Here is a 72,089-nt window from a genome sequence, read left to right as displayed (position 1 = left end):
TCTACTAGTGCAGCTGTTGCCTCAGTCCTACACCCAGTCCCCGCTGCCTCAGCTGGCCTAGACCTGCAGGCTTACATCCACCAAACTTCCAGTACAACCACAGCAACATCCTCCATTCCAACCCATGTCCCAAACACCGCTACCAACTTCACAGTCCCTGCCATGTTAGCTGCTTCTGCCACCATTGCTCCCTCTGCCACATGCTGTCTAACTGAAGCTCTGACCTGCTCCATGGTGAGCCAGGGCCAAGGCCCAAGCCTGGGGGATGTAGTAATGGTGGCAACCCCAGGGCAGTGTGTGTCTGGTAGGGGCCACTCATTCACCGGCTCCATCCACCCTCCAGTGGCTGTGGCTACAGCTGTGGCCTCTCCTCCTGCCAGCCATGCAGTTCTGGAGCAGCAGCAAAACGTTCTGCCTCAGATTCAGTGCATGGCAGCCCAGCCTCAAGCCCTGCCTCAGGCCCAGGTCCAGTTACAACAGCAGCTCCAGACAATGCAACAGGTACAGCAGCAGCAACAGCAACAACAACAACAAAACCTGCAGGCTGTGCAACTCCAACAGGTACAGCAACAACAGCAAGTGTACCAAGAGCAGATACAACTGCAGCAGCAGCAGCAGCAACAAGCGTTGCAAAAATCTATTGAACAGTTGCAGATGCTGCAACAGCAACAACTACAGCCACAACAACAACAACAACAACAGCAGCAGCAGCAGTCTCAGCTACATTTACAGCCCCAGCTCAGTCAGACAAAGTCATTACAAAAACAGTGTATGTCCCTGCAACCACAGACAGAGATGTTGCCACTGGCACTACAACAACAGATACAGCAACTGCCTGTCCAAATGCAGAACACACAGTGCAACACACAGTTACACATTCAACAGCCACAGCCACACCAGTTACCACCACAACAACAACTACACCAGTTACCACCACAACAGCAACAGCCACAGCTACACCAGTTACCACCACAACAACAGCCACAGCTACACCAGTTACCACAACAACAACAGCCACAGCTACACCAGTTACCACAACAACAACAGCCACAGCTACACCAGTTACCACAACAACAACAGCCACAGCTACACCAGTTACCACAACAACAACAGCCACAGCTACACCAGTTACCACAACAACAACAGCCACAGCTACACCAGTTACCACAACAACAACAGCCACAGCTACACCAGTTACCACAACAACAACAGCCACAGCTACACCAGTTACCACAACAACAACAGCCACAGCTACACCAGTTACCACAACAACAACAGCCACAGCTACACCAGTTACCACCACAACAACAGCCACAGCTACACCAGTTACCACCACAACAACAACAGCCACAGCCACACCAGTTACCACCACAACAACAACTACACCAGTTACCACCACAACAACAACAGCCACAGCTACACCAGTTACCACAACAACAACAACTACACCAGTTACCACCACAACAACAACAGCCACAGCTACACCAGTTACCACCACAACAACAGCCACAGCTACACCAGTTACCACAACAACAACAACTACACCAGTTACCACCACAACAACAACAGCCACAGCTACACCAGTTACCACCACAACAACAACTACACCAGTTACCACCACAACAACAACAGCCACAGCTACACCAGTTACCACCACAACAACAACAGCCACAGCTACACCAGTTACCACAACAACAACAGCCACAGCTACACCAGTTACCACCACAACAACAGCCACAGCCACAGCTACACCAGTTACCACAACAACAACAGCCACAGCCACACCAGTTACCACAACAACAACAGCCACAGCCACACCAGTTACCACAACAACAACAGCCACAACTACACCAGTTACCACAACAACAACAGCCACAGCTACACCAGTTACCACCACAACAACAGCCACAGCTACACCAGTTACCACAACAACAACAGCCACAGCTACACCAGTTACCACAACAACAACAGCCACAGCTACACCAGTTACCACAACAACAACAGCCACAGCTACCACAACAACCACAGCTACACCAGTTACCACAACAACAACAGCCACAGCTACACCAGTTACCACAACAACAACAGCCACAGCTACCACAACAACCACAGCTACACCAGTTACCACAACAACAACAACAGCCACAGCTACCACAACAACAACAGCCACAGCTACCACAACAACAACAGCCACAGCTACACCAGTTACCACAACAACAACAACAACAGCAACAGGCAGCGATTGACCTGCAGCAACAGCATCAGCAACAGTTAGGTCTGGAACAGGCACTAGATATTCAGCAGCAACAGGAAATGCTCCAACAACAACAACAACAACAACAGTCTTTTATGGCTGGAACTGCCATACAGGGAGATGTGTTGCAGCAGCAACCTGCGCTGCTAGCCCAGTCAGTGAACCAACAGTATGTCCAACAACAACCAGTACAGCTACTAAACATGGCACTGGTGCAACAACAGCAAGCTCATCAACAACAACAACAACAACAGCAACAAGAGGTTAACCCTCAGCAGAAGCATCAGGTGCCCCAGCAGGAGCAGCCGTCGTTCCAACACTCAGAGTGGGAGCTGTCTACATGGGAGGCCATTGTGACCGAGGATAAAGTCAGTCACTCTGCACCTCTACACCACTCCTCAGACTCCACTCTGCCCCTCAACATTAACACAACCTCCGATGCCCCCCTACACCCTCTCTCCCTCACCCTGACACCCTCCCCGGTCCAACCATCCTCTGTGGCTGAGTCGGACAGCGAGGGCCCTCCCAAAATCGAGTTTGTAGACAACCGCATTAAGACTCTGGATGAAAAGCTGAGGAACTTGTTGTATCAGGAGTATAGTAGTGGGGCAGCTGTGACGGGGGGAGCTGCTGTGGTTTCTACCGCAGGTCCCACCGCAGTGTCAGCAGCCTCCACATCGGCAGGAGGGGATGAATCCTCGGAGCCGCACTCGCTCCATCCCTCCTCCTTCCCTACTCCTGCCTCCTCCTCCTCAGACACCTCTCCTCATTCCTCCTCCTCCACCACCTCCTCCACCTCCTCCCGCTCCTCCTCTACCTCTCCTGACCTGGAGAGGGGGAGAGGAGTGGGGGAGGAGGCTCCTCCAACAGGCCCGGTGGAGCAGCAGCCCGCCCCGTCTCTCTCCTCCGCCTCCCCCCCTTCCTCTCCCCTGGCCCCGCCACATGGAGACTCTGCCGGGCCACCGCCTATCCCTGGAGAACCCACCGTTCTTGTAAGTGAGGTTGACATATCTGAATAGTGTTTGATTGACTTCTTCCTGAAACATTTAGTAAAGATCACTGCTTTGATTGCCTTGTTGTTATAAATTGATAGATACATGTATTTTTCGATGCTATGGTTCTTGTAATGTACTCATGATATTTCAGTATCTCTCCTTTTCTCTCTGAGTGTCTCTACCATTACCCCCATGGCTGCAGCCACTCTTACCTTATCGCTATGTTACCTATCCCCTCCAGGCTGCCCCCTCTCACTCTGACACCAGTACCCCAGGAGAAGTCACTACGTGGCCCCCCAATCTGCACCCCATCCCCCTGGGCCATGGACCGCCACAGCATAATGCAGGAGGTGGATATTTTGGCCTAAACCTGACATGTCCTAGTATCAGAAATCCCGTTAGCAAGAAATCCTGGACTCGCAAATTCAAAAGCTGGGCGTGCAAACTGCGCCACTCCGCCAGCTTGTTCAAGAAGCCCAGAGTCAAGCAAGGTAGTGTGTTTATAGAGAGAGAGAGAGAGAGAGAGAGAGAGAGAAAGAGAGGTTGAATGGGGTGTTTGTTGGTGGGGGTGTTTATCTAAAATACAAATGTTGTCTAGTTACGTTTAGTGTAATTCTGTATAGAGTAACATAGTTCTGTAATTTCTGCTAATCTTATCTTGACAGGAATGATTATTTATTTGTTATTTTTTAACTAATCTTTTGGTAATAAGTAACTGTAGTCTTATAATTTTCTTGTATTTCTATTGTTATAAGATTGTCTTTGTTGTATAGTGTTGGTGTTGACGATATCGCTACATGAAACATTACTCTTGTGTTTTGAATTGTTTTGTTTTGCAGAATGGCTTAACTGCATTATTTGGCTATCTTTTTTGTTTGCATGAGGGGGGTTACTCACCCTGCCTGGGCCTGCATGAGGGGGGTTCTTCACTCTGCCTGGGCCTGCATGAGGGGGGTTCTTCACCCTGCCTGGATCTGCATGAGGGGGGTTCTTCACCCTGCCTGGGCCTGCATGAGGGGGGTTCTTCACCCTGCCTGGGCCTGCATGAGGGGGGTTACTCACCCTGCCTGGGCCTGCATGAGGGGGGTTCTTCACCCTGCCTGGGTCTGCATGAGGGGGGGTTACTCACCCTGCCTGGGCCTGCATGAGGGGGGTTACTCACCCTGCCTGGGCCTGCATGAGGGGGGTTACTCACCCTGCCTGGGCCTGCATGAGGGGGGTTACTCACCCTGCCTGGGCCTGCATGAGGGGGGTTACTCACCCTGCCTGGGCCTGCATTAGGCCAGAGTAATGTAGAAAAGAAGAGAGAAGAAAGAGCGAGATGGGGGGATCAAATCAAACTTTATTTGTCACATGCACCGAATGCAACAAGTGTAGACTTTACCGTGAAATGCTTACTTATAAGCCCTTAACCAACAGTGCAGTTCAAGAAAGAGTTAAGAAAATATTTACCAAGTAGACTAAAATAAAAAGTAATAATAAAAAGTAACACAATAAAATAACAATAACGAGGCTATATACAGGGGGCACCGGTACTGAGTCAATCAAATCAAAATCAAATCAAGTTTATTTTATATAGCCCTTCGTACATCAGCTAATATCTCGAAGTGCTGTACAGAAACCCAGCCTAAAACCCCAAACAGCAAGCAATGCAGGTGTAGAAGCACGGTGGCTAGGAAAAACTCCCTAGAAAGGCCAAAACCTAGGAAGAAACCTAGAGAGGAACCAGGCTATGAGGGGTGGCCAGTCCTCTTCTGGCTGTGCCGGGTGGAGATTATAACAGAACTATGCCAAGATGTTCAAAATGTTCATAAGTGACACGCATGGTCAAATAATAATCAGGAATAAATGTTAGTTGGCTTTTCATAGCCGATCATTAAGAGTTGAAAACAGCAGGTCTGGGACAGGTAGGGGTTCCGTAACCGCAGGCAGAACAGTTGAAACTGGAATAGCAGCAAGGCCAGGCGGACTGGGGACAGCAAGGAGTCATCATGCCCGGTAGTCCTGACGTATGGTCCTAGGGCTCAGGTCCTCCGAGAGAGAGAAAGAAAGAGAGAAGGAGAGAATTAGAGAGAGCCAAGATTTTCAAAATGTTCATAAATGACAAGCATGGTCAAATAATAATCAGGAATAAATGTCAGTTGGCTTTTCATAGCCGATCATTAAGAGTTGAAAACAGCAGGTCTGGGACAGGTAGGGGTTCCGTAACCGCAGGCAGAACAGTTGAAACTGGAATAGCAGCAAGGCCAGGTGGACTGGGGACAGCAAGGAGTCATCATGCCCGGTAGTCCTGACGTATGGTCCTAGGGCTCAGGTCCTCCGAGAGAGAGAAAGAAAGAGAGAAGGAGAGAATTAGAGAGAGCCAAGATTTTCAAAATGTTCATAAATGACAAGCATGGTCAAATAATAATCAGGAATAAAAGTCAGTTGGCTTTTCATAGCCGATCATTAAGAGTTGAAAGCAGCAGGTCTGGGACAGGTAGGGGTTCCATAACCGCAGGCAGAGCAGTTGAAACTGGAACAGCAGCAAGGCCAGGTGGACTGGGGACAGCAAGGAGTCATCATGCCCGGTTTGCCGTGACGTATGGTCCTAGGGCTCAGGTTCTCAGAGAGAGAGAAAGAAAGAGAGAACGAGAGAATTAGAGAGAGCATACTTAAATTCACACAGGACACTGGATAAGACAGGAGAAGTACTCCAGGTATAACCAACTGACCCTAGCCCCCTGACACATAAACTACTGCAGCATAAATACTGGAGGCTGAGACAGGAGGGGTCAGGAGACACTGTGGCCCCATCCGATGATACCCCCGGACAGGGCCAAACAGGAAGGATAGGGCCAAACAGTCAATGTGCGGGGGTACAGGCCCTCTTTCTTCCTACACTCTCCTCCAGGGCCAAACAGGAAGGACAGGGCCAAACAGTCAATGTGCGGGGGTACAGGTTAGTTGAGGTAATTTCTACATGTAGGTAGGGGTGAAGTGACTGTGCAAAGATAATAAACAACGAGTAGCAGCAGTGTAAAAAAGAAATGGAGAAGCGGGGTGTCAATTGATTAATTGTTCAGCAGTCTTATGGCTTGGGGGTAGAAGCTGTTAAGGAGCCTTTTGGTCCTAGCCTTGGCACTCCGGTACCGCTTGCCGGGAGGTAGCAGAGAAAACAGTCTATGACTTGGGCGACTGGAGTCTTTGACACTTTTTTTGGGCTTTCCTTTGACACTGCCTAGTATATAGGTCCTGGATGGCAGGACGCTTGGCCCCAGTGATGTACTGGGAGGAGGAGGAGGAGAGAAGGGGAGAGTGTAGGAAGAAAGAGAGAGATGGGGTGATGAGGAGGAGGAGAAAAGAGGAGAGTGTAGGAAGAAAGAGAGAGATGGGGTGATGAGGAGGAGGAGAGTGTAGGAAGAAAGAGAGAGATGGGGTGATGAGGAGGAGGAGAGTGTAGGAAGAAAGAGAGAGATGGGGAATGAGGAGGGGGAGAGTGTAGGAAGAAAGAAAGAGATGGGGTGATGAGGAGGAGGAGAGAAGAGGAGAGTGTAGGAAGAAAGAGAGAGATGGGGATGAGGAGGAGGAGAGAAGGGGAGAGTGTAGGAAGAAAGAGAGAGATGGGGTGAGGAAGGGGAGAGTGTAGGAAGAAAGAGAAATGGGGGATGAGGAGGAGGAGAGAAGAGGAGAGTAGGAAGAAAGAGAGAGATGGGGATGAGGAGGAGGAGAGAAGGGGAGAGGAGGAGGAGAGTGTAGGAAGAAAGAGAGAGATGGGGATGAGGAGGAGGAGAGTGTAGGAAGAAAGAGAGAGATGGGGAATGAGGAGGAGGAGAGTGTAGGAAGAAAGAGAGAGATGGGGAATGAGGAGGAGGAGAGTGTAGGAAGAAAGAGAGAGATGGGGAGAGGAGGAGAGAAGAGGAGAGTGTAGGAAGAAAGAGAGAGATGGGGAGAGGAGGAGAGAAGGGGAGAGTGTAGGAAGAAAGAGAGAGATGGGGAGAGGAGGAGGAGAGAAGAGGAGAGTGTAGGAAGAAAGAGAGAGATGGGGAGAGGAGGAGAGAAGGGGAGAGTGTATGAAGAAAGAGAGAGATGGGGAGAGGAGGAGGAGAGAAGGGGAGAGTGTAGGAAGAAAGAGAGAGATGGGGAGAGGAGGAGGAGAGAAGGGGAGAGTGTAGGAAGAAAGAGAGAGATGGGGTATGAGGAGGAGGAGAGTGTAGGAAGAAAGAGAGAGATGAGGAGGAGGAGAGAAGAGGAAGACAGAGATGGGCAATATAAGGAGGCTGATGATGAGTTTACATCTGTAACTCTGGATATCAGAATTGCGCCTGGCTACTTGCTGCACCCAGGATATGAGAGCATTAGACCCCTTTATGACCCCCACCAGCCCCACCACACCCCCACTCTGCTCTCAGAGGGTAAAGGCCACTGCACACTGCTCAGTCAGTGCCCACCACATAGCAACCACACACTGCTCTACGCTTCACCTGCTCAGACTGAGCACCTCACACTTTGAGTGCTCACTCACACTTGGCAAATGTCATGACAATCACCCCATTAGAAATGCAATACATTATGCAATGCTTTATAAATGAGTCAATTGCTTGCAAGTATGTTCTGTATGTAATATCATAGATTATAGTGACATCATAATTGACTGTACATTGTGCACATTGTTCAGTGCAGTGTTTAGAAGCAACTACCTATTCGGTTTCTTTCTTACCTGCATAGGCATTTATAAGGCCGTCATTGTAAATAAGGATGTGTTCTTAACTGGCTTGCCTAGTTAAATAAAGGTTAAATAAAAAGAAAACAAATAATAAAATATAAGGCTGAGCCAATAAGCCACATTGTTTTAGAAGACTGCTATGCTTGCATGTATTAGTTGTTCCACTGTAGTTTAGTTATATGTGAATGTTTATTGTAGATTTAGCATGAACATACAGCACGTTACATACCTTATGTTCAACATCTGTGTGTATCACAGGAGGCTGCTGAGGGGAGGACGGCTCATAATAATGGCTGGACCGGAGCAAATGGAATGGCATCAAACACCTGGAAACCACGTGTTTGATGTATTTGATACCGTTCCACCAATTCCAGTCATTACCTCAAGCCCGTTCTCCCAAATTAAGGTGCCACCAACCTCCTGTGATATACACACTTTCTGTTTAAGAGCTGCCAAATATCATACAACACGGACAACATCACTGTTTATCCAAGTGAATTCATAATGTCAATCAATGAATTGATTGGTTGATTGACGTGTGATGTTAGTGTGGGGTGTAGTATGTTATTGGGACACTGTCTATGAGTGTGTGAGAGAGAATGGATGTGTGTGGGTGGGTGGGGTGTAGTATGTTATTGGGACACTGTCTATGAGTGTGTGAGAGAGAATGGATGTGTGTGGGTGTGTGGGGATAAACTGATGCAAACGTTGAACTAACTGACCCCTCCCCTAAAATAGATTTATATTTGATGTTATGATTAATCACTTATCTACCACACTTCCCCACATCCCATAACATGTCATGCTTATTTAAGCATGCTTTTATTGTAGATGTACTGTATCTTTAGTTGTCTTTATAATGACCTTTTTGTTTATTCCTGTCCATGTAATAAAAGGACAGAAAAGCATTGTAAAAATACTTTAGTTTTCCAAATCAACTTAATGTACGCACACTTTCCCATAGTCATGCATGTACTGTTAGCTTGTATACAATGCATACAATGTATTGTACAGTCACAGGGTAGTGTGCTGATGCTGATTGGAGGTTGTGTGATTCAATGATTTTTAACTCTGTTCTTCTGTGTTTGTGGTGTCTGTGTGTCCATGTCTTATCTCTGTGCTTGTCGGTGTGTCCCTCTTTGTGTGTTTGTCTCTGTGGCTCTACCTTGTCCTCACTCATGTGAATGTCTGTCTCTATGCCTGTCTCTGTGTCCTTGTCTCTCTGTGTATTCTCTTTCTCTTCCCCTTGTTTTTCATTCACCCTCTTTTTACTAGATGGTCACTCTAGAGGCAGCCAGGCAGTCAGAGAGGGAGCTTCCTCCAACCCTACCCACTCACTCAAAGGACGATTTCGGGTACGGCCCATCCAGAAAAACAAAACTAGCCCCCTAGACAATAGATCTGAAATCTGATAGGTGTAAGAATTATGGTAAAATATCCACCCAGTGTACGAGGGGACAAGATACCTACTACCACGTCTAATCAATTATTTCAGATCTATCAGGTGCCTAGAACTTTCTGATAATCCTGAAAATCCCTTCCTGTTTAAATATCAGAATACGCTGGTGGGGGAGGAACACAATCAAAGTTAATGACTCACATTTCTCCAGGTCACCGCAGTGCCCCAGCTCCCCGAGGCCTCTCCCCCCAAAGAGGCAGCCTCCAGTATAGGCAGCAGTCACAGGAAAGTGGGGCGCTTCTCTGTCACCCAGACGGAGGCCCAAAGAGAGGAGAAAGAGCTAACAGACAGCTCCCCTGTGTCTCCTGACCTGGAGAGAGAAAGGAGGAGGGCCCGAGGGAAAGAGGGAGAGGAAGGGAAGAAGAATCCAGCACTGAGCCACCCATCCCGAGGACATGGGCATGGTCACTCACCCCTAGGCAGTAGTGATGATGAGGAGAGTGAAATGGGGGGTGAAGACCTGAGGAAGGAGCTGCACAAGCTGAGAGAGAAGTGAGACATGGAGGGGATAAGGAAAGATTAGATTATAATGAACCCAATCAAGAAAGAAAGAAAGAAACTGAAGTATCTACTAAATTCACCTTTTTCCCATTTTGACTAACCAATTTTTATTCTCTTCCTCCCTCCCATTCCACTTCATCCCTGCCTGCCTATATTCTCAAATGTCCTCACTTTCTCCTCCTCAATTATTTCTCTGTCTCTCTATCATTAATGATCTCCCAAACTCCATTCTGTTAATTTCCCTTCCTCCCTCCTCCCCTTCTCCCCTTCCTCTTTCCTCTCCCTGTGTTCTACCTCTTGCCAGACACATCAAGGAGGTGGTGTCCCTGCAGGCTCAGCAGAACACAGAGCTCCAGGAGCTGTACAAACAGCTCCGCTCCCTCAAAGAGCACCGGCCTACCCTGCCTCTGCCTCGCACCCCAACCCTTCCCTCGGGAGCGTCAGCCCTCTCCCCCCGCAGGCCCCGCCCGGCCAAAGCCAAGCTCCGGCCCAGACCCCACTCCCACATAGACAACAATGGAGTCACTGGTCACCCTGGTAACCAATCTCTCTTCCTGGGTCTACTTTCGGTCTTTCAATCTCGATCTCCTTGTATTTTTCTCTCCCCCTTCCCACTACACACAACACCCCATAATGACAATGCAAAAACAGGTTTTTAGACATTTTTTCTCATGTATTAAAAAATGTAAAACAGAAATACTTTATTTACATAGGTATTCAGACCCTTTGCTATGAGACTCGAAATTTAGTTCAGGTGCATCCAGTTTCCATTGATCATCCTTGAGATGTTTCTACAAGTCCATCTGTGGACATGATATGTGTCACGCCCTGACCATAGAGAGCCCTCGGTTCTCTATGGTGTTTAGGTCAGAGCGTGACTGGGGGGGGTTATCTAGTTTATAGATTTCTAGGTTGGTGGTTTGTGTGGTTCCCAATTAGAGGCAGCTGGTAATCATTGCCTCTAATTGGGGATCATATTTAGGTAGGCTTTTTCCCCACCTGCATTTGTGGGATATTGTTTGAGCTAGTGTGTTTGAGCACTACATCGTCACGGTCTTTGTAAGTTTTGTTATTTTGTTTCTAGTTTCACTTTGTTATTAAAGATGTGGAACTCAATTCACGCTGCGCCTTGGTCTGCTCATTTCCAAGATTGTGACAATATGATATGGAAAGGCACACACCTGTCTATATAAGGTCCAACAGTTGACAGTGCATGTCAGAGCAAAAACCAAGCCATGAGGTCGAAGGAATTGTCCATAGAGCACAGATCTGGGAAAGGCAGTTAACCCACTGTTACCCGGTAGGCCGTCATTGTAAATTATAATTTGTTCTTAACTGACTTGCCTAGTTAAATAAAGGTAAAAATTAAAACAAATAAAAAATGGAGTTTGCCAAAAGGCACCTAAAGGATTCTCTGGTCTGATGAAACCAAGATTAAACTCTTTGGCCTGAATGCCAAGCGTCACGTCTGAAGGAAACCTGGCACCATCCCTATGGTGAAGCATGGTGGTGGCAGCATCATGCAGTGGGGATGTTTTTCCAGAGGCAGGTACTGGGAGACTAGTCAGGATCGAGACAAAGATGAACGGAGCAAAATACAGAGAGAACCCTTGATGAAAGCCTGCTCCAGTGCGCTCAGGACCTCAGACTGGGGCAAAGGTTCACCTTCCATCAAGACAATGACCCTAAGCACACAGCCAAGACATCGCATGAGTGTTCGATCGGCTTTCGAACCCAACGCTCCCCATCTAACCTGACAGAGCTTGAGAGATCTGCAGAGAACAATAGGAGAAACTCCCCAAATACAGGTGTGCCAAGCTTTTAGTGTCATACCCAAGAAGACTCGAGGCTGTAATCGCTGCCAAAGGTGCTTCAACAAAGTACTGAGTAAAGGGTCTGAAATCTATGTAAATGTGATATTTCCATTTTTTATTTTTAATAAATTAGCAAACATTTCTACAAACTTGTTTTTGTCATTAAGGGATATTGTGTGTAGATTTATGAGGGGGAAAAAACAATTTAATCAATTTTAGAATGAGGCTGTAACGTAACATGTGGAAAATGTCAAGGGATCTGAATACTTTCCAGAGGCGCTGTACATGTGATATCTGACTGTCTGTTGTATCTCGTGAAGGTATCCAGCAGTCCAGTAGTTTTTCAGGCGGAGAACAGAGCAGACTACCACCGTACTGCAACCCAGAACACACCAGTCTACTGACTACTAAGAGAGGTAAGTAAAGGTTTCACCAAAACTATTCCTCTTCCTCTAAATAAAGTGTTTGATTGAATATCTTCCCTTTTTCTTTTCTCAGACCACAGTCCTCCCTCCCAAGGTGCCAGGAAGAGCACGTTCACAGATGACTTGCACAGACTGGTTGATGATTGGACGAAGGAGACAGTGGGTCCCACCCATCCCAAGCCCTCGCTCAATCAGATCAAGCAGATTCAGCAGGTGCAGGAATTGAGAGGCTGGCCACAGCCCACAGAGGTAAAGTACAAGGTCCACCTACTTGTGACCTATACGTACAGTTGATGTACAATTCAGTCTATGACTGCAAGCTACCAATAACTACTACTACTACTACTGTTACTACTGCTAATGTTACCACTACTACTTTTGTTACTACTACTACTACTGTTACTACTACTACTACTACTGTTGTTACTACTACTACTGTTACTACTACTACTACACGAGTCAGAAAAATGTTTTAAGTCTAATAAATCCATTTAATATAGCCATCACAATAAAATCCATTATGTATTTAGTTGTGATAGGCCTATAAACCTGGGAATGTCTTAGAAATCAAAACATAAGAGCTGCATGATACAACTCTATATTGAGGATTTGGAAAAAGTTGCAAAAACAGACATGCACTCTGATCCTTGCACTTGGAGCAGCGAGAGAGAGAACTGCATTGATGCTCTGCTTGGGTAGCAAGAAAGTTGGTGGATATCTAATTAATGGTAGATGGAATTAAAATGACGGAATTAAAAGTGAAATGAGAAAGAAAGGCTACAATGACAAAAAGCCAACAGTTAGGATGCTATTTACGCTATAATCTGAATGAAGTTATTGTTATGTTTAGGCTAACTGTAGGACAGTGAGAAGCGCAGTAACATTATGGCTAGCCTCAATTAGTTTATTATATCGCGGTTTGATGCAGTCAAGACAGGTAATATGTAATCGGATTGGGACGATAAGTTACTAGCAAGAAGTTAGTCTAGCGCGAGATAACAGTGGTTACGGTCTCTCCCTCCGTGCTGCGGTGCTCCGAGCCTTTTAATAAAGTAGCAAAACCATTGGCTTTTCTGCTGCTTCCCTCACTCGGATTGGACCGGTTGTCCTTTAGATCCTTTTGGAACAGGTTTTAAAAATGCATATTGAGTCCAGGGCTTTCCCATGTCTATTTCTGAACGGAAACTCTAACTCCCATCACTATTTGTCCTCATCATTCAGGTTATTCAAATTCAATCATGATGTGTTTAGAGACTGATTAGAGGAACAATAGAGCACTTAGTACCAGGCCATTAGCAAGGGCCATTAGCAAGTTTGGTAGGCTACTCATCAGCGCCATTCATTTGCAGTTTTGGATTGGGATTACAGTGACCAACGGTCATAGGCAATTTGACAGCGGTCATGACTCGTGACTGCCGGGGTGGCGGTAATACGGTCACCGCAAAAGCCCTAGTTATTGCATACATTATAATGGTATGCTTGGTGTTATGGTGCTCATTAGTGTGTCTTGACTGTCATCTTTCCAGGTGGCTCCTCCAGGTTGGTTCCCTGTGGCACCACTGAACCCCCAGGCCTCCCCAGCCCCAGCTCAGTACACTGCTGGGGGGAGCCTGAGCCAGTGGAGCGGGGTGGGGGGACCACCAGGATCACAGCAACAACAAACACACATGCCTCAAGTCCCACAGCTGCAGCAAAGTTTACATCTCCAGCAAGCCCAGCCTCCTCACCCATTACAGATACAGCCCTTTCAGCAATCACCTCTATGCCTACAACAACAGCCCCTAATCCAGACTCCACTACTGTCTCAGTCCCCGGCTCCTGTACAGCCACAGACTGGGCAACAACAGATACCCAAGCAGCCCAATGTAGGTGTAGGAGCCTCACCACAGAATCAGAATCAACCTATGTTGCCTTCCCAGATACCCCAAATGGCCCCGTCATCTCAGCTGGCCCTAGCTCAGCCTGGGTGTCTGATTCCTGGGTCTAGCACAACCATGGTGGTGGGAACCATAGACACTGGACCTGCTGCTGCTGCCACCGGTGGCCCCGGAGGGACATTCTGCTCCTCCTCCTGCTGCTCTGCTGCTGCTCAACCATCCAGTGCCAAACTTCACCCCACGCCCCCAACCTCAACTCTTCCTCTGGGACAGCAGTGAAATGAAGAAAATATAAAAAGGGAAGAGTGATGTTGATTATGATGGAACAAGGGAAGGAGAAAAAAGATGGAGAGTGTGTATGTTATGAGAGGTAATGTCTGAGAATGAGAAAATGGAAGCCAGTGGGTTTGTAAAGATGAGATGGGGAGTGAATGAGAGAGATGGTTGAGTCTATGTAGAGTATGTACAGACAGAGGGGAAATTTGGAACTCTGGGTGGGTTATTGTTGTATTTGAGTGTTGAGATGTACAAACTTACATAATGTTTGTGTGTGTGTGTGTGTGTGTGTGTGTGTGTGTGTTTGTGTTGCCATTGATTTTCTCAATACATATCTCTTGTGTGTTTTGACACCAAGTAACAGTCATGTTATTTTTTAAATCCAACTAAGTTGGACCCTGAACTCTTCTCCCAAGCAGAGACATGAAGGAACACAAACATTAGGAAATTATTATTGTATTTTTTATTTTTTATTTGTCAATGCTTACTTATATTGAAAAGGACTATGGATTTTAGAAGTGCAATTACTAACTGTCATCTAAATGTTATCATCCTGTATTGTCGTGATTTGTCTGTAAGGTATTTAACAAAATATTTTTGTAGAAGCACGTTGACAACATTCAACCAGACATTTACAAGCCAATACAGTGAGCCAACATCTTACATGAATATAGCACAAATGTTTCAACAGGCTACCAATGAGATGTAAAGCAGTTACAACAACAGCATGTTACAGTAACACCACGGAGCATGGTAATAGTGGTGCTACCTGGCTATTATCACTACCACAATGTCACTAAGCATACTGTTGTACGGTGTAGTGCACTGGCAAGGCATGTACTTTGTGTATTGTTATATTTTACATTGATAAGTAGTGGTAACAACTAGGTTAGAAGATTCAAAATAACAAGTTGATGAGTAACATGATTAAATTCTGATCAATTGATTTCCTTAATACACTGATAAATGTATTTAATTGATGAATATGTTCAGTGGGCTTTCATTTAAATCTTACTGAATAAACACACTCGAGACTAAGACTGCATGATCTTACGGCTACAGCATACCTTGACTTGCCTGAATTTAGTGCAATCTACTTACACGTGTGCTTATATATTTATCACGTCTGCTGCTGTGCACAACAGAACTCCGAGGTAACTTATTGATCAGGAATAAATCAATGTTTTATTTGAGCTAAAATAAATACATTTGTTTTAGATAAATGTTTTATTTCCTCTACCAGTCTCAGCCCTGCATATTGAAGGTGTCATCCAAGGAAAACAATGATGAGAAAACAAACAAAATGCCAAGTAATTTCATGGTAATGGAGAACCCATGTAAATGTATAGGGGCTGTTCTCATATTGCCTTTTTGAATTAATACTTTACTGTGTGTGTGACTGTGCACCAAAAACATGGACTATGTACAAGAAGTGCTATAGTTTCTAAACGGTTCACCCTATATGATGAAAATACCCTCAGATTAAAGCTGACAGTCTGCACTTTAACCGCATATTAATTGTATAATTTCCAATCCAAAGTGCTGGAGTATAGAGCTGAAACAACACATAATGTGTCACTGTCTCAATACTTTTAGAACTCACTGTATGAGACAGACTGCTTCATATTGAATTGAAAACTCACCCTAAAACTACTGAAAGTGGAAGGACGAAAACAAAACATTGACATTTCTATTGGGGAGCTAAAACAGTTTGTGCTTACGCTTATGGTTGTTCGAAAAGTAAAACCGTTACAAATTGCATATGAATATAGAGTTTAACATAATGGTTTTCAGTATTTGTTGTTTTTTTATTAGTTTTTTTATGAGACAACCTACATTTTCACAGTAATATAGTTGCTAATTATTAGTGGAGTGGAGGAAGTTACTGTGCTGTCAAGTCAATACTAACATGTTGACCATATGTCACCGCTTAATGATATTCATGAAAAGGAAATGTGGAACTCACCCTTTCCTGAAGTGTTACCAAAATGTAATCTAAAAGAAGAAAATATTATTTTTGTATTTCGAAATGGGGTTGTACAAAATGTAAAATTGTGTTCTTCTGATCAACATTTAAAATCTGAGGTTATCTGATACTAGAAAACATTGGTTCTCATCTCTGTTGATGGAGTCCCCTCCATGCATATATTATGTTCCTCTTAGACTATGTGTTGAAACAGAGCAACATCATGTTTCAAATTACGAGAGGTTTTGTCAGCGTGGATATAATCATAGGGATATCTCAACTTGTTTTATCTCTATGGTAATATTGTCTTACATTTCACATCTTGACTCACTGGACAAACAACAAAACATTATCAAGGGGCAGGCATAGACTATCTATAGGCCATTGGGATCTTCTATATGACACATACTTGAGTGTCCAGATATTACACTAGATTGGGAACCAATGATTTATAAAGATATTTAAACAGAAAAATATCGTATGTTGCTGGTGATTTAGCCTCTGTAAAATGTTAACTAATTTAATTGTTGATTTTATTTATGTTTTGTAACTAATCAAAAATAAATGGTGTTAAACATCAAACTGTTAATGGGCATGTTGTTACTTATTCTATTGGACCCACACCTGTCCTCAATTTCACCAGTCTTGTCATTATATGGTTGAAATAATGTATTTTATTAGAGACCTAGGTGGATAGGGTGTAATAGCTGCTGGTTAGGGTTATTACAGTTGAATGATTACTTCCCTGTAATGTAAATATTGTTTCATTTTGTGTCGGCCTACATCACAGATTATCCATTATATTGAACAGATACTGTAGAGGCCGCTCCAACAATGAAAATAAATGTCCTCAAAAATGGAAGGCATTTGGGAGGAGGTAAGATCAGGTGGGACTATTCCAGCCAATGACAGGGCAGATACGCGTGTGAACAACAGGCACAACGGTGTTCACTAGTTACCACAGCCACAAAGTCAAATGGGCTATATCGTAAGAATTCATGAAAACGAAAATGTGCTTTTTGGTCTTAATTTAAGATTAGGGTTAGCCATAAGGTTAGCAGTGTGGTTAAAGTTAGATTTAAAAGCACATTTTAAGAGGATACATTGTGGAAGTGGGCGGAGTCTGACTTTGTGGCTGTAGTAACTAGTGACAACCAGGACCAACTCCGATATGAAGTGTTTTTTCTCAAAGTTGCCGGGATATCACATATCCTACTTATATCGATACACTCATAACAATCTAATCATTACGAAACGTATATTCAATCAAATAAGCCACACGTAGCAAATAAGCCATTACATTTTTTGTTAACCAAATTCGATACTCACTCATTGACCTCCATACAAAAATTAATCGCCTAGTGAGCGAAAAAACGCCACCTGCTGGAGTAGACAGATTTTGGGCCCAGTTATGCCGCTCGCTTCGCCTCTTCCTCTCTGCCTACATTTGAAGGCCCGCTACTAGCGCAACTTTATTGTTATTTCAACTGCAGACAGTCTCTTTGCGAGTGGTTTGAAATGCCGTTGCTCCATCACAAATGTCTTTATTTCTGAGTTGTTTATAGTAACATTGCTCATGTAGTTGTCTTTTAATCTATTCAAACCCTGCAATATATATTTGGTGACAAACTACACACCTGGACATAATTTGTGGCAAAAAAAACCTATGCAGTAAGGGAATTTTTAAAATACTTTTCGCTGCATAATAAGGCCTCATCGATCCTCGGTCTTTTGTACGGATTTTAACCGATTTCGAATGCTTGGCCGGTGGCCTCTGCAGCAACCAGACAATAAAATCCCGGTAAGAAATGATTTCGGACCGTTTTTCTGAACGTGCAACTTACATACAGCTACTCCAATACTCTTTTTTTTTGTCATGAACGAATATGAAATACTAGATATTAAACTAGCTAGATTAATACAGATTTATCCGATGTTTAGCTAACGCGTTACCTAGTTAGGTTGCATACGTTAGCCAACGGTGGTTAGCATGTTCTGCTAGCAGCTAAGTTAGTGTATAAACAGCAGTTATAGTAGCCAAATACTGAAATGTATTGTCTTGAATTGCAACTAACTAATATATAGCTAGTCATTTAATACAAATTATTACCAGCTTGCTAGCCATCGGTAACGTTAAATTAACTGTACTTTTCGTTTGTTAGTTAACATTGGTTTACATAGCTAGCTACTTAAGCCATTATTGTTAGCCAGGCTGCAATCTTTACGTATGTAGCTAAGCTGCTAGCTAATGTTACTTTCCTACCTAGTACTAGCAAGCTAACGTTACTTAGCCAATAATGATGTTTGTCTGATTTTTAATTCAGATGTGAAAGCTGTCAGTTTGCAAGGCCTACCCCTCCCCATACGCCATGTTATTATTAGTTAGCCAACTTTTGTAGCTATATTGTTTAATATGCATCTTGTTAGCTAGCTATATTTAGCTAATCGGGGGCTACCTTACAAGACCCACTGCTAGCAAGCCAAGTATAACGTTAGTAGCTAACTAACAAGACACTTTCTGTTAGTAAGACTAGCCTATATCTCTTACCCTTAACCTAACACCCAAATCCCTGTATACGTTTTTAACAGATACGTTTGTGCTCTCTTTTCTACCCGTTCAACAGGTGCCTGACCATGGCCAGTACAGTGTGACAGGCACCTAGTCCCAGTGAAGTGACACAACCGTTAACCTGTTACTGGCACTGCCCTGTGCTGCTTCAGTACCCTCACCATTTTAACTATATATATATATTAAGCGCTCAATGCAACCCTAACCTATTTCCAATTTAGACTATCATAGATTTAGGTCTAACTGTCAGTCAGACACAGAGCAGTGCTAGTTCCCATACACTCCCAGTATGGCGTCGGTTCCAGTATACTGCCTGTGTCGCCTACCCTATGATGTCACACGCTTCATGATCGAGTGTGACATCTGTCAAGACTGGTTCCATGGAAGGTAAGTTATATTTCAGTGTCATTGAGCTTTACTAATTTCCAACTTTTTACAGTAGGCTAGTTGAGTAAGTTGGTTTTGTTTGTGTACATTATTGTTTTTTTTGTTTAGTTGTGTTGGAGTGGAGGAAGACAAAGCAGCAGAGATTGACCTGTACCACTGCCCCAACTGTCAGGTCACCCATGGGCCCTCTGTCAGTAAGTCCCTCTTGTCACTTTCAATCTGATTTCCAGGCTGTCTCGTTATATTTGACATGTATTTCAGACCTGTTTGAATCTATTGCATCAGATGTGCTAGTTCTGAATACTTTAAATACGTGGAATGGCTGGGGGTACTCAAGGAGAGGTTTAGTAAACCCAGCTCTACAGGAATGCACATGCCAATTCCTCTTTGGCCTTCTGGTCTGCCTTTAGTAGTGTGGTTCTGGTTGTAATCCCAATCTGTTGTTGTCCCCTTTATGTTCTGCAGTGAGAAAGCGGCGTGGAGGAGCCAAGCAGGCTGATGCTGGAGCCACTGGAGGAAGAGACACTTCTGGTCGACCGGTAAAGACTGGCACTCCACAGTTTGTCAGAGAGCTACGTAGCCGCACCTTCCCAAGGTAAACCTCCCATATTACATTATGTCTATGCAGTACATGTTCATTCTCTTCCACACTGTCTTTATATCTACTATTTACATTTACCTAAAATCACCCCCTCCCAGAGGAAGAACCCAAACTGACACCTAAATGAATTCAAGCGTAAAGCTTCTGCTTGCGTACATATATTTGTCTTACTTTTTAACTCGGCAGTGATGGGAATGGGCTCGTTAGTAAGCATTTCAATGTAAAGTCTACACCTGTTGTATTCGGCGCATGTGATCAATACAATTTAAATTAATTTTATTTGACATACAGTATAGTGTCTCAACTCTATCCGAGTGGTCCAGAATATGGCCTTTTAAATCTGTATTTTGTATTCAGTTAATGTATCATTGTGGAGTGACACACTAATCATTATTTCTAACTCTACAGTTCTGCCCTGGTTCCCTCCGTTGAAGTAATAATAATAAGACATTTCATTTGTAAAGTGCTTTTCTCACACCTGAGGCTCTGAAGAAAACAACAAATAAAAGTAATTTTCTATAAAGCTCAGTTTTTAACTGTGCCTTTAACCAGGCCAGAAGCTCTGTAGCCCTGATAGTGACTGGAAGTGTGTTCCACAGCCAAAGAGTCACACAACTGAAAGCCTTGTCATCCATATCAAATCAAATTGTATTGGTCACATACACATGGTTAGCAGATGTTATTGCGATTGTAGCGGAATGCTTATGCTTCTAGATCTGACAGTGCAGCAGTATCTAACAGGTAATATCTAACAATTCCACAACAAAACCTAATATCTAACAAATTCCACAACAAAACCTAATACACACAATCTAGTAAAGGAATGGGATGAGAATATATAAGTATAAAATATATGGATGAGCAGTGACAGAGCTGCTAAGATGCAATAGATAGCAAAGAATAGATAGTGAAGGATACGTTATATACATATGAGTAATGTAAGATATGTAAACATTCTTAAAGCATTATTAAAGTGATTTGTGTTCCATTTATTAAAGTGGCCAATGATATCATGTCTGTAGGTAGGCAGCCACCTCTGCTAGTTGTGGCTGTTTAACAATCTGATGACATTGAGATTGAAAAACAGCTTCTATCTCTCTGTCCCAGCTTTGATGCACCTGTACTGACCTCGCCTTCTGGATGGAAGCGGGGTGAACAGGCAGTGGCTCGGGTGGTTGTTGTCCTTGATGATCTTTTTTGCTTTCCTGTGACATCGGATGTTGTCGGTGTCCTGGAGGGCAGGTTGTTTGCCTCGGTGATGCGTTGTGCAGACCGCACCACCCTCTGGAGAGCCCTGCGATTGTGGGCGGTGCAGTCGCCGTACCAGGCGGTGATACAGCCCAACAGGATGCGCTCAATTGTGCACCTGTAAAAGTTAGTGAGGGTCTTTGGTGACAAGCCACATTTTTTCAGCCTCCTGAGGTTGAAGAGGCGCTGTTGCGCCTTCTTCACCACACTGTCTGTGTGGTGAAGTGTTCAGTCTGCTGTGAGGCTGCTGAAGGGAGATGGACCTGGATGAACGAAGGGTGCGTGTGGGGCAGGAGGGTAGGATGAGGTCAGGCAGGTACTTGGGTCCAGAGTTGTGGATAGCTTGGTTGGTGTGAACCAGAATTTTAAATTCAACACGTGAGCATATGAGGAGCCGGTGGAGGTGTGGGTAGGAAACGTGCAGCACAGTTTTGGACATATTGTAGCCTTAGGCACTTGGCAGATGCGCCAACAAACAGGGCATTATAATAGTCCAGACGGGATGAGATGAAGGCGTGGATGAGTCGCTCAGCTTCAGGCTGTGACGTCATAGGTGGTAACGTGGCAATGTTCCGTAGACGGAAACATAAAACACACTTGATGTGGGTAGAATTTTGCATCAGAATACCATGACATCCACATTGAGTGTACTGTCATTGTGCGCATGTTGATTTTGTCAATCCGCACCAGACGCATTCATGATATAAAGGTTAAAATTCCAAAACCAACTGTTAACCAGCTATATTACTTTGGGGACTGATCGAAACACCTGGACATTTAGCTAGCTTGTTGTTGCTTGTTGTTGCGGCAATACCAGTCTCTTTAGCTAATCCACTCACTGTACTCCATGTCATGTGCCAAAGAGACTGGCCTTTCTGTCGTCTTCATATATGAACATTCTATCATTAATGAGCTCGAAGAGAACTGAGGAATTCATCCTGATTCGATAACCCTCACAGCTATCCTCTAATCACACCAATTTATGCAAATATTGGAACTTTTTTCTCCACAGAACACATTGGTATCTGGTTGCTCACATCTAAATTCTCAAACTAAATACATACTGCAATTCCAACCACAAAACATCTTGTTTTTTTTAAGCTTGCTCATTTCAACTTGCCCATCTAACAGCTAAATATTTGTTTTTTACTTTGTTTTAAACACTAATTCTATTTTTGAGGCAACACATGTCATGGAAAATATTTATGTTACTGCCAACAAGCAATGGAACGTTGATTAATGTGCACTGTCCCTGTAAAAATAAAATAAACTCAAACTCAATGAAAAACTCTGCTGTAAAATCCAGTGCATATTAAACGTTGAGATTCCCGAAAGGCCAGTCTCTTTGGCACTGGCAAGGAGTGGAATCTTAGCTAAATAGACTGGTACTCAGACTAGCGGTGCTTTGCCTATTCTAGTTATTCAATTTCTATATGTCCCTCATGCTCTCCCAATCTGTGTTTTGTTCAGTGCTGACGAGGTGCTGTTGAAGCCGTCGGGGGCCCAGCTGACTGTGGAGTTCCTGGAGGAGCGTTCCTTCAGTGTTCCCGTGATGGTCCTCAGGAGGGACGGCTTGGGCATGAGCCTTCCCCCGGGGAACTTCGGAGTCAATGACGTAGAGCACTATATTGGTAATCCTCCCCGTTTTTAGGGGCCATTTTGGTTTTACATGCCATTATTTTGTGGTGGTTTTACCCACATAATTAAATAGAACACTGAATTAAATTCTCTGCTATGTTACCTTTACCTACCTTAGTTCAATTTATACATTTTTTATTTTACCTTTTATTTAACTAGGCAAGTCAGTTAAGAACAAATTCTTATTTTCAATGACGGCCTAGGAACAGTGGGTTAACTGCCTTGTTCAGGGGCAGAACGACAGATTTTTACCTTGTCAACTCGGGGTTTCGATCTTGCAACCTTTCGGTTACTAGTCCAACGCTCTAACCACTAGGCTACCTGCCGCCCCATGCACTGACTTGAAGTCGCCCTGGATAATAGCATCTGCTTAATGATTGAAATGTCAATGTAAACCTCCCACAGTACACCTGCTCTTCAACTAGTCACATCTCAACGACATTTCATTACCATGGGAGATGTGACCTATTGTAGGTTATCAGAGTAACCTAATGTCTTATCTCCCGCAACACTTTTTCTGTGAAGTTGTATATGATCATGGTTAGGGCTGTGGCGGTCATGAAATTTCTTTAGCCGGTCATTGTCAAGCAAATAACTGCAGGTCTCACGGTAGTTGACCGTTAATTAACGTAAACATATTTAGCTTCTCCTGGCTTCCACGCAAAGCCTACAAGCCACTGATACAGACCTTTGGAACATCTACATTTAAAAAAAGTCTAATACATCCATGTTATATAGCCTACACATCACGTTAAAGCCATTATTTATTTTAGACAGGTCTAAAGAAACACGATATGAAGAAAATGTAGTCTATTTCAGAAGAAAAGAAAAGCATACTATGCGTTGTCCTTATGTTAGGTCCTGGTCTGGCTATGCCAAATGGCTGTGGGCGACACTAGTTCATTTAGCAGACAAGATTTGCTTAGAATTCCATGGCATTATTTTATTTTATAGTATGAAGAATACAATTGAACATAGCTGAATAAAATAGAAAGGATATTTTCTACAAACATTCTGAGGGAGTGCACACTAATCTGTGTTGAGCGGTTATTTATCTTTGTTATTTTTTTAACACTATTCTGTGTTGAGCGGTTATTTATGTAACTTTAGTTGTGATACAAACGTTGGGCTTAATATTTTGATTTTTAATATATTCTAAGGCTGCGTAATGCAACTAATGATGATTTGAAAAAAGTCGCATGAAAGGCATGAGCTCTGCTCTGTTTTTTGTGCAGGCTGTACAGACTTCATCAGTCTCTCATTCACAATTTGACAAGTACTTGATAATTCCTTGAATTTCTCGGAGGCATCCCCCCTTGTGTGGCTGTAATGCCCCCTAACCCATGCCTTTTGTGGACAGTGGCCGTTGTGCCCTGGGCTGAAAAAAAAAATAATAATTCCCTTCTCCCAGCTGCATGCTGCAGAGCACCTCACTCAAATGTCTCTCCGTCATGTGATCGGGTCTTTCTCACAGGCTACAAGTGAAGACAGACACATCAGGGACGTAACTGCGCGCATCCCATTCCGAGGCGCATATTGAAGATATTGGAACAACTGTCCACATATACTTTTCGTGAGCCAACAAGATGAGTAGGCCTAACGAACCGCGAAAGCACTAGCCTATGTCAATCTACTATCCCCTAAAGTACAAAAGTCGACCTATTCTGTGCGAGAAATAAATATTCCAAATATAGTCTGGAACACAACAGACCAGAATGTTTTAGCTGGTACTCAGTGTAGGTTATCAGAGTATGTAACCTCGTGTTGAAAAACTAATAGGCTATTTCTTCACATTGTAAGCGCAGCAATGCGCACATGGCAGTCAGTAGGCTATAAGCGCGAATGTTCCATTAGCGGGATAATTCCATTCTCAAAAGTGACCGCAAATGCCATTATGCATATTATGATTTTATTAGAAAGGTGCATTTTTATGGTGAAAATTATCTTCCCCAAACTAGAAACTCACGCGCTGCGTATGTATGCCAGTTAGGCTCTACACCCGTTGTAAAGCGGATTAATGTGCTTAATTTTAAGAAGTTATTTGGCCACTTTAGTTGTGATATTAACCTTATCAAAACATATAGGCCTATGGGCTAGGCTACATGAGGTGTGCGACTATGATTTGAAAAAGTCGCAAAAAAAGGCATGAGTGTCTTGCCTTACTGCACACAAGCTGGGCATCATTCAGTGATAGGCTAATAGTGTCACCCTTCAGACTATTCTTGATTTAATCTTGTCTTTACGTATACTACGTAATATGTGTGAAATTTGTTTTGATTTAGAATGGACCATTATCATGCACCTGTATCAAAACAGGGGCAGCAGAAAAAAATGTAATGTAATCTATGCACCCAATTAGTGAATGGAGAACGCTTTTCTCGTGGTTCATGTTCATGCCAGCCAGGTAGGCTATACTCCTGTTGTAAAGAGAAGCAATGTGCTTAATATTAGGAAAGTTGAGAAATATATATACAGTAGGCCTAGCCTATAGAAAGCTGATGGGATCCTCCTCTAATAGAGGCCATCACTCTGTTTTCGCACGCAATTCCATAGCCTATAGAAATGTTGCGCAACATGGGCTTTCATGAAGTGTTTGATTAGATTTTCAGGTACATTTGCATTGATGTCAGAAGGATTAGAGGGACAATAGAGTGCTGAGCACCAGGCAGTTAGCAAGTTTGGTAGGCTTCTAATGACCATCAGCAGCATGAAATCAAATGTATTGGTCACATACACGTGTTTAGCGTCAGACTTTGGAGAAGCCTAATTACCGTGACTACACGGTCACGTTGAATTTGACTGCCACCATGACTCGTGACCGCTGGTGTGGCGGTAATACGCTCACCGTAACAGCCCTGATCACTATAGGATAATAACGTCTGGGGAGCAGCAAGATGTGATTATGTGTTGATTGCGTGTTGTCTGTAGGTCCAGACAGGGTGGTTGATGTGATTGACGTGTCTCGCCAAGCTGACCTGAAGATGTGTCTAGGGGACTTTGTGGAGTACTACAACAGCCCGAACAGAGACCGAGTCCTCAACGTCATCAGCCTGGAGTTCTCTGAGACCAGGTACACTGCTTGTTCTTGGGTCACTTCGATCCACTCATTGGTTGGTATTGCTCTTTAGGGGTCTTCTGGTCCACTCATTGGTTGGTATTGCTCTTTAGGGGTCTTCCGGTCCACTCATTGGTTGGTATTGCTTTCTAGTGGTCTTCCTTGTCACCAGTACATCAGTTGGTTGATCAAAAGTTCCATTTTGCCAGAGCCATACTGAGAGTGTAAGAAATTACTTGGCATAATAATTGTTTCTGCAGAAAAGAGTAGTTTAAGTACTGTTGTTGTAAAATCTGGTGTTTTAAATATACAAAATGTCAATGTTCTGTACCAGGCTGTCCAATCTGGTGGAGACTCCAAAGATAGTGAGGAAGCTATCGTGGGTGGAGAACCTGTGGCCTGAGGAGTCAGTGTTTGAGCGGCCCAATGTCCAGAAGTACTGCCTCATGGGGGTCAAGGACAGCTACACGGACTTCCACATCGACTTCGGAGGCACCTCTGTCTGGTACCATGTACTACGGGTAAGAAGAGCGCCGTTATGGGACAGTTGGCACTAGGCAATCTTCCTGCTGTGCTGACATGCACAATTGGATAGTTATACACTGAGACTCTTACCTCCCTCACTAGCTTTAAGCATCAGCTGTCAGAGCAGCTCACAGATCACTGCACCTGTACATAGCTCATCTGTAAATAGCCTATCAATCTACCTCATCCCCATTCTGTTATTTTTTTTTCTTTCTTGCTCCTTTGCACCCCAGTATCTCAACTTGCACATTCATCTTCTGCACATCCTACCATTCCAGTGTTTAATTGCTATATTGTAATTACTTTGCCACCATGGCCTATTTATTGCCTTACCTCTCTTATCCTACCTCATTTGCACATGTTGTGTATAGATTTTTCTACTGTATTATTGATTGTATGTTTGTTTATTCCATGTGTAACTCTGTGTTGTTGTATGTGTCGAACTGCTTTGCTTTATCTTGGCCAGGTCGCAGTTGCAAATGAGAACTTGTTCTCAACTAGCCTACCTGGTTAAATAAAGGTGAAATAAAAAATAAATATAAAATACAAAATATTAAGAATATCTGCTCTTTTCATGAGACTGACCAGGTGAAAGCTATGATCCCTTAATGATGGTACTTGTTAAATCCACCTCAGTCAGTGTAGATGAAGGGGAGGAGACAGGTTAAAGAAGGCTTTTTAAACCTTGAGGCAATTGAGACATGAATTGTGTATGTGTGCCATTCAGAGGATGAATGGGCAAGACAAAAACATTTAAGTGCCTTTTGAAAAGTTATGGTAGTAGATGCCAGGAGTAGGACAGTTGCAGTGACAGTATTACCGCCACACCGGCAGTCACGAGTCATGACCGCAGTCAAATTCCCTGTGACTGTTGGTCAAGGTAATCCCAATCCAAAACTGTGCAAATGAAAGGCGCTGATTTGTAGCCTACCAAACTAGCTAATGGCCTGGTACTATGCGCTCTATTGTTCCTCTAATCTCTCTCTAAACCAGTGGTCCCCTACCGGTTGATCTCCAAGCCATTCCTAGTCGATCACCAAACATTTCTGTAAAAAACCCAACAATAATCCTTGTCTTCCTATTTGTTTGGAGCTGTTGACGGTAGGTGCACTTGATTCTGCAGCCCTAGTGCCTGACTAGTAAAGGCCCACTGCACTACTTTCGTGAAAATAATATTTTTCCCCCCAAAAAAACATTAATATTTTTTTTCATTCTGATTTTTCAGAACCCTCAGCCACCCTACTTCCCAAGGCTATGCTAATGTTATTATTTGTGGCTTGCCTTTTTTAATAGCAAGGAATATTTAACTTTTTCTGGTCATAGGAGTAACAACATGAGACTTCCTCATGTAATTTCTCTCCTGTTCTATTGGTTTTCTTATCTTCCTTTCGTTGTCCAGAAGCCAAATTTACAATCCTAGTCATATTATTAGCAACTCATCCTAGTTGTTGCATCTTTATGTCTTTCTAAGTTTCAAACAGAGATTTTCATCTCTATCATATACTCTCACATCAGGTGCGCAGTTTAGAATGGTGTCTTCCCTTTTTCCCGCGAATTACGTTTTGGCAAAAAGTTGAAAATTATAGTTTTATTAGCTGCTTCATTATAGGAGTTGCATGTTTTGTTCAGGTTAATTACCATCTAAATGGGATAAAATGCGGGAAATGAATGTTCTCGGTCACGTTGTCCGGCGGCACAACGGAAAACCTGGCCATCATCCCTTTTGATACCTTGTAGAGTCAATGACCTGAAGAATTTAGGAGGGGGGGTTGCAACTCAATATTAGGAAGGTGTTCCTAATGTTTGGCATACTCACTATATAGAGGTGTTACGGGAGATTCAACATTTAAATGTATTTTATCCATTACTACCTTTACGTTGTTCATAATTGTACGTGCTGTGTCTGCCTGATGGATGAAAATGAGCTCTGCTGCTAACATACTGGCCAGACAGGCTCCGTGCATGGTGTGCGCATGTTGATTTTTGTCAATCTGCACCAGACGTGTTAAAATATCAAAACCAACTATATTCATTTGGGGACAGGTCGAAACACATGGACATTTAGCTAGCTTGTTGCTAACAAATTTGTCCTTGGAGATAAACATTGGGTTGTTATTTGACTTGGATTGCATATGGTCCTTTTTTTAGCTGGAACTTTGTAGAATTTTTATCCATGTTGAGTCATACAAAATCATGCGTTCTCTACTCCGACAATTAATCCACAGATAAAAAGGAGAAACCTAGTTTGTTTTTAGTTTGTTTTCTTTGATAAGTTCATCCTTCTTCTGTGGATTTTATATGGCAGTTGGCAACCAACTTTAATGTGCATTACCGCCACCAACTGGAGTGTGGATCTTTCAATCACCACCTTGAGTATGAGTTAGATGGGAGAGGCGGGACTTGCAGCACATCAAGCGTCTGAAATAGAACCAAGTTCTATGTTAGTGCCAGGCTATGCAGACTCCAGCGAGCAGTTTGGATGAATTTATTATATAAAATGTATGTGTACATTTTATTTTGCAACTCTCGCGCACGCTACGTGGCCGGTCTGATCAGCATGCAAAGCTTACGTTCATGTGGAATAAAATGTTGATCAACTGAAAGGTTGATTTAATAAGCACTGTTAGATAAATGTCTGTGTGTCTCTCAGGGTGAGAAGATCTTCTACCTGATCTCCCCCACGCCAGCCAACCTGGCCCTGTTTGAGCGCTGGAGCTCCTCGTCCAATCAGAACGAGATGTTTTTCGGGGACCAGGTGGACATGTGCTACAAGTGTTCCGTCAGACAAGGGAACACGCTCTTCATCCCAACAGGTATTCACCCTCGCTCTTCATCCCAACAGGTATTCACCCTCGCTCTTCATCCCAACAGGTATTCACCCTCGCTCTTCATCCCAACAGGTATTCACCCTCGCTCTTCATCCCAACAGGTATTCAGTGTTGTCAGAAGTTTCCCGGGTCTAAATCAGTCCCTGATTAGAGGGCAATGATGAAAACACAGTGGAACTGGCTTTGAGTTCCAAAGTGGAGTTTGCGGGATCTAGAGTATATCCATGTAGTGTACTATTAGGTACACCCATCTAGTACCGGGTTGGACCCCCCCTTTGCCTCCAGAACAGCCTGAATTGTTTGGGGAATGGATTTTACAAGATGGAAACATCCCACAGGGATGTTTGACCATGCTGACGCAATGTCATCCATGAACTCATGCTGCTTACACCAAATCCTGACTCAGCCATCAGCATGACTCAACAGGAACCGGGGTTTGTCAGACCAGGCAATGTTTTTCCACTTCTCAATTGTCCAGTGTTGGTGATCGCGTGCCCGCTGGTGTGGTCGTCTGCTGCAATAGCTCATCAATGACAAGGACCAACGAGTTGTGTGTTCCGAGATGCCGTTCTGTACACCACTGTTGTACTGCGCCGTTGTCTGTTTGTGGCCTGCCTGTTAGCTTGCTCGATTCTTGCCATTCTCCTTCAACCTCTCATCAATAAGTTGTTTTTGTCCACAGGACTGCCTCTGACTGGATGTTTTTTTGTTTGTGGCACCATTCTTGGGAAACCCTAGACAATGTTGTGCGTGAAAAGCCCAGGAGGCCGGCCGTTTCTGAGATCCTGAATCTGCTGTGCCTGGCACTGATGATCATACCACGCTTAGTCGCTTAAGTCACTCATTTTACCCATTCTAACGTTCAATCAAACAGTAACTTGGATGCCTGTCTGCCTGCTTTGTATTGCAAGCCGTGGCCACGGGACTCACTCTCTGTAGGAGTGATCCATTTTTGTGAACGGGATGGTGTACCAAATAAACTGTCCGGTGATAGCCCTGTGACAGGCCTGCTATTGTGTTTGACATGCAGTACATTTCCGGTGGAGTTCGTCAGGACTCAGTATATTATGTGCGAATAGTACATGCATAAATTAATAGTTTACCTGTATATGTGTGAGTTGTTCACATGTACCTGTGTGTGTGTGTGTCTCAGGATGGATCCACGCTGTGCTGACTCCTGTGGACTGTGTGGCCTTCGGAGGGAATTTCCTACACAGCCTCAACATTGACATGCAGCTCCGGTGAGTCCCTTCACCCCTGCCTCTACCTAAAACATTAGTCACATCACCTACGGTACTCCGCTTTTCTCAACTGATCTTAGCAACCTCTCTCTCCACATCAAAACTAGAATGCCATTTGGAAAATTGCTCACGTTATACGTGGCGGCAGGTAGCCTAGCGGTTAGAGCGTTGGGCCAGTAACGTGTCGGTTTGAATCCCCGAGCCGACAAGGCTCTGTTGACGTGCCCTTGTTGCTCCTATAATTCACTCTGGATAAGAGCGTCTGCTAAATGACTAAAATGTACGTTTTATATTACCATTGTACCAGAGCCGTTTTATATTACCATTGTACCAGAGCCGTTTTATATTACCATTGTACCAGAGCCGTTTTATATTACCATTGTACCAGAGCCGTTTTATATTACCATTGTACCAGAGCCGTTTTATATTACCATTGTACCAGAGACGTTTTATATTACCATTGTACCAGAGACGTTTTATACACTGCTCAAAAAAATAAAGGGAACACTTAAACAACACAATGTAACTCCAAGTCAATCACACTTCTGTGAAATCAAACTGTCCACTTAGGAAGCAACACTGATTGACAATAAATTTCACATGCTGTTGTGCAAATGGAATAGACAAAAGGTGGAAATTATAGGCAATTAGCAAGACACCCCCAATAAAGGAGTGATTCTGCAGGTGGTGACCACAGACCACTTCTCAGTTCCTATGCTTCCTGGCTGATGTTTTGGTCACTTTTGAATGCTGGCGGTGCTCTCACTCTAGTGGTAGCATGAGACGGAGTCTACAACCCACACAAGTGGCTCAGGTAGTGCAGCTCATCCAGGATGGCACATCAATGCGAGCTGTGGCAAGAAGGTTTGCTGTGTCTGTCAGCGTAGTGTCCAGAGCATGGAGGCGCTACCAGGAGACAGGCCAGTACATCAGGAGACGTGGAGGAGGCCGTAGGAGGGCAACAACCCAGCAGCAGGACCGCTACCTCCGCCTTTGTGCAAGGAGGAGCACTACCAGAGCCCTGCAAAGTGACCTCCAGCAGGCCACAAATGTGCATGTGTCTGCTCAAACGGTCAGAAACAGACTCCATGAGGGTGGTATGAGGGCCCGACGTCCACAGGTGGGGGTTGTGCTTACAGCCCAACACCGTGCAGGACGTTTGGCATTTGCCAGAGAACACCAATATTGGCAAATTTGCCTTTGGCGCCCTGTGCTCTTCACAAATGACAGCAGGTTCACACTGAGCACATGAGCACATGTGACAGACGTGACAGAGTCTGGAGACGCCGTGGAGAACGTTCTGCTGCCTGCACCATCCTCCAGCATGACCGGTTTGGCGTTGGGTCAGTCATGGTGTTGGGTGGCATTTCTTTGTGGGGCCGCACAGCCCTCCATGTGCTCGCCAGAGGTAGCCTGACTGCCATTAGGTACCGAGATGAGATCCTCAGAGCCCTTGTGAGACCATATGCTGACACATGCACATTTGTGGCCTGCTGGAGGTCATTTTGCAGGGCTCTGGTAGTGCTCCTCTTTGCACAAAGGCGGAGGTAGCGGTCCTGCTGCTGGGTTGTTGCCCTCCTACGGCCTCCTCCACGTCTCCTGATGTACTGGCCTGTCTCCTGGTAGCGCCTCCATGCTCTGGACACTACGCTGACAGACACAGCAAACCTTCTTGCCACAGCTCGCATTGATGTGCCATCCTGGATGAGCTGCACTACCTGAGCCACTTGTGTGGGTTGTAGACTCCGTCTCATGCTACCACTAGAGTGAGAGCACCGCCAGCATTCAAAAGTGACCAAAACATCAGCCAGGAAGCATAGGAACTGAGAAGTGGTCTGTGGTCACCACCTGCAGAATCACTCCTTTATTGGGGGTGTCTTGCTAATTGCCTATAATTTCCACCTTTTGTCTATTCCATTTGCACAACAGCATGTGAAATTTATTGTCAATCAGTGTTGCTTCCTAAGTGGACAGTTTGATTTCACAGAAGTGTGATTGACTTGGAGTTACATTGTGTTGTTTAAGTGTTCCCTTTATTTTTTTGAGCAGTGTATTACCATTGTACCAGAGACGTTTTATATTACCATTGTACCAGAGACGTGTATTCCTACTCTACATTCTATTATAAACTGGGTGGTTCCAGCCCTAAATGCTGATTGGCTGACAGCTGTGGTATTTCAGACCGTATACCACGGGTATGCCAAAACATTTATTTTTACTGCTCTAATTACTCCGCGTTGGGTCGTGTGTAAGAACAGCCCTTAGTCGTGGTATATTGGCCATATTCCACATCCCCCTTGGGCCTTATTGCTTAAATACCAAATGTCTAATACCATTCTCCCTGTGTTCTGTGTTCTCTTCCAATCAGAGCATATGAAATAGAGAAGAGGTTGAGTACAGCAGACCTGTTCAGGTTTCCAAACTTTGAGACAGTGTGTTGGTATGTTGGCAAGCACCTGCTGGACACATTCAGAGGTGAGGCGCTTCATCATAAATCATAGTTTTTTCCCCCACCTCTGCTGAACTGCATTTGTTTGGGCAATGTTTGTCAGGAACCTTGATAACTTCTATACTGGTCTACTTTACAGGTCTGCGAGAGAACCGCAGACACCCTGCTTCCTACCTGGTCCACGGAGCCAAGGCCCTCAACAATGCTTTCCGCATGTGGACACGCAAAGAGGTGATTCTTTATTGTAGGCCCCTTATGAATGCATTAATTAAGCCTTTATAGCAGCTACATAAGACATAATAACACCTGTCATAGGCAGTCATAAACATTATGAACAATGGAATGAAGGTGTCATGAAGCTAGTTATATTGGGCGCAGTAGTCTTTGTGTTTTGTGATGTTTTTGTGCTCTGGCTAGTCGCTGACTGACCACGAGGTGGAGATTCCAGAGACCATAGAGACTCAGCGTCTAGTGAAGGACCTGGCCAAGGAGATACGACTGGTTGAGGTAGGCAGAGGGAAATATTTCATAGAGTACACTGACCGAGCCAAGCTACTGGGCTGGCCTGGTTGTTCGTCCTCCATAGAAAATATCTGAGCCAGTACAGTTCAGGTCGCACCTATAGTGTGAGGCACCATCAAATTTCAGTCTGGCTTACTGAGACTCCGTCTTCTCCTCTCTGCCACCACAGGACATCTTCCAGCAAGGCCGTCCTGCGGCTCCTTTCACCTCTACACAGGGCTTCCCCACCCCCCTCCCCAAAGCCTCCCCTCTAGCTGTCTCCCAGAGTCCAGGCCGCCCCCCGGGGAAGAAGAGAGGCCCCAAACCCAAGGATATGTCCCCCAGCCCCAAGAAGAAGGGTCAAAAGGGCTTAATGAAAGAGGCAGGCGAGTTGGACCTCCTGGAGATCCACACCAAACACACACTGAAGAAATTCCAATGTGGAAACAAGAAAAACAAGAAGAAGGTATGACTGATTGTTCAACATTTCTCTCTCTGGAACAAATAAGGTTGAAAGTCTAAATGTACTTTGGCTCTCAGCCTCACATTGTTAATGTGTATTATAGTGAAATGCTAACAGGATTGTGCCATTCCTCTCCGTCTCCAGTTAGAGCTGCCTCTGGAGGAGTTTGCAGGGAAAATGAGCAAGAGCAAATTGAAACTGGTGCTGACCAACGGCAAAATACAGGGGTAAGACTGGGAGGTCAGGAGACTCTTCATGAACTTCACGCCAAATCTTCATCTCTCACTTTTTTCCCTCACCCTTTCTCACTTTGTCTGCCTGCCTGCCTCTGTCAAGCTCTGCCTCTCTCTCTCTCTGCCGGCCTCTGTCTGCCTGCCTACCTCTGCCAGCCTGCCTCTATCTCTGTCTGTCTCTCTGTGTGGCTGGCTGTCTGCCTGCCATCCTCTCGGTCTGCCTGCCATCCTGCCTCTCTGGCTGTCTGCCATCCTGGCTGTCTGGCTAGCTGGCGCTCTGCCTGCCTCGCTGTCTGCCTGCCCGCCTGGCTCGCTGTCTGTCTGCCTGCCTGGCTGGCAGTCTGCCTGCCTCGCTGCCTGCCGTCTCCTCTGTCTGCCTGCCGTCTCCTCTGCCTGCCTGCCGTCTCCTCTGCCTGCATGACGTCCTCTCTGGCTGGCTGCATGACGTCCTCTCTGGCTGGCTGCATGACGTCCTCTCTGGCTGGCTGCATGACGTCCTCTCTGGCTGGCAGGCAGCCAGCCAGCCAGCCAGCCAGCCAGCCAGCCAGCCAGCCAGCCAGAGGCAGGCAGGCAGGCAGCTAGCCTGCCTCTCTGGCTGGCTGGCTACCTGCCAGCCAGAGAGGACGGCATGCAGCCAGCCAGCCTGCCTGCCTCTCTGGCTGGCTGCCTGCCTGCCTCTCTGGCTGGCTGCCTGCCTGCCTCTCTGGCTGGCTGCCTGCCTGCCTCGCTGGCTGGCTGGCTGGCTCTCTGGCTGGCTGGCTGCCTGCCTCGCTGCATGCCTTTCTGGCTGGCTGGCTGGCTGCCTGCCTCTCTGGCTGGCTGGCCTGCCTCTCTGGCTGGCTGGCCTGCCTCTCTGGCTGGCTGGCCTGCCTCTCTGGCTGGCTGGCCTGCCTCTCTGGCTGGCTGGCCTGCCTCTCTGGCTGGCTGGCTGGCCTGCCTCTCCGGCTGGCTGGCTGGCCTGCCTCTCCGGCTGGCTGGCTGGCCTGCCTCTCCGGCTGGCTGGCTGGCCTGCCTCTCTGTCTGTGTCTCTCTCTCGTACTGTTCTTGCTACATTTCAGTGTCATCCATCCTTATTTCTGCCCACAGGAAGAAGGGTGGTCGTTCAGGCATAAGTAACAGTGCGCGCCGTGCATCTCAATTCCAGCACCATGCTATGGGAGGGTCTACCTTGTCAGATTTTGAGTCCGAGGACGAACTGCAGATTGATGAAACTCCCCCTCCACGACGCAAGGCTGGAGGATCTAGCAAGAAGAAACTCAGTGGTGAGAGAGTACATCATCTAGTTTGAATGTAATATGTAGTGGGGAGCACCTGCTTCATAATAGCATTCATTACTGAAGACTACAACAGTTTTCTGCTCCTGTTGGGGCATTCAGTTCATCCTTCTGAGCCTTGAGGAAGGTTTTTAAAGAGACCTTTGGGTCATTGAGTGTTATCGTTATTAAATTGTATTGGTCATATACACACTGCGAGCCAGGCCTAATCGCTCAACATCAATGCCCAACCTCACTAATACTCTTGTCGCTGAATGGAAGCAAGTCCCCTCAGCAATGTTCCAACATCTAGTGGAAAGCCTTCCCAGAAGAGTGGAGGCTGTTATGTCAGCAAATGTGGGACCAACTCCATATTAATGGCCATGATTTAGAATGAGATGTTAGACGAGCATACTGTTGGTCATGTAGTGTATTGTGCGGGGTAGGTTCTGTCGGTTGGTGGCGCCACAAACTAGAACCCACCTCGTGCGTATGGATCTCCCACAGGTAGATCGTGACCTACTAGTAGCTACCAGCCCACCTGTGAGTAGCTCGCCAAGCAATTCTAAAAGTACATGCATTTTTTCATGTGTTCCATCTTTAACTGTGATAAACATAAAGCTCCCTGCTACTATCCAATCAAAGCCACAGTGTCATTATGCCACCCCTGGTTAGCCAAACGTTACACAATATCTGGGGCGGCAGGTAGGCGCGTTGGGCAAGTAACCGAAAGGTTGCTGGATTGAATTCCCGAGCTGACGAGGTAAAAATCTGTCATTCTGCACCTGAGCAAGGCAGTTACCTCACTGTTCTCCGGGCGCCGATGATGTTGAAGGCAGCCCCCCGTACCTCTCTGATTCAGAGGGGTTGGGTTAAATGCGGAAGACACATTTCAGTTGAATGCATTGTTGTACAACTGACCCTCTTTCCCTTTCCAAATAAATTTCCAGCAATTTTGTCTATCACTCTGTATGTAGCCAGTTAATGGTGCCAATGATGAACCGTCTGGTGGCTAGACAGAAAAACAATTTTACAATGTTAACTGCAAAGTTGGCTTACCTGACTGAACTAATAATGATTGTTGGCCATTGTTTTACAAACTCTGCCATGACTTGTTGCAGCAGTAGGCCTAATAGCAGAAACATCGCTAGACCGACACATTCCTCTCTTGCTAGATGTGCAATTAAAGGGGAATTACACACAAAATCGAATGGTCTTCAACATCCATTTTCAGGAAAATACAAAATATAATTTTTATGGGGCCTGTCATGCCAAATACTGTTTATTAACCATTATTTTACCAAGTATATTGACAGAAAACACATCTCTTCTACTCATCGCCAGGTCCTTTGTGTACAAGAGAAGAATGTGCCTATGTGAAAGCTACATATAAAAAGTGCCTGCCTGCGACATGTTACATTTTTTTAAAGTAGCTCTCGTGCTAGAAAAGGTTGGAGACCCCTGGCCTAGATCGTATTCCATCAGGCCACACTTGGCAACAAAACCCGCTACGGAAAAAACAAAAATTAACATGAAAACCCTTGTCTCCTCAGGTCTTCCCCGGAAGCTACCAAGGGCCAAACCTTGCTCTGACCCCCATCGCATCAGGGAACCCGGAGAGGTGGACTTCGACATTGAAGAGGACTACACTACAGATGAGGAGGAGACCGTGACTGTCCATGGAGTGAAGGGTGGAGCCGGGGGCATCCTGGACCTGCTGAAGGCCAGCAAACAGGTGGCAGGGCTGGACTCTGCTCTCAGGTAGGATCTGCCTCGCAATTCCAGACACTTAATCAGCACTCTGAATACATTTTGTTTCAGACTATCATGTATTTTTTTTTCTTTTTTTAATCTTTCTGAAGTCAAGTGGATAATGGAGCCAACGAAATGTGGAAGATTGTTTTACTGTTTATTCCAGTAACATTACTGAGAAGCTTGGACGACTTGCGTAATCAAAGTTTTTGCAACAGATCTAATTTGAATTCTTACTCAAACTACATTTAGTTGTTTGTGGTGAATCTTGATCACTCTTCTCTCTCTACCCTCCAGTAAGGAAGCGCCAGCCTCTCCCAGCACACGAGAAGCCATTCAGGGAATGCTCTCCATGGCCAACCCTCCCTCTTCTTCGTCCTCCTCCTCTTCCTCACCTCTCTCTGTCTCTGGAGGGCTGTCTGAGGGACTGGGATTAGTCAAAGAGAAAGGAGGGAGAGCCGTGTGGGTGACAGGAGACAATAAGAGCAGAACAGGAAGCGCCTCTAAAGAGAAGACGACGTTCCAGCGCCCCGGGAAACGGCCTGTCAAGCGGCCGGCCCGTCACCTTAGTGATGAGGAGAGCACAGATGAGCAGGAGACTCTTGGCACCTGTTTTAAAGACGCAGAGTATGGTGAGTCATAGGCTGTGTGCGTCCATATGACACCCTAGTCCCTATATAATGTACTACTATTAACCAGGCAAGTCATAGGAGGAAGGAGCACTGCCCCGGAGGCTGCTGCCATTCATTTTGGAAAGGTCTCAAATAGGGCTCTGGTGGTCATAACATTTTGTCAGCTGGTAATTTTCTTGCAAATGACTGCCGGTCTCACAGTAATTGACCGTTAATTAACATGTTTACGTTCTCCAGGCTTCCACGCATACAAGCTGCGCCTTTGGAATATCTAGATAAAACATTTTTTTTTTTTTTATAAATATAATTTTAATATAGCCGAGAGATTTTGTGGTAAGTAATTGAGGTGATATCTAATCAATGGAAGATGGAATTAAAATGACAGGATTAAATGAGAAATGAGAAAGAAAAGGTAGCCTCTTATTCTGGTTATGAAATTAACGGAGTTGTTGTGTGTAAGCCCAACTGTAGGACGGTGAGAAGCACAATAATGTTATGGCTAGCCTCAATTAGCCTAGTTTCTCTCAGTTTGATGCACTCAAGACGGGTAGGCCAACTATGTAATCAGATGGGGTGATAAATAACTAGCAAGAAGCGAGTCTTGTGCCAGATAGGGGGTTGGGTCTCCCTCTGCCTGCTCCGAGCCTCCAGTGCATAAGCGGCTTGTGGATTTCAAGTTTGGGGAAGCTAATTTTCACCATTAATAATGTACCTTTTATAATAAAGCATTCCATGCATCACCGCATTTGCAGACTTATGTAAGAGAGCTTCTTTTCCTAATGTGATGATTCAATTTGATAGTCATAATTTACGCTAGTAATATAACTCAATCACTGTTCGCAAAAGAGACCACTGTTCAATGCAGCGAATAGTGGCTTAAAGTAGGCTAGGCTATATCAGATACATTTCTCCTTTTTTTCCCACAGGGAAATGTTGGCCTTTTTATAAACACATTTAATGCAATTCCACTATACTTTATTTGACTGAAGACATTAGCACAATCTTTTTTTAAAAGGACAGACATTTTAGGGTAGGCTACTTTGCTGACTGACGAACAGATAAATAAAAATGATGTCTGATCCATGTAATCGGCCGTCAAAAAGGGGAGACACATACAGTATGACGCCCATCTAACCTGGAGGAGGAAATGATTGTCCAAAAACAAACAAACGTGGTACTGAGACAGTGAATATGCACACTCACTGGGGATATGGCCCATGTTCTCCGCTAGTGCCAGTAAGATAGGCTACTGTTAGCTCAAGTTGAGCATTTTGATAACTAAAGACAGATTGGAATCTTTTCATTGCCATCTCTTTATAGCAATAGCCATTTGCTTTCCAAAAATGTTACCACAATTTGTATTCAAAAAAATATATATATAAATTGCAATATGCCTGGCTGGGTCTCTGTTTTTCACTGACAGTCACAACTCAACAATCTACTTTGTTGTGTGCACTAATTGGAGAGATATATATCAAATGTATTTATAAAGCCCTTTTTACATCAGCCGATGTCACAAAGTGCTGTACAGAAACCCAGCCTAAAACCCCAAACAGCAAGCAATGCAGGTGTAGAAGCACGGTGGCTAGGAAAAACTACCTAGAAAGACCAAAACCTAGGAAGAAACCTAGAGAGGAACCAGGCTATGAGGGGTGGCCAATCCTCTTCTGGCTGTGCCGGGTGGAGATTATAACAGTGACCAAGATGTTCAAACATTCATAGATGACCAGCAGGGTCTAATAATAATAATCATCATTACAGTGGTTGTAGAGGGTGCAACAGGTCAGCACCTCAGGAATAAATGTCCGTTTGCTTTTCATAGCCAATCATTCAGAGTTAGAGACAGCAGGTGCGGTAGAGAGAGACTCGAAAACAGCAGGTCTGGGACAAGGTAGCACGTCCGGTGAACAGGTCAGGGTTCCATAGCCGCAGGCAGAACAGTTGAAACTGGAGCAGAAGCACAACCAGGTGGACTGGGGACAGCACGGCGTTATCAGGCATGGTTCCAGGGCTCAAGTCCTCTGAGAGGGAGAGAGAGAATTAGAGGGAGCGTACTTAAATTCACACAGGATAAGACAGGAGAAATACTCCAGATATAACAGACTGACCCTAGCCCCCCGACACAAACTATTGCAGCATAAATACTGGAGGCTGAGACAGGAGGGGTCAGGAGACACTGGCCCTGTCCGACAATACCTGCGGACAGGGCCAACCAGGCAGGATATAAGCCCACCCACTTTGCCAAAGCACAGCCCCACACCACTAGAGGGATATCAACAGGCCACCAATGTACTACCCTGAGACCAGGCTGAGTATTGCCCACGAAGATCTCCTCCATGGCACAAACCCGAGGGTGATTTAGAGCAGGGGTTCTGGAATAATCTGTCTAGGTTGTAACTGTTGCTGTTAAAATACAATAAATAATTTTCAATCTGAACTGGAATAAACTGAACACAGGCTTTTTGATAACGCAACACGAAGTAACAGTACAGATGAAAAATTCAGGCCTACTGTACATCTTACTGTAGAAATTCTTGTTGAAAACAGGTCTAGGTTGGAACTGTTGCTTTTAAAATACTAGTAATAATTTGTATTCTGAACTGGAATAAACTGATTGATCACCTCACACAGATGTATAACAGAAAACACACACAATCCTAATGAGAGGTGTGTGGCTAGTTAGTTTTCAACAAACAGGTCTATTCTGGGCTCCGTTTTTAACAGTGCAACCCTGAGGTCATGCTCAGCATTGAGTCTGTTACTTTACTTGTTTCTTAAGTATGCCAGAGTTGAGAACCCTGACTCGCGTAGGTATGTGGTGCCAAACTGGACCAGAACATCAGCCAGGCAGGAGACCGCTTCCTGCTGTAGATGAGCAACTCAGAACTGTGTGTGTGCCTCAACAAGCATCAGGCTTCAATCAGTTTATTCCAGTTCAGAATACAAATTATACAAAAGTTCCAACCTAGACTTGTTTAACCACAATCATTTCTACAGTAAGATGTACAGGAGGCCCGTTTTATTTTTCATCTGCACTATTACTTAGCCTTAGGGTTACACATCACTAGCTAGCTAGCTAATTTGCTTGCTTTGGCTAACGGTAGCTATTAGATGTGTATTTATTATGTATCCCCATTAGCTGCTGCCAAGGCAGCTAAATATCGGTACATTCCATTGCCCTCCTGCCAGCCTAAAACAAATGGAATGAAATACCCATATAAATATCTATTCATGTTTATTTGCACAAGGCCAGGGGAATGTTTGAAAGAGAAACTCGCATCTAAGTTACTATGAGAGAGTACTCTGCTTATCATCATCTGTTATAAAATGATAACAATGCCTTGCTAGCTTACTTACACTGTCGAAGCACTGTTTCCTGAAGCATTCTGCCCTGTTTTGAAAGAACTCCCTGGGTTTACTGTAATGCTCTGGATGTTTGGTCAGGACGTGTTGTTTTTATTAATTTGTTTTGAGAGACTCATTACTAACGTTAAGCATTTCCCCGCACAAAACATATTGTAATGACCAGGCTAGATCACAAAGGAACAATTGTCCAGACAGAGGATTGAGTTTACGAATTCACGGTTAATAACCCAACTCCACACAGGCTACTGTTTGGTCATAGCCTACATCAAATATATGAAAGATACCCGTATAAAACAACCGTGACCTTCTCGTGTGAAGACCCGACGTAAGCGAGAGAACAATGGCTAAACTTGGCCTTAACTTGCAATGCTCCATCCCCCTACCAGACCACCCCCCCCCCCACACACACACACACACTCCATCAACCACCAGGATGCCTGGCATCAGAACATTCCAGGCATTCCTGTGATTGTCAGATGGCAGGTTGATTGGCAGGTCAGACCCCGCGAACACTGGGTACCGGTAAGTACAACACAACCAACTAACAGCATAACACATAACACACAGCTCTCTGTGCGGATCGCTAGAATATTGTGGGCGCTCCTTGTTATTTATCTAGGTTTGTATGAAAGAAACTCATAGCTGTATTTGCGTTTCATTGACGATTGAGCTCAGTCAGAATTTGTGGCTAGCATTAGTACGTTTGATTACAGTGGTGAGTGGGAATGACAAGTCAGTGGCTGATAACGCGTCATCTGTTGCTGAACGACAGCGCCACATAGTGTGTGTCGCGGAGTGCTCTTCAAGGAAACTGCATTAAAAATATCCAGTAAACCGCAAAGCACTCGGGCATCTCCCACTTGCGCAGCTGCCAAACTGAGCAGAGACCGCTGCTAAGCAGAGAGCGCCCTGAACCGAGAGCGCAGTGGCACTTGGCCAAATAAATTCCAGTAATTTAATTAAATAATTATGCATTTACGCTGACCCATCATTAACAGGGTTGCGACAAGGGCCGGCCCTGTACCTTCTGCCGCGCTAGGCGAGACAAACATATGCAGTTGTGGTGTGTTGATTGGGGGAAAACATGTTGGCTGAAAAAGTCTCAAAATAAAGGTGGATAATGAAAATATAAGTTTCAGAGTATAATGGACAGAGAAATAGGCATTCTTACCTTATTTATCAATGTCCAACCAGAGTGTCTTGTTTGCAACGCTTAGACATCAGTGTGAATCTAAGCATGGCACTTTCAAAAGTTACCTTTCCACCCAGACAGAAGCTCTACTGACACAGAAACATGTAAGCTTCAACTGCTGGCTACTCATCCGTTGTATAACCAAACCACAGAAGTGCTTCCCTAAAAGCTGCCTGGGTTTAAACAAACATCTCTTTTTCGAAAGAGAAAGCTCAATTAATAGGGACAGAATAGTAAAGTAAATTTTATCTAGAATATTAGTTTAGCTTCAGATTGTCATAGAGAGGAATCAATATATCCCCATATGCATCTGAGTCACGTTTTTCGCGGGCATTTTCGAACATGTTTCTACCATAAGGCATCAGCGAGTTAAGCATTGTTATAGAACGCTTGATATAATCTAGATACGTTTTATGTATTTATTTCAGATTATAAAGTAAACAATAGATACCCTTTGTTAAAGAAAAGGGCAAAAATGATATGTGATACCCTCACTCAATTCGAGCACTGCTTTTAACCAAACACACCAAGCCCTTCCCAGACAAGGAGGTATTTTAATCAGTGCATGCGACAGTATTGGTGTTGTTGCTATACCGAAATCTATGGATAGCATTATCTGTCTGTCAAACAGGTAGGCTTCCACTTATTTTTTGGAATGTGAAGAAATGAGCTCCAACTATATTTAATTCTATGTTTATGCCCATAAATGTTGGTGCACGCGTGCATTTATAGGAGGTCCCTTACCAGGCAGAAATGAGTTTTATTTTAACCCCTGCATCGGAGTTACAATGTTGCTATACAGTATACTATATAGTATACAGTATACTATACCACTATACAGCCAACTACCTATAGTAGGAAACCTGGTTTCTTATTAATAATATCCCACCTGTTATCACACATGGCACGACCCCATAGTTGTTACAATTACAATAAAAAATAACACTTATAACAGGTGGGATAACATTTAACATATATTTTAATATTCCTGTATAACTTTTTTTTTTAAAGCGTAAGATCATTTGAGCTTTGGAAACAAGTGCTTTCATAAATGCATGGCGGGCCTCGTTTCGCTGGAGCAGTGTAAAACAAGCTTTATGTCAATGACCCAGCCTTAACTAATTTTGTTTATTTACACATCGAATTTGATTGTCCAACATCAGTTTCAGCATTTATTTATTTCGTCACCGTTTCCTCTGCTGTGGTGCTGCATTGCAGTCAGCGATGTTTTCTCTCGGGTGGCTGTCCATGGTCCTGAAATCAAATCATCTGTTTGCTTGGACACCAGCCTGATCTCCAGCTCCTTCCACCTCTGGAAATCTAGGTGGTCATGTGACTTCTCATGCGAACTGAGGTGGCACAGATTCTTCCAGTCCCTTTTCCATCCCTGACCAGCGCAGATTTGCACTCGTGTGAAAAAAGTTTGCAGCAAAAACAGAAGGCTGCATCGTTTTGCTTAGAATAGACAAGCCTTGGTCTCCACTCTCTCCCAGTTCGCCATCCTCCTATTGAAGTGGGCCACCGAAAACTTTAGTTGCCCCTCTTCTCTTGGGAAATTCCCCTCCTTATCCTGATGTGGCCCAGCCTGCACGAACATACCCCGTAAAGATCCATTCATATATTTTGGCCACTCACTGGAATCTTTTATGTTTTTTGCCCTGCGAAGACCCTACTATATTGGACCCGGACTCAGATTCGTGCTAAATCCGACTCCCAGACAAAAACACAAGATCCCAGTGAGTGGCCAAAATATGAAATTATCTTTACGGGATATGTTCGTGCAGGCTGGGCCCCATCAGGATAAGGAGTGGAATCTCGGCGAATGAATGTCCTGGCCTCGTAGGCTTGTCATTCTCCACACCTGCTGATGGACATTGCTGCATACTGATAGATTTCACCAGCCAATTTCTTTTGTTTAGAGATTGTACGTCATCTCATTTTTATTTTCGCTTCCTGATAGTTTCTTAAACATGGTAGCAAATTGTTTTAAATGTCTATTGCTCACTTTTAGCAAAAGTTCTATCCACTAGTAGTAGCTATCTAACATTAACAGGCTAGGTTAGGCTATTGCCTTAATCACTAATCGTCTTCATCACACACAAACATAAAACTAAAATAAAAGTAATTTAATTGGCAGATTAATAAAAATGAATGTTTCACAATTGGATAATCCCATATAAACACACATCACCATAGCTACCAAGAATAGTGGGAGTGAACTTCGGGAGAAGCGGAATGAGGTGGGGGCGGGAACTGCAGCAACGCTATGAGCTGGTGTCTGGGGTGCCGCAGGCAGTGTAGGAGCCGATCAGGGGCGCCGGTGGGTGGCAGCCAATTGTCAAAATGCAGCCCCAAATTCAAGTGTGGCTGCCTAATCTTGCCCAATGGGAGGGCTGGCCCTAGTCGCGACCAATACTTTAAGAAAGGCTGGATTAGAGGGACAATAGAGCGCCAAGTACCAGGCCATTAGTAAATGTGGTAGGCTACCCATCAACACCGTTCCTTTGCACAGTTTGATGGGATTACCTTGACCAACGGTCACAGGGAATTTGACTGAGGTCATGACTCGTGACTGCCAGTGTGGCAATGTCACCGCAACAGCCCTAGTCTCAAATATGCACACTCTGCCTAACTGGTTCCCGGGCGAGCTAAAAACGAATGCACAAACATCTTAGCTTGTCTAAATCATGGTCCAATCAGGGCACTGTGGATACTTAACTAAATGTGAATGATCCAATGATGTCACAGTCATTATCCTTGGCTGTCTGTGTTTTCAGTCTATCCGTCCTTAGAGTCTGATGAGGAGGACCAGGTCAAGATGAAGAGGAAGAGGAACTGGGGCGACACTCCTTGGAGCCCCAAAGGTACTCATTACTGAAGTCCCTGAATGTTGGACCGTGGACATATTTCATCACCAAATCAGCGAAGGAAATGTGTTGATACTTAGTTGAACATTTTAGAAACCATTTGGTAGGGGGATTTGATGAATTCCACTAAAATCTTCTCTTGTTCCCTCAGCCCGGGTGACCCCCACCCTGCCCAAACAGGAGCGCCCAGTAAGGGATGGGGCCAGAGTGGCGTCTGTAGAGACTGGCCTCGCTGCAGCTGCTGCCAAACTGGCACAACAGGTGAGAGGGGATATATGTTGGAGGAGGATCTACTTTTAGCAATAAATAAGCTTTTTAAATTGAATTCCATTGATCTCCAAGTGTTGCTGTATCTTCTCTCCACTTCTGCGAGCAGTTTGGGACAAGTTAAAGTTCTGAGAGAGGAAGGGCAGTTAGCGGTAGTGCCTTTTTTACAAAATCTTATAGGCATTCAAATAGATATGACAACCATCAAAGAAATGTTTTCCCTCAACTGTCAATTGAGAGTCAAATGTCAAAATGCCATGCTCCAAGGAACTAGGGAAGCTGAGTGCGTGTCAACTGTTTTGTTTGTTTATTCATCCAGGAGATCCAGAAACCCACCAAGAGGAAGTACACCAAAAAGCCCCGCCCTGTTGCCCCACCACAGCCCCCTCAGGCTGAGCTGTCCCCTCCCTCCCCCCCTCCGGCCCCGGAGCCTCCCACCCCTGACTTCAGCCCTGAGCGGAGGATGGAGTGCTACTCTGCCAGCCTACTGGACCATGAGTACACGGCAGGCCCTGGCCCGTTCGGCCCTGGAGGCCCCAGAGGGAGTGCTGCTATGGCTCCTGGGGTATTCCTCACCTCCAGACGACCCTCCCTCTCCCCCCAGAACAGCAGCACTTACTCCCCATCAGCAGCCTCCACTGCTGGGCTAGCCAGCCCCGGCAGCACTGGAGCTGGTGGAGGTAAGTACACAAACACAACATCACAGCACATAGACATGAGTTGTGTTCATTAGGGCATGCAACGGAAAACGTTTCAAAGCATTTTGCAATGGAAAATTATTATTACATGTCCAGATAGTCCCTCCCTGTATGTCTGTTTTCTTCCATTTGGTGCCTAATGAACAAGACCCTGCACATTGACATTCACAAATGTGACAAAATATTTTCTTACCCATTGCCTCCTCCTTCCTTCATCTCAGGGAAACGTCCAAAGAAAGGACTTGCAACAGCAAAACAGAGACTAGGAAAGATTCTGAAAATACACCGCAATGGGAAGCTTCTCCTGTGAGAGATGGATGGAGAAAGATTTTTAGGAATGATTCTCGGAGGAAAGATGGATGTAATTTTAAAGAGAACTTGAAGGACGTGACTGCTTTAAGAGACTGTGTTTATTTTTTGTTCTATAATTCAACTTTTGTTCATCTGGTGTCCTCACCTAAACCTGTCATCCACTCATGTTCCACCCTATACCCCTTCCCAGTCCCCTTTAATAATCAATCATTGCTTGAATCTATATAGCGCTTTTCTAGCGCTGAAATATTCACATTCTGCTTTGGTACTCTGCTTTCACATTTGGGATTATTCATACCTTCATATGAATATATTGAGAAGCATCTCAACATTTAGTTGGTCATGCACCGCTCAGATTAATGGAAAACATATGGTCAATTAATTGATCTGTCTAATCATCAATCAAACCATTTAATTTACATGAAGGAATCATGTATTTATCAAATTGGCAATGAAAAATGTCTGATCTATTTTAGTTGATAAGTGATATAACCCATGATATGACCCATTATTCATTTGACGTGGGTCTACTTTGTGTGCACAAGCGCACATGCTTGAAGGCAACGGGGTGAATGTTTTAAATGGGAAATAATGTATTTCCTGACAATTCAGTCAAATGGGATTTTGAGTTAGTTTTTAGTTTGATATTGACTAATTTAGTTTGGGATTATTTATTTTCAAATAGCTTTTATATTTATTTTGTGTTAATCGGAATGCTTGCCATTCCCTTTCCAGTTCTGTGTTGTCATCCATGTTCTCACCTCACTTTCAACACCTCAAGTTCACTCCATCTTTTGTATTTATTTGACTAATCTAGGTTATCCCTTTTATTCACCACCTGGGTTTTTCTTTTTTTCCCATGTACATAGCAACCAAAGCTTTTTAAAGGCACAGTGCAGTCAAACATGTATTTTTTCCTGTGTTGTATATATATTTTCACACTGAGGTTGGAATAATATTGTGAAAATTATGATTATTCCCTTTTAGTGTACAACCTGTTTGAAAAGTCCACCTGGAATTTCAGCCTGTTTTAGTCGGATGGAGTATTGGTCTGCCTGGTGACTAAATTAGTTAATAGACCAATAAGAAAGAGTTCCAAACCACTGACAATAACAGCTAGTTTTCGGTTTTCCCCTCCCCACTCAGACCACTCCCAGACAGTCCTAGCAAAATTGTTACTTGAGAAATTGCTCTTTTGCTAATTTTTTTAAATTAAAAATGTATTTTTGTACAAAAAAAAAAAAAGAACAGCACCATAAGGTACTTAATTGTTTCCCAGAAAATATTTTATATTGAGATAACAGCAACATTGGACCTTTTGAATTATGTGAAACCTGTCACCAGAATTTCTGCATATATGTCAAGAGATTTCACTTGTGTTTTTGATTCTATTCATTTAACAGATTGGTAACTAGGCTACATTTAACTCACATCTGGATTAAGTTGTGTTTTTAGATGTATATATTTTTGAATTGATATAGCCATCCGGTTCATTAGTACTGTTATGACATGAACAGTCTGGTTCCTAATAATTTTCCAATCCACCATGGTTTGTATTCAAGTATTTAGTATTATACACTTGAGCCAGCAGTTGTAGAATGCATCCCAAATGGTTCCCTATTCTCTAGTGCACTATTTTTGACCAGGGCCCATTTTGAGTAGCATACCATTTCAGGAATAGGGTGCTGTTTGGGACGGAGACGTAGAATGTGTTTTATTTAAAGAACGTGCTACACATTTAGACATGCAGAGTTGTAGTTTTATCTAAGGATATTGAAGTCGGGAAGCTATGGATTTGATAATGATTCCAAAATGTACATAATTGTTGGAATTTTGTTTTTATATAGTTCAAAGGAAGTATGTTATTTCTTAACATACCTTGTATAAAATACATGTAATTTGGAGAACTGTATGCAATAGTCTAATGTATTGTTTTTTTTTTTATTTGTATGCAGTAATAATTGTCATTCTGTTTAGTTAGTTGTGTTATAATTAAGCAGTAAGGCCCGAGGGGGTGTTGTATATGGCCAATATACCACTGCAAAGGGCTGTTCTTAAGCATGACACGACGTGGAGTAGCCGCGGTATATTGGCCATATACTACAAACCCACAAGGTGCCTTATTGCTATTATAAACTGGTTACCAATGTAATTAGAGCACTAAAAATACATGTTTTGTCATACCCGTGGTATACGGTCTGATATACCATGGCTGTCAGAAAATCAGCATTCAGGACTCGAACCACCCAATTTATAATGGCAGTAAGGCACCTCGGGGGGTGTGGTGTATATGGCCAATATACCACGACTAAGGGATGTTCTTCTGCACGACGCAGCCGTGTGTCCACAGCCCTTAGCCGTGGTACATTGGCCATATACCATAAACGCCTGAGGTGCCTTATTGCTATTATAAACAGGTTACCAACGTAATTAGAACAGTAAAAAGTTATTTTACATTTTTTTGTCATACCTGTGGTATACAGTCTGATTTACCTTGGCTTTCAGCCAATCCGTATTTAGGGCTGGAACCACCCAGTTTATAATGAAGTTTGTTCTCAGTAGCTCTGCTCTTATTGTTTGATTTGTTTCCCTTTATGTTATCATTTAGTATTAATAATATTTACTCTTGTCAATGTATCTGTTAGATGTGAAAAGCATTGACCTGGAGGAGATATACTTTCCTTTTCTTATTATTTGTGTGGCCTGCAGTTGTTCACCAGTACCAAAAATGCCCTGTACTCACTCATGTTGTACAACGCATTTAACAGAATGGTTGTGTGATATACAACAGAGTTTGTCTGTACAAAGTTTCTCCACATCACTTCTGTAATCATTTTTGTGCTAAAAAAAACCATTTGTTGTACCACAACAGTTGTGTGAAACGTGTTGTACATCATTTGTACAACCTGAGTATACAAGACCAAATAGTGCAACCTGTTAGTGGGCCAGTAGTGTTACATTGTTTTGTTTTACTACTCTTTTCTCTGCAGTTGACCCCTGTCTTAAACCATACCTGGGTTAAAATACTATTCAAAATCCTTTAGCTGTGCTCGATTGAGCTTGCCTGTTGCAATGAAACCAATAGAAGTCCCAATAGTGGAAACCCTTCCCAAACCCACTCCAAGCAGGCTAAAGCAAACGCTTAAAGTATTTGAAACATTAGAAATAGTGTTTCAACTCAGATCTGTCTTCTACCAGTTTAAAAGCTTCATAGCTGGACAGATGGTGGCGACACTGAAACGCACATCAATCTCAACTGTATGTTCAAGATGAATGGTTCTGACTGCTATTATTGTAATGATATTAAAACAAGGAACATTTTGCATTGTATTAAACACACCAATACTTTACATGTATATGGACGTACATTTTTTTCCTCCTATAGCATTTCTACCAAGGACTTTCAGAGGATATGTCTGCACCATCCCTTATTCTTTGTCATTGCAAGGAAGGCATTTGATTATTATAATTTTTAAAAATAAGTATATAACTGAGCCATTGCTATTTTATATTGCGATGGTTTATTATAGTGTGGATCACACAGTTTCTCTCAGGGTTTTATTTTGTATCTATATTGTGCTTATTAGGTCATGGTGATAGTTACATTTACACAATCTCAATCACATTTGAACATTATTTCAATAGCATTTGTATTCCATGTACTGAATTAAATGTCAGGTGATTATCCATCTGGTTTTCAGAGAGCTTGAATTTTCATATTAAGCGGAATTAAATTATATACTTTCAAAGCTCAGTCGTATGTTTCCATGTGATTGTCTGACTCATTTCATAATTATTGAGGAATTGTTTCTAAGACCGGTCTCAAGTTGGCAACCCGGGGGCTGCTGGGCTCATATTCACAAAGTGTGCTGATTTAAGTCCCTCCTATCCATATAATTTTATCTAAAAGGCTAAACTGATCCTGTACCAGCACTAAGGTACCATTTCCTATTGTTGTGCCCTTGAGCAAGGGACTTAATCCCTAAACTGCTCTCCATCCAGAGGTGCTGCTCTGTGGCTGACCATGTAAGTCTTAATGTGTTTGTGTGTCACAAGATGGGCAATAAAGTAACTATTCAATAGTTAAGGCCCAATGCAGTCATAAATGAGATTTTACAGTTTCTTCAGAAAGTATTCATACCCCTTGACTTATTCCAATTTTTTTTGTTACAGCCTGAATTCAAAATGGATTAAATAGTTGTCTTTTCTCTCACCCATCTACACACGAAAAAATGTCAATTTACTAAATTTGACATACAGGGTAGGCTGTAAAACAACAAAACGCAGAAAAAGTCAAGGGGTGTGAATACTTTCTGAAGGCACTGTATTTATATTTCCATACTATGAGGTTGGAATAATCCTGTCAATTAATGAAAATTATGATAATGCCCTTTTAATATAAGAGCTGTTTAAAAAGATCGCCTGATATTTCGGCCTCTTTTGGTGGGGAGATTTGGTTAAAAAAATAAAAAATGCGTTGCAAACATTTTCATGCGAACATGATAAAATCTGCATAAATAAAAGATGCGCATGTTCCATCAATTTCACTTGTTGCGGAGAAAAGTCTGTGCGTGAAGAAGTAGGGAAGCACAACTTTTGCGGTTAAATTCCCATGTACCAAATAAAAAATACAAGTTAACTCTACTGATGGTTTACAAGTTAACTCCACTATTTAAATCTATTTAGTCCTACCTAGGGTTGCACATTTTGGGGAATATTCAGAGATGGAAACGTTCAGTGGGAATTAACAAGAATATATGCAAATTAATATTAATATCATTTAAATGTAGATTATTTTTGCATTGGATATATTTATAGAGGCAGAAACATAAACCTTTTTATAAGTAGACATAATTGCAAATGATTAAATCCTTCCAATAGAAATAAAAAAAACAATTTAGTTATGAATTTAACTTTTATTAAATGAGTTGACTCTTCACATGGGATGATTTAACTGAACAACAAAAGAAAGGGAATATTGAATGATCCCCAATGATCCATCGCATCTCCCAAAAACATTTTTCAACAGACATCTGTAAAATGGAACCAATATACACAGGCAGTTAGGAAAGCAAAGGCTAGCTTTTTCAAACAGAAATTTGCATCCTGTAGCACAAACTCCAAAAAGTTCTGGGACACTGTAAAGTCCAGAGAATAAGAGTACCTCCTCCCAGCTGCCCACTGCACTGAAGCTAGGAAACACTGTCACCACCGATAAATCTACGATAATTGAGAATTTCAATAAGCATTTTTCTACAACTGGCCATGCTTTCCACCTGGCTACCCCTACCCCGGTCAACAGCCCTGTACCCCCCACAGCAACTTGCCCAAGCCTCCCCCATTTCTCCTTCTCCCAAATCCAGATAGCTGATGTTCTGAAAGAGCTGCAAAATCTGGACCCCTACAAATCAGCCGGGCTAGACAATCTGGACCCTCTCTTTCTCAAATGATCCGCCAAAATTATTGCAACCCCTATTACTAGCCTGTTCAATCTCTCTTTTGTATCGTCTGAGATCCCCAAAGATTGGAATGCTGCCGCGGTCATCCCCCTCTTCAAAGGGGGAGACACTCTAGACCCAAACTGCTACAGACCTATATCTATCCTACCCTGCCTTTCTAAGGTCTTCGAAAGCCAAGTTAACAAACAGATCACCGACCATTTTGAATCCCACAGTACCTTCTCCGCTATGCAATCTAGTTCCGAGCTGGTCATGGGTGCACCTCAGCCACTCTCAAGGTCCTAAACGATATCATAACCGGCATCGATAAGAGACAATACTGTGCAGCTCTATTCATCGACCTGGCCAAGGCTTTCGACTCTGTCAATCACCACATTCTTATCGGCAAACTCAACAGCCTTGGTTTCTCAAATGATTGCCTCGCCTGGTTCACCAACTACTTCTCAGATAGAGTTCAGTGTGTCAAATCGGTGGGCCTGTTGTCCGGACCTCTGGCATGTCTCTATGGGGGTGCCACAGGGTTCAATCCTTGGGCCGACTCTGTATACATCAATGATGTCACTCTTGCTGCTGGTGATTCTCTGATCCACCTCTACGCATACGACACCATTCTGTATACTTCTGGCCCTTCGTTGGACACTGTGTAAACTAACCTCCAGACGAGCTTCAATGCCATACAACACTCCTTCAGTGGCCTCCAACTGCTCTTAAATGCAAGTAAAACTAAATGCATGCTCTTCAACTGATCCCTGTCCACACCTGCTCGCCCGTCCAGCATCACTACTCTGGACGGTTCTGGCTTAGAATATGTGGACAACTACAAATACCTAGGTGTCTGGTTAGACTGTAAACTCTCCTTCCAAACTCACATTAAGCATCTCCAATCCAAAATTAAATCTAGAATCGGCTTCCTATTTCTCAAAAGCATCCTTCACTCATGCTGCCAAACATACCCTCGTAAAACTGACCATCCTACCAATCCTTGACTTCAGCGATGTCATTTACAAAATAGCCTCCAACACTCTAATCAGCAAATTGGATGCAGTCTATCACAGTGCCATCCCTTTTGTCACCAAAGCCCCATACACTACCTACCACTGCGACCTGTATGCTCTCGTTGGCTGCCCTCGCTTCATATTAATCGCCAAACCCACTGGCTCCAGGTCATCTCTAAGTCTTTGCTAGGTAAAGCCTCGCCTTATCTCAGCTCACTGGTCACCATAGTAGCACCCACCCGTAGCACGCGCTCCAGCAGGTGTATTTCACTGGTCACCCCCAAAGCCAATTCATCCTTTGGGCCGCCTTTCCTTCCAGTTCTCTGCTGCCAATGACTGGAACAAACTGTAAAAATCACTGAAGCTGGAGACTCATATCTCCCTCACTAGCTTTAAGCACCAGCTGTCAGAGCAGCTCACAGATCACTGCACCTGTACATAGCCCATCTGTAAATAGCCCATCCAACTACCTCATCCCCATACTGTTATTTTTTTATTTTAATTTAGCTCCATTGCACCCCAGTATCTTTACTTGCACATTCATCACTCTAGTGTTTAATTGCTATATTGTAATTATTTCGCCAATATGGCCTATTTATTGCCTTACCTCCCTTATCCTATCTCATTTGCACACACTGTATATAGACTTTTTCTATTGTATTATTGACTGTATGTTTGTTTATTCCATGTGTAACTCTGTGTTGTTTTTTGTGTCGCACTGCTTTGCTTTATCTTGGCCAGGTCGCAGTTGTAAATGAGAACTTGTTCTCAACTGGCCAACGTGGTTAAATAAAGGTGAAAAAAATGATAGTCTAGAAACTAAAGCTTTGGTTGCCTTCCTCTCAGGCTTCCATGTCTTCTCCCTGGACCTCCTCAATGTCCACCTCTTGAACATCAGACTCTGATGCCTCATCTTCACTGTCACTTTCCAACCTTGTTGAGTATGGCTCGTTGTCAGCCTCAAAAAGCCTCAAATTTGCCCGGATGGCCACCAATTTTTCAACTTTTGTATTGGCCCTTGTATTGGTCAGCCTGTTGCGTGCTTTGGTGTGTGTGTTCCCAAACAAGGACCAGTTGCGCTCTGAGGCGGTTGATGTTGGTGGGATTTGGAGGATGATGCAGGCAACAGAAGAAAGAGCCTCAGATCCACAAAGTCCCTTCCACCAGGTGGCTGATGAGATATGTTGGCACGACTGCCACATTGCATCTCCATCCCAAAGCCCTTGCTTGGAAGTGTACTTCGCCAGACTGCTAAGAACCTTGCCCTCATCCAGGCCAAGGTGGCGAGACACGGTAGTGATGACACCATAGGCCTTGTTGATCTCTGCACCAGACAGGATGCTCTTGCCAGCATACTTGGGGTCCAACATGTACACTGCAGCATGCATGGCCTTCAGGTAGAAATCTTCACACTTTTTGATGTATTTCAGAACTGCAGTTTCCTCTGCTTGGAGCAACAGTGAAGTGTGCAGGGCAGTACGGATTTCTTCTCTTACATCTGCAAGCAGAGTCTGAACATCAGACAGGATGGCATTGTCTCCCTCAATCCGTGCAATGGCTACTGCTATAGGTTTCAGGAGTTTCAGGCTGCTTACCACTCTCTCCCAAAATACATCATCCAGGAGGATCCTCTTGATGGGGCTGTCCATATCAGCAGACTATGATATGGCCATTTCTTGGAGAGACTCCTTCCCCTCCAGGAGACTGTCAAACATGATGACAACATTACCCCAAAGGGTGTTGCTGGGCAGCTTCAATGTGGTGCTCTTATTCTTCTCAATTTGATTGCTGCTATAACTTGATGACCCTTCACATACCTAACCATTTCCTTGGCTCTCTTGTAGAGTGTATCCATTGTTTTCAGTGCCATTATGTTCTTGAGGAGCAGATTCAATGCATGAGCAGCACAGCCAATGGGTGTGATGTGAGGGTAGGACTCCTCCACTTTAGACCAAACAGACTTCATGTTCGCAGCATTGTCTGTCACCAGTGCAAATACCTTCTGTGGTCCAAGGTCATTGATGACTGCCTTCAGCTCATCTGCAATGTAGAGACCGGTGTGTCTGTTGTCCCTTGTGTCTGTGCTCTTGCAGAATACCGGTTGAGGGGTGGAGATGTAGTTAATTATTTCTTGCCCACGAACATTAGACCACCCGTCAGAGATTATTGCAATACAGTCTGCTTTCTCTATGATTTGCTTGACCTTCACTTGAACTCTGTTGAACTCTGCATCCAGCAAATGAGTAGATTAAGCATGTCTGGTAGGAGGGGTGTATGCTGGGCAAAGAACATTCAGAAATCTCTTCCCAATACACATTGCCTGTGAGCATCAGAGGTGAACCAGTTGCGTACACAGCTCGAGCAAGACATTCATCAGCATTTCTCTGACTACGTTCCTCCATTGAGTCAAAAGTACCAGCCAAAAGTTTGGACACACCCACTTATCCAAGGGCTTTTCTTTATTTTTATTATTTTCAATATTGTAGAATAATAGTGAAGACGTCAAACCTATGAAATAACACATATGGAATCATGTAACAAAAAAAGTGTTAAACAAATAATTTAAAAATGATTTTAGATTTTTCAAAGTAGCCACCCTTTGCCTTGATGACAGCTTTGCACACTCTTGGCATTCTCTCAATCAGCTTCATGAGGAATGCTTTTCCAACCGTCTTGAAGGCGTTCCCACATATGCTAAGCACTTGTTAGCTGCTTTTCCTTCACTCTGTGGTCAAACTCATCCCAAACCATTTCAATTGTGTTGAGGTCAGGTGATTGTGGAGGCCAGGTCATCTGATGTAGCACTCCATCACTCTCCTTCTTGGTCAAATAGCCCTTACACAGCCTGGAGGTGCGTTTGGGGTCATTGTCCTGTTGAAAAACAAACTATAGTCCCACTACACACAAACCAGATGGGATGGCGTATCGCTGTAGAATGCTGTGGTAGCCATGTTGGTTAAGTGTGCCTTGAATTCTAAATAAATCACAGTCAGTGTCACCAGAAAAGCACCCCCACACCACCACCTCCATGCTTCACGGTGGGAACCACACATCATCATCTGTTCCCCTACTCTGCGTCTCACAGACACGGTGGTTGGAACCAAAAATCTAAAATTTGGATTCATCAGACCAAAGGACAGATTTCCGCCAGTCTACTGTCCATTGCTCGTGTTTCTTGGCCCAAGCATGTCTCTTATTGGTGTCCTTCAGTATTGGTTTCTTTGCAGCAATTCAACTATGAAGGCCTGATTCACGCAGTCTCTTCTGAACAGTTGATGTTGAGATGTGTCTGTTACTTGAACTCTGTGAAGCATTTATTTGGGCTGCAATCTGAGGTGCAGTTAATGCTAATGAACTTATCCTCTGCAGCAGAGGTAACTCTGGGTCTTCCTTTCCTATGGCGGTCCTCATGAGAGCCAGTTTCATCATAACGCTTGATGGTTTTTGCGACTGCACTTGAAGAAACTTTCAAAGTTCTTGAAATGTTCCACATTGACTGACTGACCTTCATGTCTTAAAGTAATGATGGACTGTCGTTTCTCTTTGTTTATTTGAGTTGTTCTTGCCACAATTTGGTCTTGGTCTTTTACCAAATAGGGCTATCTTCTGTATACCACCCCTACCTTGTCACAACACAACTGATTGGCTCAAACGCATTAAAAAGGAAAGAAATTCCACAAATTAACTTTTTTTTTTTATATATACATTTTTTGAATTTTTTTGCTTTATTGGATAGAGACAGTGGGAAAGATAGAGGAGAGAGTGTGCTGAAATTAGCAGTGGGCAGGATTCGAAGCCATGCTGCAGCTGTATATGTGCATCGGCGGCTGTGGCTTAGACCGCTAGACCACCCTAGGCTACCACAAATTAACTTTTAACAAGGCACACCTGTTAATGTCACGCCTGCCCCCGCTCCCCCTCCCTGGTGCTCAAAGGCGCCATGCTCCCCAGCATTACGCACTCCTGCCACCATCCTTACGCACAACTGCCTTCCCTAATTCCCTCCTTAATTGTTGTGTCGTTGTTTACCCGTGTGCTGACGCTGTTCCTGTCTCGATACCTGTCTGTTCCTGAATAAATGTTGACTCCCCGTACCTGCTTCTCATCTCCAGCATCGTTCATTACAGTTAATTGAAATGCCTACCAGGTGACTACCTCATGAAGCTGCTTGAGAGAATGCCAAGAGTGTGCAAAGTTGTCATCAATGCAAGGGTTGACTACTTTGAAGAATATCAAATATATTTAGATTAGTTTAACACTTTTTTGGTTACTACATGATTCCATAAGTGTTATTTCATAGTGTTGATGTCTTCACTATTATTCTACAATGTAGAAAATAGTAAAAATAAAGAAAAACCCTTGAATGAGTGGGTGTGTCCAAACTTTTAACTGGTACTGTACAGGTAGGAGTAAAGTGACTATGCATAGATAATAAACAGTGAGTAGCAGTAGTAGCAGGGGGGGTCAATGCAAATAGTCCAGGTAGCCATTTGATTAATTGCTCAGTAGTCTTATGGCTTGGGGGTAGAAGCTGTTAAGGAGCCTTTTGGACCTAGATTTGGCACTCTGGTACCACTTGCCGTGCTGTAGCAGAGAGAACAGTCTATGACTTGGGTGGCAGGAGTTTTTGAAAAAATGTTGGGCCTTCCTCTGACACCGCGTAGTATATTGGTCATGGATGGCACTACCCTCTATACCCTCTGTATCACCTCACGGTCGGATGCCGCGCAGTTGCCATACCAGGCGGTGATGCAAGCAGTCAGGATGCTCTCGATGGTGCAGCTGTATAACTTTTTGAGGATCTGGAGACCCATGCCAAATCTTTTCAGTCTCTTGAGGGGGAATAGGAGTTGTCGTGCCCTCTTCACAACTGTCTTGGTGTGTTTGAACCATGATAGTTTGTCGGTGATGTGGACACCAAGGAACTTGAAGCTCTCGACCCGCTCCACTGCAGTCCCGTCGATGATAATGGGGGCCTGTTCGGCCCGCCTTTTCCTGTAGTCCACGATCAGCTCCTTTGTCTTGCTCACATTGAGAGAGAGGTTGTTGTTCTGGCACCACACTGCCAGGTATCTGACCTCCTCCCTATAGGCTGTCTCGTCATTGTCGGTGATCAGGCCTACCACCGTTGTGTCATCAGCAAACTTAATGATGGTGTTGGAGTCGTGCTTGGTCCCAGCGTTGAGGATCAGCGTGGCAGATGTGTTGTTGCCTACCCTTACCACCTGGCGGCGGCAAGATACATACTGACAAGATACAAGTTTCTCTGCCCAACAAATGGGAGTCATTGTCCACAAAGCGGCACAGCAGGCTGTCTCATTCCCCCCTATCCTTTCTTTGGATTGGTGGATACATCTCATTATTGTAATCCTTTTTTCAATATTTGATGAGGGTTGTTGATGTCAACCGCCTGTGTTCAATGGAGAGAGATGCTATGCTACTAGCCTCATGCCATGAATACGCATAGCCATCTCGAGACAACTCCGATATAAAGTGTTTTTTCTCAAAGTTGCCCGGATGTCACGTGTCCTACTTATATCATCAGTACACTTGTAACAATTTATGCATTACAAAACGTATATGTGATCAAATAAACACATAACACATGTTTTTGTTTACCAAATTCGACTCTCTCATTGACTTCTATACAAAAACTCCTTGCTTGGTGGGCGAAACAACAACAAAAACGTCACCTGCTGGAGGGAGACAGATTTTCAGCCAAGTTGGGCCCCTTTCTTCCACTTTCTTTCTGGGTTGACTCTCTCAGGCGGGATGAAAATGACAACATCGACCATGATCCTTTACTAGTTCCACCATGATCCTTAGCGATTTTTTGGTGCCATTCAGCCCCATTCAGCAATATGGCACGCTTCAAATTCAAATACTTCCGGCTTCATTCACCATCAGGAGTTTTCCATAGGAATACGTGGATGACGTCAGCGCTATCACTCTCTACTAGTTTTAATGTCTATGAATAGAAGCTGGTGATGACCGAGTGCCCTCCCCACCACTGGATTGCCACAAACAACGATTTATATGAATGGACAAAGCCATCAATCACATGACACCATTCATTCCTATGTGAAGACTCATTGAAGCCAAATTAAGTTGGTTAAGATGGCGTCTCGAGAACACATAACATCAGAGTTTCTAAACCCAGAGGCGCAACATCACGAGACTTCCGGGAATGCTTGCAAAACAGACTAAGCAGACCAGGTCTGAGAAGTCAATAAGATGCATTTTAAATCATTCCTTGGTTGTTAGTTCTGTTGAACTAACAACCTCGTGAAAGTGACAGTTTTTCATTTTCGTCAAAAACAACTTTATATCGAAGGAGTGCATTTGATTTGATGGCTTGCACATGTGCAGTTCAGCACGAGACGGCCGTTTGATGTATACAAACCCTGGATTGCTGATGCTATGGATGTCTTTTATTTAACCCTTATTTGACTTTTAATATTGTTAAGTATTTAATATTGGCACTCCCTAGTAGGAGCAATCGTCCATAGTAATGAATGGAATTCTACGCTATTTCAATTAAATCAGGGATGGGCAACTGGCGGCCTGTGGACGAAATATATATATATATATATATATACAGTGTGTTTTCTCGTTGTTGGGGGAACTCAGTCAGGGTCTCAACTTACTTTCAGAATAATGGAATACACAAGGTGCAATTTCGAAATTTGGTTGTGCATCAACAGTCACTCAATTAGCCCATGTCACCTAAAATGTATTAGATTTGTAATTTATCTAGCAGCCAGCTATCTAAACTTATAGTAAGCATGGTTGAATTACTAACTGGGGTGGGGCCCATTGATCATCAGTTATCATATTAAGAACTGCAAACATTTGCCTCCACCCTATGGCAAAATGAGTAGAATTGTAGTAAATTAGCTGTAAAACTATACATTTTTCTCTCCACCCAATGGAAAAATGAGTAGAATTGCATGAAATGAGCTATACAATTTCAATATCGTCTCTCCGCCCAATAGCAAAATGTGTAGAATTGCAGCAAACTTGCTTCAAAACTGCAACATTTTCTCTACATCCAAGGCAAAATGCACAGAATTGCAGGAAGTTAACTTTAAAACAGACCCACAAGCCACTGCGCTGCCTCATGCCAAGTTCTGTTTTTTTGTGGCCCTCACCCCCATCAAAGTTGCCCATCCCTGAAATAAATGTTTCAAGTACAAAATTACATGTATTTAAGTATTGTTGTAGTGGGGACAGTAACAGTAAAAAAAAATACTTTCAGGAAAAAAATATGTTTTTTCCGTTTTCATTTTTATGTTTAGCCTACATAATATAATTTTAAAGTATGCATTAGGATGTATGTAATAGAATAAACGTGTCAAAAACGAATGTAGAATGAGTGTCAAGATGGCTGCGCGGTGGCTTCAATACAGCGCCTTCTGTTAGTCGTCCAAGGTTTTTACACATCATTGGTTTAGCTAGCCAACGTCGCCATGAATTTGCCACAGACAATGACCCAGATACTTCACCAGATGTATAAATGTGAAGCATCCGGTTGGCGTTATCACTAACTACCAAATATGGTGATGAGAGGAAGCCCAGCGGCCGACAAGTGGTAGAATACGGAGCGAGTTGGATTTTGGCCGACATTCTGCTAATTTTGTCATCGATGAAACATGTGATCTCCATACAGTTTTCTGTTTCCAACACTACAATATGTAACAAACAGAGTGGACTGCGCTTTGTAGACTTCATCCTTCTCCAAAAAAAAAAAAAAAAAGGCGTTGTTTAGGAGTGGAAGGGAGAATTTAGTTAATGCTCACACCCGCTTCACAAAGTAGGCGTTCCCTAACGGAAATATGCAAATAAATGCTAGAATGCGCCTATAGGTTCTCATTAGATAGTGCTTGCCTATGCCGACCTCCTTGCTTGTTCTGCACACTATGATTAATTTACTCCCATTGGAAACGACAGGCTCTGGTCTATCTTTGGTTAGTTATAAAAAATCTTTGACATCGCGTACACGTGTGATCAGGGATTTCTATTGGAGAAGCAGTTTCTACCACTCTTCATACTGTATTGTCTTTGATAACATGCACAGTTTAATGAACATTGGAGCACTCGGGATCCCATCACAATCAGCCTTGATCGAGAGTCCCATAGGGCGGCGCACAATTGGCCAAGCGTCGTCTGGGTTAGGGGAGGGTTTGGCCGGGGTAGGCCGTCATTGTAAATAAGATTTTGTTAACTGACTTGCCTAGTTAAAAAATAATAATAATTAAAAGCACAAGGGCGATGCGCACAAGTTGGTGGCAGAACAAAAGGGAGTTCTTATAGAACGGCAGCAAAAAAAGCCTCTATTTACATGTTGCTTATGAGTGCATTTCCCACAAATGTTGAATTATAATTTGATTTTAAGCCTCCGAAATGTTTGTGTCATCATCGAAAATCAACTGCATTACACTTAAAAAACACTTAAACTTCAACCAGTAAAATGGCTCTTTGGCTAGCTTTTGCTACTGCCTATATCAATGATCGTTAGTATTCTAGCTAACAACTGCTCCATCAAAATATTTATTTTGAAAAGATCACAACCAAATATAATCTTAGGGACTGTTCAAGCAAGAATCAAAACATCATTGTAAGAATATGAGAACCACAAAAAGTGATTTTGTTTAGAAATAATAAAAATGTAAACCTAGCCTTTGTTGAATGGGTGCAGATGGTGATGGCTTTCTTACTGTCGCCAAGAGTCGCGCGCATCTATGCGTAACGTCAGTGTGTCGTGTACTGGAAAAGGGTCTTTTGGGTTAGTTAGTAGGGTAATTAAAAAAATATATTTTCCCGCTTCCCTTTTCCCATGTTGTATCACAAAGTGTAATAGCTCTATATACTATAGTTCAGTTGGGGGCAGTAATGCAACATATTGGGTGCCAACCGCGGTTAAACCCCACTGAAAAAGAAGAACATGCGCAGTTTGAGCTACTCCGGGAAGTGACGTTGAAGGCTAGCTCAGTGCTGCCACCTCTCCTTGTCTAACTCAAATTGAAGGTCGACTGGGGTACTGCATGCTGCCATTAGCAACTAAATTATCCTTATAACTTCTGTGTGTGATTTTTAAATAGTCGGTTGAAGGACATACATCTGGTGTATTAGAATCAACTATTGGTACCATGATTGTCTTCTAAACATGTTGTTCTTTACACGAAGTTTGCCATTTTCCATTCACTATAACGGGGATCCTGTTTGCAGCTAACAATGCCTGCAGTACCGCGGTCGACCATGAACTTCCATGGCTTCAATGACATGGGGGGCAGTCGTTCTCTCCTGCAAGCTACTCGCCAGAAAGCCCATAGCTTACGTAGGAAGCGCAGTTGTTCTCGCGAGATTCAAACCTACCCAGCTCGCTAGTGCAAGATGGAGAAGTGAAATTTACACGCATCAAAGGTAAGCAACTATATGCATATCTTCATTAACATTGGGCTCTAGTATTATTAATTTTTGAAATTAGGAGTCTTTAAAATCTGTTCATATTGGTTTGATAGTGCTAAGCAGGGGTCTGAAATGCGCGTCGTTTTAGGTTAAAATTCGGACATTCTGCTGTGTGAACCGCCATTATTAATTTAGCCATGGACCATGCATACATAGTCCCACCAGAGTTTTCTCTTTGGTCCCACTGAGTGAAAAACCACTGTGGCAAAGATAATTTAAATAAACTCTGTCGTTGTGGTGCGCTATACACGCGCTACAAACACACTGCAGCTTGTGTGTTTTGTGAAAAGCTAGCTAACCTAGCTTGCTATGTTTCCTGCATTTTGTGTAGGGTAAAGGCATTTTGCAAGAGGCAGATGCCCTTTGCTTTGAGATTTACAATGAGTTAGTCGATTAACCATGTAAACACGAACCTCAGCGGCAGAGAATCAGATATACCGTTACGACTAACTACTACTAGTCGAGGAGCTAGTCGAGATTGCGGATGAAAGTTTAGCAGAAAACCGAGACCAATGTAAAGAGGCTAGCGAGTTACTAGGCTAGCTAGCGCTGGACATCACATTATGCCGGTATTTTGATTGACAGGTCGTTTGTTTTACGAGGAGATCCTAGAAATGGTATTCAGAATGGAGCAGAACAGCCAGCACATATTCAGTTATTACTAGTAAGTAGATTTGAAATAAAATTATATTGTTGACATTGTGTGAATAGTCAGTAACATTTGAGTTGTTCATATTTGATCATTAATAAGCCCAGTCTTTTTTACATTTCTCATGAGTCTTTAGATTGAGATTTCATCCAATTTCACAAACTGCCTTACAATATTCCATTTGCTTTTACATTTAGTTTTTTTAACCTGTATTTAACTAGGCAAGTCACTTATTTACAATGATGGCCTAGGAACAGTGGGTTGACTGCCTTGTTCAGGGGCAGAAAGACATATTTTTACCTTGTCAGCTTGGGGATTCGATCTAGCAACCTTTCGGTTACAGCTTGGGGATTCGATCTAGCAACCTTGAGGCCCAACGCTCTAACCACTAGACTACCTGCTGCCCCATCTATGACAGTTCCCTCATACCCTTCAGCTTCATTTGAATAGGTAGGCCAACCATTGTCTTGTTTTTTGTTCAGCTATAGGTTTGGAATGTCCCCTCCGGAGCCCAGCTGTCTAAAAAAATAAAACATTTCGCTCAATAGATGTGCTTGTTTTTAGGCATTCAGATTGTTTTAGGAGACCAGACAAAACTATGCTAAGGAGGAGGAAATGATGGTGGCACTAGTGAACCAAAGCAGTTTCTGGTATGTACCAACTACTGGTAGTATTGTAAACTACTATAATTTACAATAAGTATTCATCTCTTCTAACAAAGTTGTTGTTCTTCTGTCATCATTTTATTATGCTATTTATCTAACCAAAATAATTAGGGGATGAACTTGAGAATATTGTATACTTACAACGTGTTTCATTTGACTTTGAATTGTAGCTAAAAGCATTTTGGCCATCAGAAAGCCATTTGAATAGCAATACAGTCTAATTTATGTCAGACAAACAGCAGCAGATCGAGATTCTTCCAGTGATTTGCTTTTATGTATTCCACTGTCTTCGAGAGACCATTGTTTGCCTTCTGACATCCTTCTGTCACATAGTGTGGTTATCCTTCTTGCTGCAGGGCTCTAAGGAGGCTTTCACACAAAATTGGTTTGGAGTTCATTTACCCCTTTTAGTTCGGTTAGTGTTCACAACAATCAAAACTATCTGCACTCCGAAGCGCACTAAACAACGCACCATGGTTCTCTCAAAAAGGGTGGTCTCAGTCCGATTCCATTTGTACCGTGATGCGGTTCGCGCCAGGTGAGAACGCAGTCTGGACTAAACACAGGAAAATAACCAGAGACGAGCTATATTATTGGTTGTTTGACTGCGATCATTTGATGAAATGCATACATCATCATCATTTCATATCCCGGGGATATAGGCTACTGAATATAGCCTTTTCACCTCACAGTTAGAGCAGCTATTATGCTATTTCCTGTTATTCTTGGAAGGCCAAATTAATATGAAGATTGGGATGCAAGTGATGCTTAATTTCATGATAATCATAAATGGATTTAACGTGAGCATTTTGTGCTAAATAAACTAATTACTAGCATGAACACATGATTTTGTTTAGGCCTTTTAGTTTGTTTAACATTTGGCAATGTGAAACCAACCGGACCAAATTGTGGGGAAAACATACAATGTAACAAACAATCTAACTCTGATTTGAACTATAGCTCAGAATTATGTGTGAAAACACCCTATGGTTGAGGCCAGACTGTACGTGGAGAATGGACAACATTAGAATGGATGTATTTTGGTCCGTGTGACGTATAAAATGCCCTCTTTACTAATTGGCTGAAGGGGGGGGCAATACATTCTTGGCCAATACTAATAATTGGCCAAGAATGCATATAGAGGAAACCACTGAAATTGTAAGGATATGTACCGATCATCTCAGCTGCGGCTCCCATTGTGAAAGCATTTGAAATCACGAATACAGATCAAATTAACGGGCTAGTCTGGCCTCACCTTAATGCTGCAATTGCTTTGGCAAATAGACCCAACAGTTAATTGCGTTCATCTAATACATTTTACTAGATTGGAGATGTATACATAGACAGACAGGATTTCCTGTCAAAATGCCAAAAGTATGTTTGCTCACCTGCTTGCTAAACGATAGTGGAGACGAGTTCTGACTACGTTGGTACCTTCAGCTTATTCAGAGGATAATATTACCCTAGTTACAGGGTGGATGGATGGTGACTTGTGTTAATAGAAGATCTATAGATACAACTCTTATGATAAAGACAATATATGCACAATTTGGTTGCTGAGATTGTGGTTGCTGGATAGGGGCTTAATAAAATGTGTCGGTACTCTATAAAAGGCAATAGGTGGTGTTTTGATTGTTACTGTTTTCAGAAAGTAATACTTGATGTGGGGGGAAAAATCTCCACCCGAAAGTATTTTTTTGTACTGAGTAACACACAGGAATTCAAATCCTAAATGTTTCTGCTGTTACAATGAAAAACATTGATATATTTGTATTACCTTTTGTACAGAAACTTGCAGCAGACGTTCATATTTTGTGTGTGAATATGTTTTAGATGGATGCAGAAATGAACGCCCATCTCCTATCACAGGTACTAACTAGCTACGCAAATTTGATTAACTAAAACACCACCAAATCGCTGTCACGTTAGGTCCGTATGGGGGAATGATTCAGCTGGTTATTAAACGTTTCGGCTAGCTAACCAACCAACTGGCTAGCCAGCGCGGTAAGTGAGAGCGTCGTTTTATCCACTTCAAGCATAATATTTTTGGAGGAGGTATGGTAAAACATAAACGACTGATTCGTTCACGTCTGGTCGGGTGTGACTGTTGCCAGCTAGCGAGTTGTGTGTACGGGTTGTGTATTTGTGTATTGGTAAGGATGCAGGGCAGGAGAGTACGGGCTTCTTGTGAGGCCTACTGCAGCCGGGAGCTAGATTTAACGTCGTGTTAAACCGTTTGAGGAATGGGGAAAATACTCGCGGTAGCGGCGGTTGAATCTCTCAACTTGTCATTACTAGGCTAGGCTTAGCATAGCTTGCTAATTTGCTAGCTAGTTTAGCACACATTTCGTTAGATACGTATTATTTGCTATTGCCTCTTGTATTAGATGTGTGTTGACGTTCTCAAAAGCAATATTGATTGAAGTAGCTAGTTAGCCAGTTCCCCACTGTCACCCAGCTAGCCAACTAGCTGCTAACCTCCTACCCGGACATTTTGGCTAAACACGAATTTACTCTTGTTCTTTCGATGAGGTATGCAATACATATTTATGATTACAGTTTAGCTAACGAACCGACTTTTTCCCCCATTAGCCAGTTAGCCGCGTTAGCTAGTGAACTCTCCCGTTTTTAGCTAGCTAGCTAATAATTTCCTTACCGCAGTAGCTAGCTAGCTACAGTAATGTTAGCTACTTCAATCTACAGTAATGTTAGCTAGCTAACAGTTACCTAACTACCATTCGGTTGATGCTGTTTTCGTGTATGCTATTTGATAACGCCAGCTTTGTTTTGGATAGCAACATGCTTGTCTGGTGTTAGACTAGGTTGCTAGCTAGCTAGCTAATTTTGTTACGTTGAGTATGACTGCGGTATGTAGAGAACGTTAATGTTAGCTAGATAGCTAACGTTAGTTGGCCATACTCGCCTTCTTGTTAAAAAATGTAGTAACTTTGCTAGCTGGCCAATTGCGACGTTCTCAGATTCTACGGTCTATTGGTGAACATTCATTGTAGTTTGAATGCTTTTAAAGCACTTGCCTTGACAGGTTAGAGACATTAAACTGGTAACGTTTGATATTTTTGACTAGTTCTGTGCGGGAATCATTCAGCTATTCAGTTGTGTTGTAATGTAGATTAATATACTAGTTAGCTTGTTCATCAAGATATTGTATCAGCAAGGTTTTCAAATGCTTGGAACCAGCTGAGCAAAGCCCCCGAATCCAGTCAGTTGCAAACAGGTTGAGGGTAGCTGGCAACAAGTCTTTCTGATTTGTCTGGGGTTTGTAGTGAACCAAGCCTTAGAGAGATAATGTGAAAATGACCCATGTTTGATAGTATGTTGCTCAGAGATATACTGGTGGAAATGTGCCATGTTTCTCAACAGTGTATTGATTGGAACTGTGTGGATGCGCAACTGTCCTTAGGCCTATACTTTTGAACCCACACTTGGCTGTCTTGCTCAGAAGCTGTGTCCAGACTACTGACTGTTACCTAATTGTATTGGCTACATGATTGGAATCTGCACCACTGAGCAAATAGATTTTCCTAGCTAGGCCCTCCTTGGTTGTTCTGTCTGTCTGTGTTGGCAGGGGTCGCGTTAGAGTTCAGAAAAATACATTTTCAAACGCGGACCATCCAAAAAAATCTGCATTTTAAACCATTTCACCTGCGTTTTTTATATTCGTTTTTTTTTAAACTTCAATAGAGTGCTTAGGAACGTGCAACTATAATTTTCCTTAACAGAAAATACATTATTGCAACACATTCGACATAAAATAGCTTAATTTTCATCAGATGACAACAGAAGTGCAACGCTATTTGGCAAGCAGACACACAAGTAAATGAGCTTGCAATGAAAAATGGCCATATTTCTGTTTATCATAAAAATATTGCAGCCAGCTACATTTCCTAATGTTTTGCTTGAAATTAATCTTGCATTTCACTTGAAAAGTAGGCTACCAAGAAAAGCTCCAGAGAAAAGTAGCTTGACATCAGCTGTCTGCTGATAGATCTCATCCGATTGAAGTGCAACTGAAGTGTCAAATTAGTCTGATGCAGAGCAGAAATTACAATAAGAAGCGTTATAGATATGTGTTTACAAAATGCAGCAAGATATTTCTTATGCATTATCTTTTTTTCCTCATGGACAAATGCAGAATTCTGCATTAACACGACCCCTGGTTGGACAAGAGACACCCATTTTTCATGGGAGGAATGTTTTTTTGAGTAGGGTCTTATGTCTAAGTTATGGTTAGACAAGTGTATTTTAAACTTCTCGCTATTCTCTCCCTTACAAGTGTTGAAAGGCTTGTAGGGAAATTAGTGCCTTGACACAGGAGAAAATAATTTTTAGTCTTTCATAATGCCTTTATCTTTATAATGTGAATGACTGTCTTTCTCTTGTTTTAGGCATTGTGAATGAAACATGCTGTTAAGTGGGTATTGCCAAATTACTTAACTGTAAGTGACACTTGTATATTTTTTTTCTTCTCAAAAATACCCATTGCATAAGCTCCATTTAATTCTTAAATTAATTAAACTTACTGTCTACTATTTAACTTTTCATTTTTTGTTGCTAGACTAGATGTAAGGCCTAAATTTGCAACTGTACACAACAGCACAATTTCCATGGAAACACACATGCATTGTTTTTCGTCAGACTGCATGTTAATCTATTATGTTCTGCATTCCAACAGGCGCATCAGATAGAAGCTATTGACAATGAAGGTTGACAGAAGCAAGTTAAAGAAAACCCCCACTGAAGCTGTGAGTATGCATCTCAATGTTGTCTCTGTCTGTAGTCCCTGTTGGACCCGGGCCTGCACTCTACGTCCTTTACAGTCTCCCCCTCCTCTCTCTCCCTCCTCTCTTGCCCTCTCTTCCTCACAGCCTGCGGACTGCAGGACGCTCATAGAGAAGCTTAAGGGATGCCGCGACGAGCAACTGCTGTTGGAGCTGCAGCACATCAAGACCTGGAATATTGGCAAGGTGAGGCACTTTGCAAATTATTTGTTAATGTCAAACTTCTGGGTAACGTTCATTCTTTGTATTAGATCACAATTTCATTCATAGGCGGTACTTTACCTGATCAGGTAAATGTATAGGAATGTTTCAGATTTCTCAGAACCAATTTAAGGAACGTTTCAGGTTTCTCTGAACCATTTTAAGCGTCCTCCTCGATTTAATATTATGCGTTTTAGTCCAGGACCAGGCTTAATCTGGGTCTGGGAAACAAGCACTGTATTACACTGACATGTCCCTGAATTGGCGTCACCAGGGACATATCCTCGTTCACCTGGGCTGTAGAACAAACCATCCTCTGACATGTAACAGCTATATTCATGGCCTTTCTATCTGTAAAGTTCCACAACGTTTGTCTGCTGAACGTGGCCCAGGTGTTGATGCTCAATCAGCAGAATGTTAGCTCTATCTAAAGTGATTTCTTGAGTCCTCACCTGCCCCTTTCCTCTCCAGTGTGAGCTGTACCACTGGGTGGACCTGCTGGACCGTTTCGATGGGATCCTGTGTGACGCGGGCCAGACGGTGGAGAACATGTCCTGGCTGCTGGTGTGTGACCGGCCGGACAACGGGCAGCTCAAAGCCCTGCTGCTGGCCGTGCTCAACTTCACCGCCCTGCTCATCGAGTACAGCTTCTCCAGGCACCTTTACAGCTCTATAGAGGTAGGAGTAGGACCACTCTCCAGTTGACACAATGACCAGGGACAGTAGGACCACTCTCCAGTTGACACAATGACCAGAGACAGTAGGACCACTCTCCAGTTGACACAATGACCATGGACAGTAGGACCACTCTCCAGTTGACACAATGACCAGGGTCATGTTCAGTAGAGCATATTGAATATTAAACTGTGGACCACTTCATGTTCAGGCTGCCTCCCCTTTTCACTTCCTTTAATAATTTTCTCCCTTCTGACACAACCCATTTGTTCACAATGATGTGGTTTCCTCTTCTGTTGTGTGGGGGAAGTGGGCCTCCCTGCTTAGCTCTGTTGGGACCCACCTGCCTAAAATAGTTTGACCTCTTGGTTTAAATTGACAATTTTGCTGCCAGAGATTGTTGCTTTGGGGGTCTTTGTAAAATAATCCAGGAAAGACGTTGCAATAACGTGTCCTGGGTAAAGGTTAAATTAATAAACTGTTTCTTCCTCTCTGGGTGATGCACCTGTCACAAACCTAGGTGGAATGAGCCAAACAGTCTTTCACTTTCTCTCCTCACAGCACTTGACCACCCTGTTAGCGTCATGTGACATGCAGGTGGTGCTGTCTGTGCTGAACCTCCTGTACGTGTTCAGTAAACGCTCCAACTACATCACCAGACTGGGCTCTGACAAGAGGACCCCTCTGCTGGCACGCCTCCAACATCTGGCTGAGGTACCGTACAGGTGGCAGAATGAGAACATGTTATCAGATATCCTGATGAAGACATGCTTGTTGATGCTTTTTTTCTGCATGTCCATGTTAAACCGTCTAAACTTTGATAATGAGTGACATAGCCGTTTGTTTTTGGCTTTCAGTCTTACAGGTTTTCAACATGCAAGCCACAGCTTATTTTGATGTTAGCACTTGGTGTTGTATTTCAAAACCAACTGGCCAACCGTATAGAGCAGTAGAGTACAAATTATTATCTGTTAATGTATTTGTCTTGATATTTAGCCTAGGTAATGAAGTGATTTGGATAGGTGGTCTGATGTGTGACATTATCCCTGTAGAGTTGGGGAGGGAAGGAGAATGGCTTCGGTCTGGCCGAGTGCTGCAGGGACCTGCCTATGACGGTGAGGCTGAACCTTTATCATTGTCACAATCTGTAAAGGCTTGCTGTCTCCAGACAATCAGCTCATTTGCGTTGTAATGATTACATTTCCCATTATGACTGTCAAATGATACTGATGATGTTCGTTTCCATCACCCCCCACGACTCACCTATCCTCTGTTTGCATCCCTCACCCGTCTTTTTCCCCCTCCTTCCACATCTCTTCTCATCCCCCATCACTGTAATGGTGACCTGAGCAGAAGTACCCTCCCAGTGCCACCACACTGCACTTTGAGTTCTATGCTGAACCTGGCCCTGAGGTCAAAGTGGAGAGGAAGGTAAAGACCGACACATTTCCTTGTACTGTACCAGAAAACAAATGTTAATGTGCGACTAATGCATGTCCCTGGTCTTTAGTAAGTCATGTCTTGTTATGAGTGGCTTTATTGACCATTTGTGAACTTTCTCTCTGCCCGACAGACCAGCAGTAACACATTACACTACATTCACATCGAACAGCTCGACAAGGTAAGGGACAAATGTTGTCTATTTTCTCAGAGCATTTAATGATTTTAACCGAAGACTGAACAAAAGTCAATTGACCTTTTTAATTTGTTTAGGACTTCGCTGCTTTTCTTACATTTATCCTACATTCATATTAAAGAAACCAACCTATCCCCCAGAGGCCAAATTCATAGTTTCCTGATATTCTATGTCTTTCCAGATCTCTGAGAGTCCCAGTGAGATCATGGAGTCACTTACGGTGATGTATAACATCCCTAAAGACAAGCAGACCCTGCTGTTCACACACATCAGACTGGCCCATGGCTTCTCCAACCACAAGAAGAGACTACAGGCCGTGCAGGCCAGGCTCCACGCCATCTCTATACTGGGTAAGAGGGAGGGAGGGAGTGTGTGCTACCTCAATATAGTTCAAAAGAGGTTATAATTGATTGGATTTATGTAGAGTTTTTCTAGACTCTCAGACCGTCAGTCACCGCCAATGACATGGTGGTTTTCTATGTTCAGTCGGTCATCAGTGCTTATGTCTCTGTGATGTTTACCTGTGTGTGCGTATTGACTGTCTGATGCATCAAATCCAATTTCCCCTCCGGGGATCAATGCAGTCAATTCATTTAATCCATTACATGTCGATCAGTCTTTGAAATGAGTTTGCGTGGTAGCCAATTGTATTGTGGGGTTCTTTCCCTCCACAGTGTACTCCAATGCACTCCAGGAGTCGGCCAACAGTATTCTCTACAACGGCTTGATAGAGGAGCTGGTGGACGTGCTACAGATTACAGACAAACAGCTTGTGGTAAGAAATTACTTTCTTTCTCCTTTCCCCTCTGTCTATCCTGCTGTCCTCAGCCCCTAATGGGTTGGTGGGTCTGTGTCACATACCAATAGTATGTGTGAAATTGGAGCCAATATTGTGACTACAATCATGTCATATTATAGACCAGTATCAGATGTCACTGGATTGTAGTTAATGTAACTAATACAAGACAGTGATCATTACAATATGATTGCAATGTGGTTTGTGGTCAGATTTGACAATACAATCATGATTGTCTTGGCATTGTATATGTCCCTAAAGAGTTTCCACGGTCATGGACAATCCTGGAAATAATGATATCTTGAAAGTCCAGGAAAACATACCTTTTGGCCTATATGTAATCCTCTATGCAGTTCTATAGTTTCATGAATACCCTGTCCCTTTCCTCAGGACATAA

The 72,089-nt window shown here is 43.5% G+C and overlaps 2 protein-coding genes across 2 annotated transcripts in view; both read left to right on the top strand.

Annotated features, from left to right (window-relative positions):
- Positions 1–17,732: 17,732 nt before the first annotated feature.
- Positions 17,733–47,509, top strand: LOC120059087 (histone lysine demethylase PHF8-like). Its single transcript, XM_039007880.1, has 21 exons — positions 17,733–18,073; positions 18,897–19,228; positions 19,337–19,422; positions 19,694–19,823; positions 22,548–22,708; positions 25,644–25,785; positions 26,105–26,291; positions 28,946–29,108; positions 30,277–30,364; positions 32,733–32,839; positions 32,953–33,044; positions 33,231–33,320; positions 33,505–33,780; positions 33,922–34,004; positions 35,097–35,272; positions 36,817–37,024; positions 37,313–37,647; positions 44,983–45,069; positions 45,224–45,333; positions 45,659–46,019; positions 46,259–47,509. Exons 2-21 carry the CDS (start codon positions 19,131–19,133, stop codon positions 46,345–46,347), a joined length of 3,069 nt encoding a protein of 1,022 aa, XP_038863808.1. The 5' UTR covers positions 17,733–18,073; positions 18,897–19,130; the 3' UTR covers positions 46,348–47,509.
- Positions 47,510–68,278: 20,769 nt separating this feature from the next.
- The window catches only part of LOC120059086 (E3 ubiquitin-protein ligase HUWE1-like), a 71,600-nt gene continuing 67,789 nt past the window's right edge, over positions 68,279–72,089 (top strand). Inside the window, exons 1-10 of the mRNA XM_039007879.1 lie at positions 68,279–68,348; positions 68,472–68,570; positions 69,057–69,263; positions 69,822–69,974; positions 70,313–70,375; positions 70,614–70,691; positions 70,834–70,881; positions 71,078–71,246; positions 71,571–71,671; positions 72,083–72,089. The exon at positions 72,083–72,089 is cut by the window's right edge and continues 144 nt beyond it. Coding sequence (XP_038863807.1) covers positions 68,304–68,348; positions 68,472–68,570; positions 69,057–69,263; positions 69,822–69,974; positions 70,313–70,375; positions 70,614–70,691; positions 70,834–70,881; positions 71,078–71,246; positions 71,571–71,671; positions 72,083–72,089 — 970 coding nt within the window. The 5' untranslated portion in view covers positions 68,279–68,303. The remainder of the gene's footprint in view (positions 68,349–68,471; positions 68,571–69,056; positions 69,264–69,821; positions 69,975–70,312; positions 70,376–70,613; positions 70,692–70,833; positions 70,882–71,077; positions 71,247–71,570; positions 71,672–72,082) is intronic.

Source organism: Salvelinus namaycush, chromosome 14 (genome assembly GCF_016432855.1).
Source record: "Salvelinus namaycush isolate Seneca chromosome 14, SaNama_1.0, whole genome shotgun sequence".
NCBI classification, from domain to species: Eukaryota; Metazoa; Chordata; class Actinopteri; order Salmoniformes; family Salmonidae; genus Salvelinus; species Salvelinus namaycush.
The sequence above is the reverse complement of the archived record's forward strand: the minus strand, read 5'-3'. Positions and strand labels throughout refer to the sequence as shown.

What these genes read in the sequence shown, in the direction of transcription:
- LOC120059087 (XM_039007880.1), top strand. Translation starts at nt 19,131, where the DNA reads ATGGCGTCGGTTCCAGTATACTGCCTGTGTCGCCTACCCTATGATGTC. An exon ending in TCTGGTACCATGTACTACGG is followed by an intron (nt 26,292 to 28,945) that starts GTAAGAAGAGCG and finishes TGTGTCTCTCAG; the next exon opens with GGTGAGAAGATCTTCTACCT. An exon ending in CACTCCTTGGAGCCCCAAAG is followed by an intron (nt 45,070 to 45,223) that starts GTACTCATTACT and finishes TTGTTCCCTCAG; the next exon opens with CCCGGGTGACCCCCACCCTG.